The 53,644-nt window shown below is 41.1% G+C and overlaps 2 protein-coding genes and 1 long non-coding RNA gene across 4 annotated transcripts; 1 reads left to right on the forward strand and 2 right to left on the reverse strand.

Moving 5' to 3' along the window:
- Positions 1–296: 296 nt before the first annotated feature.
- On the reverse strand, positions 297–10,973 carry LOC138724220 (uncharacterized). The gene is made up of 4 exons (XR_011337991.1): positions 10,921–10,973; positions 10,684–10,807; positions 787–890; positions 297–487 (listed from the first exon to the last, which is right to left on the reverse strand). It is a non-coding gene; the product is annotated as an uncharacterized lncRNA (long non-coding RNA).
- A 7,317-nt stretch (positions 10,974–18,290) lies between these two features.
- Positions 18,291–26,670, forward strand: ANKRD1 (ankyrin repeat domain 1). Its single transcript, XM_069864334.1, has 9 exons — positions 18,291–18,396; positions 20,003–20,182; positions 21,972–22,106; positions 22,197–22,304; positions 22,958–23,056; positions 24,176–24,274; positions 24,413–24,511; positions 24,674–24,772; positions 25,779–26,670. The coding sequence occupies exons 1-9, from the start codon at positions 18,370–18,372 to the stop codon at positions 25,887–25,889; spliced, it is 957 nt and encodes a 318-aa protein (XP_069720435.1). The 5' UTR covers positions 18,291–18,369; the 3' UTR covers positions 25,890–26,670.
- On the reverse strand, positions 26,415–48,397 carry RPP30 (ribonuclease P/MRP subunit p30). Of its 2 annotated transcripts, XM_069864337.1 has the most exons (11): positions 48,291–48,397; positions 47,468–47,523; positions 47,067–47,123; positions 46,328–46,402; positions 45,718–45,789; positions 40,647–40,736; positions 38,509–38,625; positions 35,255–35,284; positions 33,599–33,636; positions 32,424–32,503; positions 26,415–29,335 (listed from the first exon to the last, which is right to left on the reverse strand). In XM_069864337.1, exons 1-11 carry the CDS (start codon positions 48,370–48,372, stop codon positions 29,226–29,228), a joined length of 807 nt encoding a protein of 268 aa, XP_069720438.1. In that variant the 5' UTR covers positions 48,373–48,397; the 3' UTR covers positions 26,415–29,225. The 2 variants fall into 2 exon arrangements, with proteins under 2 accessions (XP_069720438.1, XP_069720440.1); XM_069864339.1 differs by lacking the exon at positions 45,718–45,789.
- Positions 48,398–53,644: the final 5,247 nt, after the last annotated feature.

Consider the following 53,644-nt stretch of genomic DNA (forward strand, 5'->3'; position numbering starts at 1 on the left):
ACAGATTCACAGAAGTTAGTGAAGTTTTATCTGACTTTTTTTTTTTTTTTTTTGAGTCAGTCACCTCGGGCAAAGGCAACAAGTTGAAGAACAGAATCCAAACACCCAAACAAAATCTGAATACCTACACAACATCTCAGATCACATAAGTAATTATCTCAAAGTACAACTCCTTTGAGACACCATTACATACAACAATTAAACACAACCACAGTAAACAAGATACAGCATACTACTATAAACAAAGCGAGCAGATCTCCCTTAACTATAACCCAAAACAAAGGTAACACTTACTTCAGCCAGAAAGGAGACTGCTATTACGCAAAGCTGCTCTACTTCGCTTTACTCCAGCTTGCTTTCCAACACAGAGGCAGTCTGGTCTCCCCTCTTCTCTTATAAGCTCTCTGCCAGGAGGTCAGTTGGTCAGTGGTCCTTAGTAGAAACACCTGCTAGTGCAGCACATCTTGTTAGCAGTGTGCAGATATGGCTGTGATTTAAAACAAAAGACCACAGTTAATGATTCTTTACAAGGCTTGTTGTATTCTAACTATCTCTGACCTGTAATAGGTATTTCTATGTTATTTTTTCTAGTTAAAAGCAGCTGCATTCAGACTTGACCGATATCATCCTAGTTTTCTAATAAACTGTTACACCATTTCATGAAAATACAATGCTATGCAAATAACAGTGTTTCCATTTGTGTTAAGAAGATACGATATAAATGTGAATAAATTACACTGAATCATGCTGTCATAGAGAAGTATATTGTGTTTTATAAGTACTTACCTTATGTAAATTAATACCAGCCCTGTATTAATGCAGTCCTGTGGATAGATGTCTTTTGTGTCATAAATGATCACATCTACTATTCTTCAAATGCTTCCAAATATCTGAGTGGGAGTTGAAGAATACAAGTGACATAAGAAACTAAAGAGTTTTATTTCAGGAACATGTTAATATGCTAGAATATAGTATCAGGGATTAGAAGTTATGGATTAGATATTCATTTTCACTGACTTGTTAGAAAGGGTATACAGGAAACAGCAAAAGAATAGTAGAGGAATAGCAATGAGCAATGCATATGTTTGCATTCATTATAATTAATGACCATTCTTTTTATTTTTAGTATAATGGCATTCATGATGAATTGTGTTGTGAGTGTAAATTTAAGAAATGTAATTGTGAATGGATTTGGTACGATCTGTTTACGACATTCATATATGCAGACATGATACCATGATCAGAGGTACTGGGAAGGATTCTTCTCATGTACATGAAAGCCAAAACCTGAGATCCTCTGTAAATCTAAACTCTGAGTAAGTTTGTGAATTTGCTAACTCATTAGGGGGATTTCTTCCTTCCCAGATGCATCATTTCAAGTAAATTGCTTGTTTGTTGGCATCCAATTAAGAGGGTCAGCTTGAGCTAAAAGACTCCATAAAAATACTTAGTACTCTCCTGTAAAAGTTGTAAGAGAATTTAGGAATCCTGAACAATTAAGATATGGATTGACTTCAATAGTTTTCTAAGATAGTTCTTCAGCAACAGAAACCCGAATCAAAACCCGAGTCAAACTCAGAGACAAAGTTCTCACACATATAAGAAACCTTAAGCCTTGCAGGAACTGTTTCTTTGTAAAATGAAAGATGAAATTCGTACATGAAAAGAGGATGCACGTCTAAAAAATCATCAGAGAGAGGAGAAGAGGCATTACTGACTCAAGGTTGAGCTAACTTTTAGTTTTCCCTTGGGACAAACACTTTTCCTGCTTTGCACCAGAAGCAGCTCATTCAGCTATGGCAAAATTGTCTGAAAGGAGGTTGTAGAGAGGAGGGTGCTGGCCTCTTCTCCCAAGTGACAGGGGACAGGACAAGAGGGAATGGCCTCAAGCTCCGCCAGGGGAGGTTTAGGCTGGACATTAGGAAAAAATTCTTCACAGAAAGGGTCACTGGGCACTGGCAGAGGCTGCCCAGGGAGGTGGTTGATTCACCTTCCCTGGAGGTGTTTAAGGCATGGGTGGACGAGGTGCTGAGGGGCATGGTTTAGTGTTTGATAGGGAATGGTTGGACTCAATGATCCGGTGGGTCTCTTCCAACCTGGTTATTCTATGATTCTATGATTATCTCTTATCTCTCAATAACAACTGCACTTTAATTTATGTGTGTAATGGCAGGGGGACACAGAATATACTTGTAAGTCCCAAATTCTAGAATTAAACTGCAAGAAAGAAAGGCTTGCCAGTATTTGAGAAGCAGGATCCTGTACATCACTCTGTATGGGGAGCACCCTAATGTACCAAAAGCTTTCAGCTCCAATCACCTCCCACAGGAGCCTAGTGGCTCAGCACTAAGCAAGCAATCTCAGCATGTTTCAGGATGAGGCCATTTCTATGCTTGACAACAAACATTGCTGTGCCTCTTTGCGCTGATTCTATACACATGAATATAATCTAGTAAATCTCATCAGTGACACATCAGGCCAGAAGTGCTGCTCTCTTGGCTGAGCAACATGCAGCTTGGCTTCACAACACCAGCAACACACCCTGAGTTACAGATATAGGAAGGATATTTTCATCTGACTAGACTGTTAATGAAACCAAATGCTATTCTGCTTTCCCCGACACTCCCCTTTGTTGATGGGTTTAAGTTGTGAGAACACTTGTCCTGTAAACAAGAACAAAATCATGTGGTTGTTCTTGTAATTTTAAAAATATCCCAGAAGATTTTAGAGGTTGATAGTGTATAACACAATGTCCTGTCCTTTCACAGGAGCAGAACAGGGTTCTAACATATATTTGTTCAAAGCAGAGAAAACAAATGAATGTTCCCTTCTCTTGTGTATGAGCCTTTGGCCCTGAGTTCAAAACTCAACTGTCAGCTTTAGGTCTAGAGTTGGAGAAAGCCAGACAATCATACACATTTATCAGATGCACCAGTTCTACTGATTTGGGATGGCAATATGCAACCTACCACTTCAAAAGGAAACCTCCCTGTTATTTGGCTGCTGAACATCAGGAAATCCCAGCCAAGTAGTTGCTGTGCATACAACGGAGTTGTTCCAAATACTTTCACTAAGTCCAGAATGTCCAGGATGTGTCTGAACGTGATATATATAGTCAGGTCAACCGTGCCACACACTTGTGTTTGGATTGAAGTGACTTGAAGGCACTGGGGCTCACGTGGCGTAAAAGGACACATTTTCTGGTGCAGTGTTTGTTTGACTTTCTGGTCATCTAGCTCTTTGTGGTATCTCACTGCATCTTAACAAAATTATTTCTAACAAAAATCATATTTTTGTGAGATACTAGAATTCTGGGATTTGGAATATTGGCTGATTCATGCAAATATTTTTCAGAACAGTTCTGCAATGTTAATCAGCAGAAAGCCATATTCTTCCCAAGAGACTGATTCAGGATTACTTGAAGAAAGGCATTTCAGAGCAATCCAGCAGAAACATCACTTTGGTTAGCAGCACCTCATACTCTTCATTCATAAACAGAATAAATTCTCCTTGTGTTTCCTCCAGTTTGTCCCAAGCATAAGTACAAAAAGCTGCCTTAGGAAGCACAGACTTGCAAGCACTCTGGAACAGGACATGCTTGCATTACCTTGTCCTCCTGTAATCTGGAGTCAAACCCGATTTAAATGCAAGTCATGGGCAGGGCTACTACAGTTACACTTCCCCTTTTGCAGTGAGGCACCAGAGGCAGCTACCTGATTTTGGTATATCTATATCGTCAGAAAACAGTAACTTGATACAAAGAAGGCATCAGCAGGGATCAGAACTCAAATGTTCCATAACAGCAGTTCCTGGTCTAGGAGCGTGGCTCCAGATGCTGTTAGGATGACAACTCAGTATCCCAACCTCAGTGGGGAATACACAGTTGTCCCCATGTGACATGAATGATGACACTGTCCACAGCACACAATTTTAGCCACTAGACATTTGTTATGAATACCTAGCAGCTGCAGCTGGGAATAATTTCTAGTGTGAAGGGCTTGCATTCCCTGTATAGCCAGAGTAGAAGGGAGTCAGCAGCTGCTGATGTTATTAGTCCTTAGCCAAAACTTTGCGAGCTTCCAACCCCACATGTTTTCCCTGGACTTAATGGCTCCATCAACATGCAGCTGCAGGGGCTGCATAGGTGGTCTTGCGCTTCCTCTGACAGGGAAATCTGTTTGGAACTCCATTTTCAGCTCCTTAGAGTATCTGAGTTTGTCCACTTCTGACTGGTGCTTCTAACTTGATTCCTCTTCCTCACTTGGGACCTTTATGTCATTTTTTAAAAAAAGGTACTGTTAGCAGCTATTCCTTTTCGCCTCTCAGGCTCAAGTAATCTCAATGAGGTAGAAAGTATGTTAAACTTGAAGAGCTCCCTGCACTAGACCAGCCTATCAATAATCTCACAGATAGCTGTCCTTGCAAACTGGGAAGACACGACTGTGGAAATTCATGCATGCTTAGAACAAGAATCATTTGATGAACTTTTCAGAGTGGCTGTTCCCATTTCTCCCCTGTGAGCAGTACTGGTATTAATAACTTGCTCCTGCCAGCTGGAAATTCTTGTGATTGAGTGTTTGTGTTTACTTGACTTTAGACAAATACTGTCCTGAATGAGAGGTGAAAAGCCTTGACACAAACTGTGCACTTTAACATAGTGATGTTTGTGGTCCTTTCATTGCATCTAGAATGCCTTTCACACAGGTGCTTTGACTCCTGTGACAGTTCTTCACAAGCCACCTCACTGACTAATGGCACACAGCCAGCAGGATATGAGCGAGATAAATTTGCTTTGTGCTGGTCAAAGGGAGAGTGAAATGGTTGTTTGACATCTCAAGTGAACTGGGACAACCAAGGTCAAATGCACTGTAACTATGGCACAACCATATGTAAAGATGTGAAGTTAGCACCTATTTTGTGGTTACTGGGGTTTCAAAAGGCATTGTAGACTAATCTATGATTTTGGGATTTCTGCTTTTAACTGATAGTGCTCTACCTAGCAATGGAATAGCTCTAGGGCTTCTTTCATTAACATCATCTCCATCTTGGACATATTAGCTTCAGCTGGTTTTGGCCAGTTTGAGATAAGAGCTGATTATGGGGGAAGCTTCAGACTCATCTGTGGTATCTCAGGGGACAGTAGCATTTAGGCCATAGCCTTCAACTCATGTAATTTATGAACTGAAAAGCTTATTCCCTGGAAAGAGAAATAGAATACCCTGAAATATAGATAATCTACACGTAAAACTTACCAGTTTATCCAAAAAACTTTGAATTATTTGCTTGAGTGAAATGCTGGAAGTACAACAATTAAAAATGAGTTGAAATGTCCAATCAAGTAAGATATTTCTGACTACCTTGTCAAGTACTGAATTATAGTTCCTTCTAAAAGGTCTAAAGCCATTAGACATTCAGAATCTATGGCATAATATCGCAAGATAAAGCACGGGTTATTCCTGGGATAACACTTCTCTCTGCAGTGAATAGTTTATTAGGTCTTGTTATGTTTCAATAACCTATATCCTATTAATTAACTTACATTTTATGGACTCTATACATAGATTCAATTAATGTAATTTGTACCTGTGGCTATTTCTGACAAGACAAAATAGGCAGATCCTTACACTGTGATTAGCGGTCTATATTCCAAATGTCTGTCACCAGGTGGTCAAACCCATCAGCTCATAAATGAACAAATCTGCCTCTATTACTAGCTCTCACACAAGGACACTAGTTGTGATTTGCAACTCATGATAACCATAGAAACAAATAAATCCCTGTGTGCAGAGTGGGTTTTTCCCTACCTAGTTCTCTCAGCTAGTGGAAAGTGTATATGTTCTATCCTTATATGTTTACAAGGCCTCTGGGTAAAGTTACTCTGCTCATTGGTGCAGCAAAGATGGGGAAGGGCTGGGGTAAAATCTGCTGTAACGTGTTACAGCTCTGAGGCTGTATGACCCCATCATGCCTTCACCAGTAACGAGGCTCCCTGCCTTAAGCTCATAGCATGCACAACTAATGTGACGACTGCTGGAGGACCCTGCATCCACACGGGCAACGAGCCTGTCTCTAGGTCACCCCAGCAAGTGACTTGACTGATCTCCCCTAAAGGAGGGACTGCGGGACTCCAAGTACAGATGCAGGGGAAAATTACCAAAAAGAAACTTCCAGCACAAAAAATAAAAGTTCTGTGTCAAATAATGTTGTGATGACTGAAGTAACTGTCCTAAAGAAAATGCATGCATAAGAGAAAGTACTCATTAAGCTACTCATTATTGTGTTTGGAGTTTTTTTTTAATACAAGATTATTTCTGCTGAGGTTGGATCTTCCATCATTCTATTTCCTCAAGCTCTATTTTCTTGCCAGCCATCTCTCATACTGCCTGCTTTCATATGTTTGGAAAAGATCATGCTCAGTAGCTGGCCTGGTTCTTCCTCAAACAAATGTCTATGTTGAAAGGACAGGATAAGGTTGATAATCCAGAATGTGTGGAGCAGCATTTGGCCTTTAACTCTGAAAAGGCAGTCTCTAACACAAAGCAAATGAGAGGTTAATGTTCTGCAAGACTTGAAGCACACCTCTTCCTCTGTCCCTTGAACTGCCGGTATGATTTGAAGCCACACATAAGTGCCTTCCATGGAAAAGCCACCTGAGTGAGAAGCAGGTGAACAAAGTGAATCACCTGTTGTTACATGTTTCAGCCTTGACCAGGCCTCTAGCACTGATAAGAAACAGGAACAACCGTGTGAGATAAAAGGGCCAAAGATGAAACAGAAGTTCGAATACCATGTTTTTACATTATCTGGGCACCACCACCTATTTTTATGAAGTTTTTATTGATTCACCTGCAATGATGCAATAACAGTTTTAAATAACTTCCTAGGGATAAACACTGACTTGTCACTAGGTTAGTGAGGAGACTTTGTTGTATCTGAAAATCTGCTGTGTATGCTTCGTCACTCATCTGCATGTTATATCTCTGGAAAGAACTTATGTTACCATAGAATGGGAGAAAGAAGAACACTTGCATAGCAGTGCTCTTTAAGCTAAGCCATTGTGCACATCTTTGTATGGTGATTCACTATGGGGACCTGAGGAGCAAGAATCACAGAATCACTAGGTAGAAAAAGACCCACTGGATCATCGAGTCAAATCAAGAAGTCACAGTCCAAAACAACGCATTGGTGTTCCTGACACTGGCGACCCAGGGACAGTGATACCCATCCTGACTAGATTAACATGGTGCAGTGATTTATCTTAGTCATAGAATTGCTTGAATATTCATCTGTTCGGTTATGCATTTACAGGTTTATGCTTTAAAATAAAATCTATATAGCCACATGGACTGTTTCCATCCAACTGTGATTCGGATATGAACATGGAGGCGCACTCAGGCCAAGAACCTGCAAGTTAGAATCATAGAATCATCAGGTTGGAAGAGACCCACCGGATCATCGAGTCCAACCATTCCTATCAAACACTAAACCATTCCCCTCAGCACATCGTTCACCCGTGCCTTAAACACCTCCAGGGAAGGTGACTCAACCACCTCCCTGGGCAGCCTGTTCCAGTGCCCAATGACCCTTTCTGTGAAATTTTTTTTCCTAATGTTTAGCCTAAACCTCCCCTGGTGGAGCTTGAGGCTGTTTCCAAGTCGGCACCTAACTCCCTCATAATTTCTGACAGCTAAGGAATTGCTAAGTTCACTATGCTTGGTTTTTATTTTCAGTAAGAAATGGGTGTGTTAGTCTCTGAAAGTATTAGTCACATTTTTCAGAAGTGTACTTCTCAATGCAGCCAAGTCAATGGCTTTGGGATGGCCCAGCAATGCAAAATGTCATATGTAAGTAAGGAAGATTAATACTTCACTGCAAATACAGAATGACTATTGGATTGCTTTAAAACTGGCAAAGGTTCCACCATTTTCCAGCTTTTAGTCCAAGGTTCAAAACTTTCCCTCTTAATGTTATAAAAATGTCGCACAGGTGTCAATGTAACACTATCACCCTGTGAAAGCTGCTACCACATGTCCCTGCCATTATTCTTAGACAATAACAAGGAAGAAAATGTTTATCTTTTCACCATGTTCTGAAGGCTCCATTTATATAGACAACTGAGATTCTCCTGAGTAGCATATTAATTAATGAACGTGTAAAACAAAATACAAAGAAAACATACACGTCAAGGGACTATTCATATATATGTGAGTGCCTGTAACTCCCACGGAGATAAATGGGAGATGCACATGCAATTAAAGGGGAGAATACCTTCACCATGCTGGATAGAAAAAGGCCTGCCTGGAACAGAGTGGAACGCATGGGGGGATTTAAAGAAGGATTACAGATGCCTGTGGCAAACACTCTCAATAAATTATAGTTAGATCAAAGAAAAATAGAAGCTTTGATAAGAGATTAACAAGTGCAATTCTCAAATGTGCAGCTGAAAAAAAAATAAAATTACATTTTAACCCCTTATTCAAGGTATTATGTTTTTTTCTAGTTTTGTTTATGAATGACTTCTGGCACCCAGAGATAAAGACAGCTTTTTCGAAGACTTCATTCTGTAACAACCAGCCACCAAATAAACATGCAATTATTATTTTCATGCATGCACCAAGAGTTCTGATATTGGACATGTACTTCAAGTGGTGGAGGTGGTGTCAATCTTAGAAAGAGCAGGTGACATGTTACAGCAGAGTAGGAAAGGAATAATCAGACAGCAAGGCTGCTGGTTTCTTTGATTTGCTAGCTAATTATTTACCAACTTGTAATAAAGACAATAAAAGCAAAATTGGATTTGATTTCATCTGTTTTCTAGAACTGTTTCTTGCCCTAGAACATAATAAACACATGTATACTACTGCTTATGCAGCTCCATTAAAAAAAAGTAGTTCTTTGAATGGTCAGCATAAGATGTAACAGTAAAGTCGTAAGTTACTACAAATGTAAATATCCTTCCATCATCTGATATGAAAGGTGAAGGCTGGTTCTTCTTTTGTTAACTTACAGCTAGTGTGGGAAGACGCATTCTGACTTCGCTTTCAGCATCAGAAAAGCAGGCAACCCAACACGTGTTCTTCAGTGGCTCTGGGACCACAGAAGTATTTGCAGGTGCTTGATACTAACTTCAGAGCAGAAAGGGTAGGACTTCTCTGAATCTAAGCACTTTAATGCTGCAGTTGCCTAGAAATTCTTTCTTTGGAAAAAACACATTCACATGACTATTCCTCATTTCTGAAAAAAATTCTTCAGACAGTAAAAGACAGATCTGGCACTACAGCCTGATGATTTCATATCTGGGCACTGCTTCAACTACACATTTTTCATTTGAAGGTAAAATCTACCATTTTCTCCCACTAGTTCCTGATTGTGCAAATCATAAGCAGAAAGTCTGCTGCACTTGCAAAGTGCATTCAGTAGTTGATTTGACTTTCTCAATCAACTAGCACTGATAGTTCTAATATTTCACTTGGAATTAATTCATTTGGTTCAAAAGGCTGGAGGCCTGCTTAATAGTTCTGGGGGTTCCTGTGACTGATACTGTAATGCCTTGTGACCTCATTCAATAAGTATTCATTTCCGACAAGAAGATGCTTTCATGAAGAGCATGCAGTGCTCTTTCTCCCTTAAAAATCCTCTGTGAAAGTAGCATCATTTCTAACCTCATCAGCACTAACCGATTCAATTTTCCATGAAATGTGAGGCATTAAGCTGAGGGAAGCAGGGATGCATGCTCCTGGGATTAATTCTTTAAGTTTTACTAGAGGCAGTAGCCCAAATCCAGTGTTCCAAGTCCCTGTGTTTGTGCTTCTGGGACAGAAGCTGCACATGGCAATAGCCCTCAGAAATTAAATGACCATTGTATAATGCAGCATAAACCAAAAGTGTTCTTGTTGCTGGGTAGATGTTCAAAGCATTTGGCAGTGCTTTATTTGTATCTTTTTGGAATATGTTTTTACTCTTGTTGCTGACTTATTGATTGTCTGACTTTTGATCAAAGCAACAATTCTTATGTATTTCATCTGCGCCGGTCTCTGTCACCTGGTAGGAATTTCTGGTAGGAGATGGCAAACATCATATATCTTTAACGTGAATATTTTTTCCACCTCCGAAGAGAGGGAAAATATTTCTCATGATTTCTGTGCTCAAACACTTAGAGCTGAACTTGTGAGGATAACTACAAATTCATCTGTTCCTGACTACAAACTCAGCAGTTTATCATGTCAAGCAAACATGTGAAAATATAAGAGTAATATAAGTAATATAAGACTATGACCATGAGTTTGACCTTTGACAAACAAGGCTCGAGAGTATTGAAAAGGAGAAAAAATGTTTTCCTACACCTATTTGGGCTGGAAGTCAGTCTGAGATGTCCTGTTCTTCCTCAATTCATGAAAGCTGGGAGCCCAGTGGAATTTAGAGAGACATGTAATGTTTCAGCATTTCTCTTTCACTTTCTGCTAAAGCTAAGAATTGCAGAGAGACTGCATGAAGAAAACAAAATAACTAGCCAAAATAAAATAACAAGCTGCAGTTCCTTGGCAAATATCTGGTGATTTCTTATTTCCAGACCAGTTCTCCCACTCATGCTGCTAGCCGGGAAAGCAGTGCCCCTTCCCCGCCTCCTCATGCAATATGTTACAAACACCTAAGGTTACTCAAGAGAATTGAGTGGCCACTCACTTGAAATAAAGACAACACAGTGGACTGAATCAGAGAGTCAGAGAAGGCAGAGAAGTTCTGCTCAGATGGGAATCTCACTGAATGCATTCACCTCTGCAGTCACCTAGCGAGAACCCTTGGCTGTCTGAAAAGATGGGCATAAGTAAATGAGAGTGCCCTTCAGTGCTCTCAGTATCTTGTTTTTAAATTTTTTTTCTTGTGTGCATCAGAAAAATGAAAGTATGTGTCCATTTTTACCTTTCTTCACCATGAAATTCCCTGTTTCATTTGGATTAATGGTGTCCTGTATCCTTCCCCCACCAATGCCCTGAGGAGAGGAAAAAGAAGGCTCTCTTTGGTGTTTCTGTCATGCTTTAGCGAGAATAGCCTAACCCTACATTGGCTTTGCCACACAGATGGTCTAAAAAAACATTAAAAAATGCAAAGCTCATCATACAAAATTTCCTAAAGGGTATGCAAGTTATTTATGCTTAGTGTAGCCTCAGCAAGAACTAGCTAGTTACAGCCTAGTCAACTTTTAGCTCCTTAATTTGGGTAATAACAGATTTTTTGGGGGAAAAAGGGATGCCCCATGGTCTCCTTATCCAGCTAGCTCTGGTATGAAGATGCCTTTGCTGAAAGAAAACAGCTATGGGGAATTTTTTTTGTATTTTCCCATGTGAAGTAACAACTTACTATAAATAGTGCCTGCAGATGAGTACATGGCAGTTCATAGGCCCAGAGAAATCAATTTAGATCATTCACACCTCTTTCCTCCTTTTTCATCCATTCCCTACATTTTCTCCTGAAGTAAAACAGAATAGAGAAATCCTATGCCAAATTGTCATAAAAGACTCTAGTAAAACTTCTGTGTGTTTCAGAGGAGCAAAAGTTTTTTTCCAACTGCATCATCTGACTCAAATTTGGCTCTGATTATGATATTTTAGAAGAAAGGGTGCGTTCAGGGAGGGTTTTTTTTGGTTGGTTGGTTTTTGATTACTCTCTTCTCTAAAATTAAACTTAAATTGCATTTTTAGTATATGTACTGTACCTATAACAAATTGATGAGAAAGAGAAAATTGTTTTTTCCATCTGTGTTTGCAGTCACAGAAATACTTACCCTCTAGCCCCAAGACGATGGTCAAAATAATGTAATGTAATGTCATCCCAAAGTTGCATCAATGCTTTTCCACCCTCACTGGCATTATGGCAATCAAAGGAGATAATTTTTTTTAAAAATAGCTTGGATACAAATCCAATAGTATCTTACTGCCAATGAAATCTCATCTTATGAAGGGAGGGAAAGCTTTTCAGCAAATTTAATGTGATAAAGATTTATGCATTTACATTTTAATTGCAATATGTTAAAAGAAAAAAAATTAAAGGATTGTTTTTGTCAAGGTAATAGTGATTTTTAAAATCTCCTCAACCTGTTTCTAATATTATAGAGGATGTGGTTTCAATAAATGAGAAATGCTACATCTCCATGCACATATTATGCCAGTGTTGTGACATAAAATTGTTTTGCTAAAAGATTACAAAATCAATGTTCTCTGAAAACATACTCATATTTTAAGAAAAATCCATCTGATTCTTTCTTACCTCAATTCCCTGAGCTCCCTTTTATTCACAAGATACAGGATCATCCCTGATGTAGAGCATTCACTTGGGTTGCATCCAAAGACCCCACAGGCCAGTCTCAGTGCCAGTAAAGGAGAGGAGCCCCTTTCTGTTTTATCTTAGCTCCCAGGATATTTCAACTGGCTGAAAATGATGAAAAAGAACTAAAGGCAGGCTGACCTGACACAATTCTGGGAAAACAAGGGGAAAGGTTAACCAAAGCTTTAACAAGAAAGAATCAAACATATTGCATGGAACTAGCCATGTGGCTGGATGCAAAGCAAATCTTTTTAAACAAGACTTTCCACAGTGTGAAAGATCTGGTTGAGAGAAGCAATCACGTTAATGCAGTTAACTTGAGTCTCACCAAAGCATTTCAGTTCATGACATGTGTTGGTATGATTTAAAAAAACACGCTTTGAAAGAAGTAAAAGCTGGCTCACTGACAGATTACAAAGTGGTGAGAGTAACGAGTGGAACTGTTTCCAGCAGATTCCCACAAGGATCAGTTCCTGGTACAACATCGCTCAGTATTTTCATCACATGTCCAAACATTGATGTAGAATCAGTGCCAAGATGGTCAGGGGCTGGAGCACTTACCAAGTAAAAAGCAGCTGGGTGAACCAGACTTCCTCAGCCTGGAGAAGACCATGTTTCAGGGGAACTAAAAGCAGCCTACGAGAAGGTGACCAAGACAGCAAGCCAGGCTCTTTACAGAAGTTTATTGGAAGAGAGACTATGATCATAAATTGAAACAGGAAACGCTTCAACTCTATATAAGGAAAAAAAAATCACTACGCGGATACTCAGGCATTGGATCAGGATGGCCAGGAAGGTTATGAAACCCCTGTCCCTAGAGGCTTTCAAGGTCTGACTGGACGAAGCCCTGAGCAACCTTACCTGAATTCCATTTTGATCTTGTTTTGAGCAGAAACTTGGAATAGATGGCTTCTCAAGGTGCTTCCTGTTACTGCAGCTTATGACGGTAATTTAGTCAATCCCACCTGGAGAGAGAGATTTTGGGAGCCCATTAGACAACTGCTTCAACACGTGCTGTAATGTAACACTGCAGGGAAAAGCAAAGGATGGATATCATTTGGCCACTGCTGGTAAGCAGCCCTGAACAAAACTTGCCACCTTCGCAGAGTGGCATTCCCAAAATTGAAGCAGCCAGTTTGCAGCAACCAACACTCCCTTACGTACAGTCCATGAAGTTTGGCACTGCTGCCTGATGGAACCCTCCTGTGTATCCTCAGCTGCTACTTTTGCTGTGTAAGTCGAGCAAGGAACAGCCAGGACCCAGATTTTTTCTGCATAAATAAAGAACGGTCCTGCACATTGTAAACAACATTTCATAGGGATGTTTGTGTCACCCAAAACTATAGCATCCCCTTACATTTACAGAGCAAAATGGCATTGTGCTGCTGGGGTGAAAGGGGACGCTTAGGAACAATCAAAGCTATAACAATGTGAACTGTGAAATAAAAACACAGTTAAAAATTGTCACAGCTCTCTGGAGTGAAGCTGAATTCTCCCTTGCTGCCAGTCAAAACAATTGGCTTTGCTTTACTGCAGAGCAGTCGGCCAGCATAGATGCATGCTAGATCATGACTCAAGTGACCAGGCATGCTCTCCCTGTAAGGATAATAACTTCTACTGCAGTTCCCTACTTTAAGAATTTTTCCTTTCCTGAGTGACTTGGAGGTGTTCTGGAGTATTTATGAATGGCAGAAACCTATTAGACAACTCCAGATTTTCACAGGAAAGCCCTTTTGCAGCAGCCGAGGGAACACTGTATTTCCTTGACCACACAAAAGTGTAGTCAGAGGATACCCAGAGCACAGGCAAAGGTGTGCTGGAGGACCAAGACCTTGACCTGTATTACTGATCAGGAAGGCCAAGTTGCTAGTACATAAAATCATTTGACCACAGATAACAACCCTTTCTGCTGCTGTGCTTGCTTAACTGAGATCCATTAAGGTGAATTAGCCAGCTACATGTGACGTACAAATGTCATCATGATAAATCTCAAAGACTCAGTTAAATTGAAATCCCTTGATTTTAAATAGAAATTACAGTATTTATTTTTCTATTATGTGAAATCCCCAACCCTAACGTCATTTGAGGAGAGTAGTTTTAAAGCCCTACAGTAAGTGATGCAACTATTGACTCATTGCTGACTTGGATTTTGACACCAAAGCACTGTGCTGATCAGACCAGCAACTGCTATGACATCTGCTAAGACTATGACTTCTTTGTTTCTTTGATAACAGCTGACCTGAAGAAAGGCATGGTTTAGTGTTTGATAGGAATGTTTGGACTCGATAATCCAGTGGGTCTCTTCCAACCTGGTGATTCTATGATTCTATGAAATGGAGTTATAGCCTCATCTTTAATTTAATAATTTCTTGTATTCTATTTTTGTACTTAAAACTAACTTTACTTTCCTAGGTGAAATAGATTTGGCGTTTTTTCCCCTAAGGACACAATGTGTTTCTCTTTAGCAGCTTTGTACACAAAAATATGCATTGATAAGAAGTCTCCAGGTGATGCTGCAATTCTGTGATCACTTCAGAAAAAGCAGAAAGACGTCTATCTAGATCTAGATCTATCACATCTATATCATCTACATCTATATGATTTATCTCACTATGTTCAGAAAGTTTGAGCATGAGTGGTATAATTTGCGTATTACAGTTAACTCATATCCAAACTGCTTTTTGACAAGAAATATAAAAAATTGTGTATTAGACAAACAAAAGCGTTTCTTGCCTTTTATGGAAAAAAAAACAGCTGAAAAAGAGGAAGAAAGACAGTTCTTGCAATGTCCTATTATTTACTGCTCTGTTGCGTGTGGATAGATGTAAGGCATGCTGGATGGTAACACATACTGAGAAATAAACAAGCCATTACATACCAACAGATCACTCATCCGGGAGGAGTAAGGTATGGGTTGCATGTACCTTGGGTATGAATGTATCCTTGACTGCACACAAAGAACGTAGTTTCCTGGATTAATACCCTCTTAGGTGTGTAACCTCTCCTCAGCAACCGATTTTTTCACACCTTTACTTATTTAGAAGCAGGAGATGGACAGAGACAGCCAAGCACAATGGCATTCCAAAGGAAAACATCTTGAGATGCAAGGACAGAGCCAAGGGCAGAGTGCTGGAAAATGTAAGATAAGTGGGTACAGCAGTGACGGCATTGAAAACGTTATGGTAATAACCCTTGACAGGAGGTGGCAAATATCATCTGTATCACACATAATGCTCTCACTCTACTACTAAACTCTTTAAAACATTAATTACAAAAATACTTCATATTATTCAGACAACTTCTCTTTCAACAGCAGGGAACACAGTGTGCCATAAAGGTTTCTCTCTGTCATGCTGAGCCTACTGCCTTTTGTGTTTTTCTCAGTGAAGATTTTTAGGACAGTATCGGACTGCTTTACATCTTGCAGATCATTGCTCTGGCCTTACACTTTAGCAGAGTGGCAAGAGTTTTTCAGATTCCCATTACACATCTCCCACCGACCATTTGCTATAACCACTTTTACAAGAAATCACTTGTTGAAAGGTTATTAAGTGTTTACAGTCTAACACAAGGTTGCAAACTCATTATACAGCTTTCCCCTTCCAATATCAAGCAATAGAGACAAGCATGAGGGCTGAGAGTCTTAGCTGATATGAATCAGTGCATTTCTACTATTTGAGTAGCGTTGCTTTGATTTAAGTGACATATTACTTAAAAGCATTTACCATTAGGTTAATTCAGATTCCAGTCTTTGGTTAAAGTGGGTTTCTGTGTGCCACCTTTTCACACACAAACTCAGGATATCCCAAGACGACAATTTTCTGTTCTTTATCACTCTTCTAGTCATTAAGGACAGAATGTTTTAAAGATAATTACTGAATTATCTCTAAGTAAACTGAGAGGGGGTGGGCAGCACTCATGATGTGAGAAGCAGGTTTGTGTTTCCCCCCACAGCACTGAGATTTACTGTAAAGCCGCTCTGGTTGTGGATTTATGTAGCATCAGCAGAAGATCTACTTAAACCTTCCAGCTTAGGTTTTGCTGAGTCAGTTTTATATATTAGGCTGTTTAAAAACAAAAAAAAAAAGGAAAAAAACCCAAAAAGTAAGCTTCAAATACAGTGGGGCCAGAGGTAGTCCACAGTTTCTGAAACAATTTTTCTTCTTAAAGCATTCCCCTACATTTCTCTTCAGGTCTCCACTGTGGTCTGCTTCCACTAAACCAAAAGCAGTCTTTGCAGCCACCTTGTTAGGGCTGTAGATTTCAAGAAAATCTCCTAAATAAGCATCACAGAACAAATCAGATTGAGATAAGCTGTTGCTGCACATTTGTAAACAAGAAAAAGCCAAACTGAGCTTCCTCATATCATAGAGACATATAGCAGGAGTACAAAACTGCTGTGAATAAAAGCCCAGCAGCATGATTCAGGACATACCACTGTCGGGGCATGATATCCTGGCTGTACTTAGGTTTGGAAAAAAATGTTCTGAAAGGTTCTCTTGCTGCCACATACTCTATTTTAGTTCCGGGGCTCATCCTCTAATGTCATATATATTCTGAGGAGTAAAGGAACCACCTGATGTCCAGCTTCATTTCACGGAAAGGGAGGGCATAGGTATGATGGGCACCAGAAGACAAGTTTGGGTGTACTCAGATTACTGTGGGATAGTTTAGAGGAGAGACACCTTGAAAGGTCAGTGTCAGGAACACAGCATACTAATGATGCTAATGATATAAACAACATCAAAGATACTTAGAACTTGATTTGGTGAAGCACTTATGTACACGTTGTGCTTGAGGCACCTGAGCTGCTGTATGTACATGTCGTACTTGAAGCACCTGAGCCGCTGTATTCATTTCAGCCAGGTGACCTGGACGCCTACAACCAGGCTTATACCTCACCAGAGAGAAGTTCCAAGTATTGTAGCATGTTAGAACTGATTTTTCTTGGCAATTCTCCACATTATTTAAATGCAAATATTAGTGCATCTTCCTTTTATAAAATTGCCTTCTGTTAGCATTCATTCTTCTGCTTCCAGGCCATTCTGATCCATGCACAAGAACAGATTTTCCAAAGGACCCAATAACTCCTTTTCCCCAAAACACACACGTCATCTGTACATATTTGTCTGTATCTCATCTTACCTCTAAAATGAACAAATCACTTCTGTGCTCCTATTCTCTTATATCCAAAAGGAAAATATCGCCTGAGAAAATAGTGTTAGTTTTAGGGGTTTTCTGGCATAATAGGACAGTTTACTTTCTGCTTATGATCACTGAAAAAGTCTGAGAAAAATGCAAAGCTTGCTGTTTTGAGATCTTACACGGATTGTAACTTATCATGTCATAGGCCCTTTTAGCACTAGAGACATCATTCTGGCTTAGTAATCTCTTCAGAGAATTCCTTCCAACAAATATAGAAGACTGCCATCATGATGAGAAAAATCCTTTCCCCTAAAATTGTTTATCATTCAACAGTAAATAGCAGTGAGAAGAATGGCTTTCTGAGACTCAAGGGGTCATAATCTGTTTATCAGGAAGATATTACTTCAAGTATTGTACATAAGCCACTTACCATTCCCTGTGTCTTACAGTCATCTGAATGTCAGGTTTTTTTTTAAAAAAAGAGAGGATAAAGTTATAATGCTACATCAACAGACAGCTGTCCTAGTGGGCACTGGGAACACAGAATGACTTGCATTGCTGAGCCGTACAGTCATTGCCAAAGGAATGATGAGCTCACATTTCATTCCGATTCACATACTCTGTGTGGTTAGACTGCGAGGCTCAGCCTTCCTCGCCCGACTGACGCCCCCCCTCCCTGCCTGGACACCAGATCCGGCTCGTTAACATGTCTGGAATGAGCCTACCTCTCAGCTGGCAAGCCCAAGGGGCGTACTTGGATTCCCAGGTTGGAAGATTATCTCATTCAGGCACGGTTCTCCCAAAGATATATAAGCAAAGGTGGCGTGGTGGTCCCTGCAGAGCTGGCTTGAGCACTTCAGAGTTTCAGCCATACAGAAGAAGAACCTTCAAACTCTGGCAAAAATGATGATGATGTCAGTCGAAGAGCTGGTATGTACAACCTTCTTTCATTTACTCATAATTACTTTTCTTTCAAGACTGTCATTACACCAGGTAGAGACAGATAACTTTTGTGGATCATTAAGGTGATCTGGCAGGTACCAGCACTGCTGTGCTCCAGCTGCAAAACCCGCACATACTATAGGTTATCCTACCGTATTCTCATGATAGCTTTTCCTTGGGAAGAGGGATCACCAATGATAGAACTACACAGCTGTTTGGATTTTGCATCAGAACATAGCTCACTAGGAAGAAGAGACTGACCAAAATCTAGTTATGAATTTTTCCTTTGACCTTGATTTTCATGTTTATTTTTTTAGAAGCTATTAAATTTATGATCACACTGAGTAACTCCTATCCAATAAGAGAATGGAAGGAGGTATCAATACAGAAAAAATGAAGTGTTTTCTAATGCTAAACTAACAGTTTAGTAATAGTATTATTTTCTAATAATAAACTGTTAGTTCCTACACCCACTGCTCTTCATGGTATAACAAGCCTTTGAAAAATAATATCTAAACCAGACCACAAGTAACGGGACCTTCCACTTCAGGGGTCAGACTAAGAATGCTTGATCTGATGAATAAACTGAGAAAATAGGAATGAGCTAGTAAAACACTGGCATGTTATCCAGAATCTGCTTTTTTCCCCAGTTGGCTATGTTAAGATGCAACTGTCATACATCCTAACTAGTTAATGCTGTCTTAAATTACCTGGCAAGTTCCTGACAGTCCATCTATTGTTAAATCCTACAACAAACAATTTTACAAGGTGATTGAAATGGAAGCCCAGTCCAGAAAACATTAATTTACTGAACCACTCTCAGAACACACAACAGCCTCTATTAAGTTTGATAAGTTACCTCTTTCCACATACTTAATTGAGCATCAGAAATATCTCCAAAAGCTATTGGAAGCTGTGCTGCTGCACAGCATCACATCTTCTGCACAGGAACTACCTCACATAGTTTAGCTGAGTGCTGCAAGTGGGGACTTTGGTACTGACAGCTGTGGATAAAACCAGCCTTGAAATTACTCAGCAACCTGATTTAACCGCATTGGATGTGTTTCAATAGAACTGTAAGGTCCCAAGGCCACTCCTTCCACTCTACTTGCTTAATTCCCTTGCTCAACTATTGCAGAGTGCTGGTGGCTAGTCAGGGTGGCTCTTTCCACCTCAGCCTTTTGCAGCCTCCTGAAGACTGACAGATGCTGGCAAGCAAACAAAAAAACCCTAAACAAGAAAAAGGTATTCTTCCCAAGTCACCGACTTTTGTCAGTACAACAGCACTGTGGCCCCTGTCAAGCAGGGAGTTAGACTGTGAGGTGGCCACATGGGTCTCGACCCAAGCCCTGAAGATGACAAGGGGTTGCTCTGTGGATGCAGGAGATCTGCCTGCAAGGGAGACCACGCTAGCCACTTGCACACACAGTTAATTCAGGCACAGGCTGAATGAGGTCTGCACTCTGTCTGTCACACACTACTGGAGCAGGACAGGAATGGCATGTAATTAGCCTTTAGGTAATCAATGTTCCCGGGGGGTGGCTACTGCAGTCATCAAACAGCTGCTGATATTATACCATGTTTGCTTTAACAGGTGACTGGGAAGAAAGTTGATGATAAAGAGACTGGCAGCTTCCTCCCTGAGGACTTCAAAAATGGAGAATATGAAGCTGCTGTAAGATTAGAGAAGCAGGAGGACCTAAAGACAGTTCCTGCACACTCACTGACCCAAGATAATCTGGCTTATGAGAAGGAGAAAAAAACAAAAGCAGAGGTAGGCTCTTGGGTTTTGTGCTTGGCTTTTTATCATTCTATGTGCACTTTCTGCTGCAGCCCTTGAAGTTTCCAAGTTGCTTCTTTCTAAGTGAGAAATACATGCATTGTGAGCTAGATAAGTCCTTAGGAGATCACTACCAAAGAAAGTTGGTCTGAAGTCCACTGAAGGCCGTGGAGATCTGCTGACTCCTGTAGCCTATGGATGCAGACAGTGATGCTGTGAAGTCCAAACCAAAACTATTTTGTCTGACTGAAACCCTGATCGCGCCCTCCTGCCCAGGGTCACTTGCTGTTAGCTGTCAGTAAGGAGGAACAAACATAGCTAGTAAGACACCTTCAGCTTCCGCGCCTGACAACTACCACCATGAATAACTAACCCAGGAAAGGTGTAAGAGTGCATTTCTAAAGCCAGAAGCTTTATCTACCTTGAAAATATCCCTTTATATAAACATTGCATTATGCTTACTATCACATTTGGGAAAAACAACTAAAAATGAAAGTGATACTGATCTACAGAAAAGTACCATTTGGTATTCCTGGCATGTGAAAGTCTCTGAGAATTGATGCTTTTCTCTCCTAAAAACACAGTACCTGTAACATATTAAATTCTTCAGTGAACAAACAACCAACTGACCTAAAAACTTAAAGCAATTTGGGAATGAAAACATTTAACTAGCAGGAGGCACGAGACTTTGTTATGAAAATAGAAAGGTAGGAAAGTGAGCCACAGAAATATTTACTATTTACCTTCAGTGTCAACAGGAGATCATTACTTCCTACAGAAGCTCTTGACATCCTCTATGAAAAAAACAACCATAGGGTCTTAAGAACATTTTGAATTTTTAGTTGATTTTCAGCCCACTCAGCCAACATGATTATTTTCCATTAAGTTGTTGATCTACAGATCAATCCCTAAATGTAGAGAACTTTAAAAATAAGAGGTAGAAATAACTTGAATACTAACTCAGCTGAAAAAAAAATGTATACCATAAGACATGGTCTCACTGATGTATTTACACTTAATGACACCATGGGACAGAATCTGTCATCTGTATTTACCCTGAGTTACCCCTTGTTTGTCAATACGCCTTCTGAAGTCAAGGACATATCACGGTACCTGAGATCTCGGCCCTCAGTTCAGGCAACACATTTGCCCTTGATGTTATCAATGCCCCATACTGAATTCATATAGGCATGATTTTCACAGGCAGGTAAGAAGAAGCCTTTGACATTTATTGAACTGCAGCTCCAAGGTTGCCAGGGACAATCTTTCTATTTTACCAAAATGTAACTCTTACTGATTAAAATGCTTATATCAGTATAAAGCTAATTAAATTACAATAATTAAATTACAATAAATCAGGGACTGCATCATAAAAGTGGTTGAAGGCAAAACTCTTGGTGGAAGTCCATTAAAATTGTAGGGACTTCCCAGTCCTCATAAGCTGCACATGAGGGTTTTTAAGTCAAGGAAATATAGTGCTGTATTTCCCAGCCTAAAACAGGCGAAAATTTTTTGCTATCTATCCCACAACATATGGCTAAAGCAGCATTGAGGACAAGGCCCAATGACACATGAAAAATTACAGATGACAGAATTTCACACACACTTAGTAACTTATTCTAATTATCAATTAGCCCTAGCTGTAAAAAAAAGACAACTTATTTCAAAAGTCATCCAGTCTTAATGGAATTCAGCTGAATAGCAGCACACACTGTCCTGCCACGCTGAAAAGGGGCAGTGGTCACGCTCAGCTCAGCTTGTGGGCTTCTCTGATTTGTTTCAGCTGAAGAAGAAGTTAGAGGAGAGGACAAAACTTGAAAACTTGGAGGATCTTGAAAAAATTATTCAGCTGAAGAAAAGGAAAAGATGCAAGAAAGTGAAAACTCCTGTTTTGAAGGAACCCGAACCAGAAGTTATTGTAAGTTATCCCAAAGTACCTTCTTCTGGGAAAGCACTGATAGTGTTTTGCGCCTCATGCATTTATGCCCCACATATTTCTTTTCATCAGACAGGACCAGTGGAAATACCCACCTTCTTCAGAGCTGCACTGGAGAATAAGTTGCCAGTCATTGAAAAATACCTGTCAGACAAAGGGGATCCAAATGTCTGTGATGAGGTACAATATTCTTACTGCAAAGCCTATTACAGGAGAGAGGTTATTACAGTACAAAAGTAACTTTTAGTACTAGGTTTTATAGCTTTCATACTTTTGAGGAGAAAAAGGGAGTGAGTAGAGCAAGTAAGTAAATGCTGGAAGTTTGGTATATGGAGTTTTCTAATGATAAAGGGGCCATCGGGACTCTTTAAAGTAACATTATCTCAAAAGAATCTTCATATTTAGAAGATATTGGTGCCCAGGAAACTGATTTTCTGTAGCAGGTGGTCTTCCGACACTACAGATGAACACACAAAAAAATTGTCTGCACAACAACAAAGGAAATGATGCTGCCTGCTGTCCTACTCCAAGGTGCATAAGTTCCATTTGCAAAATGCAATGTAGCATAGGGGGAACTCAACAGGCATAATTCTAAATTTGAATGCCATACTGCAGATATTTCTCAAACCCTTTAAAATACTGTGTAGACAGCTCTCAGTTATCAGGATGCCATTAAAATTTAGCAGATTTCAGGTCTCAAAAATATTAGCTCTTGAAAACGAATCAGCATGAAGTATGCATTTACCTTTTTCCTAGGGAGGTAGAGAAAAAGATTGAAAGATATCTCTTTGTGTCATATTTAACATTTGACTTTGCACTGTTTTAATTGCCAGTACAAACGCACTGCACTGCACAGGGCATGCTCTGAAGGACATCTAGAGGTGGTGAAAAAATTGGTGGAAGCTGGAGCCTGGCTTGAACAGAAAGACATGGTAGGAACATCAACTTACTTGCAGTTTCCTTGCAAAACTTTTAGCTGTTTTGTAAGTGCCAAAAGAAGCACTTACAGAGTGCTTCCCATAGAAGTGGGGCATTAAAAGGCCTTATAGCACCTTGTAAGTTTATCCTTAAAATAATGTTGTTGAGAAGAAGTTACAGAAGAGGGTGTATGCCTCCCTTGGCCAAAGTGGTTGCTGGAAAACACAGAAGCAGAGGAACACCCAGTCAGTAGACTGCCACAAACAACAAAGCTTAACACAGGGAAAGAGAGCTGAGGTCAGGCCACCTCTTCAGTCTGCAAATAGGTGGTGCAGATACCACTGTCCCACACGTGTATCTAAGGATCAGCGCAACATGTACATTCTCCACAAAGATTTCAAGGCTGTGCTCAGGAGAGACCCCTGCTCCTCTGGCACACCAGCCACAACAGTGGCTGAGTATCAACAACTTCTGCAGATGTTTTTTTCACTTCTCTACTCCCAGATCTTTGTCCCTTTGCTAAACAGCTGGAACCTGCCAGTCTTGCTCCCTCTCGCTTAACCCAGCAGTGCTCATGGAAAGTGTAAACAACAGGAGGAATGACAGGCAGAGCAAGACCTTGAAGGGACATTTCACCCCTCCTGGCAGAGCTGAGGACAGAGAAACTGAATCTTGCAGGGGAGAAGGTTTCTGTTTCACCGTGTGGCTCTATTAAGTTTGAGGTTTTTTTTTTTTAAGAGAACTATTCTTTCCCTTGAACTTCATTTCCTATGCATTTTAGAATTCCAAAGGCATCAAATATTAATTAGCACATACCAGACAGAAAAAACACACCTGGCTAAAGACAACTTTTAAGTTCACAGAACAGACAAAACGCATCCTCTCACAGCAGCGTTGCCAAGCTCTGTCTTTAAGAGCAATATGCAGCAAGTGTGAGGAGTGAGAAATACAGTACTAAAGAAATGAGGGCAAAATAAGAAAAGCTGTTCCCAGAAACAACAGTTATCACACTGAAGTGCTTTATGTTAAATTGCATGAAAAGTAGTTTGGATTAATTTAGAAATTTGATCAAAAGATATTTTTTTAAAATACAATGAAGAATTAAATTACTTTCCTTTTTTTTCCCATTGCAGCTTCAATCTACAGCCCTGCACTGGGCATGCAGGGGGGGAAACCTGGATGTTCTTAAATTCTTACTGGACAAAGGGATAAACAGAAATGTAAGAGATAAGGTATGTGCTTTTGCAGCTCTGCAGCTTTTTAAATTGGGAGATGAAAAACTGACCCTTCCACCAAGTAAATAATTTTTGATGGCTGTTCTTGAAGCAGCCTTTTCCTGTTCTATGCCACTGACTGCTTTCTCCTCTCAGCTGCTCAGCACCCCTTTGCACGTGGCTGTGAGGACGGGTCAGTACGACTGTGCAGAGCACCTCATCGCCTGTGAAGCAGATCTCAATGCCAGAGACAGAGTAAGTACCAACAACTTCTTACCTGTCAGCCACCAGGGAACATCAAGCCACTGTCTGTCTCGATAGTTTCACTGGTCTATAAAACTCCCTGGCTACACACTCCCTGGACTACAGCACCGGACCAGCAGGACTGACTCTGTGGTCTGCGTCTCCTCCTTCTAGGAAGGAGACACCCCAATGCACGATGCTGTGAGGCTGAACCGCTACAAAATTATCAGGCTTCTGATTCTGCATGGAGCAGATCTAACCATAAAGAACTGCGTAAGTAATAGCAAGAAAAAACCAAACAAACAAACCCAAAAAACCCACCTGTAATTCAAACCACTTTAGAATAAGTTATCCTTCAGAGCAGTTTCATAGCTTTCGAGCTGCAGGAAGATTATTGTGAACAGAATTAATTAGATCATTTCAGAGTTAATTAAAGCAGAGCTGACACAGGCAAAGTATAACTTGGGGGAGGCCAGGGAGAAGAGGAAAAACAAGTTAACTCTTCTAAAACCAGAACGGCTCAGCAGCGACTTAAGACTTAAAACATCATATCTTTCTGTGATACTTTTAATTACACATATGTTAAAAAGATGCAAGGTACAGACAACTGCTCTCTGCAGAACTCCGGGGCTTCAGCCACCACTGAGTTCTACTGATGCCAGTCAATGTTTTGATCAGCAATCAATCAAAACTTAAGGGGGCAAGGAAGAAACCAGACACTGCAGCACTTTGCACTCCTATCTCTCTGCCCACATTCTCTGAAGCATAGCCACTCCCAGCATTATCCCTCATCAGGGCATGAAAACTGTGAAAGGTACAACCCCAAAGGCCAAAGACTTGCTCTCTCAGGCTTGGTCTGCACACAAAACTTGCTTCTGTTTAATTTAGTCATGGCTCATAACCTAATTAAACCAGTACAAACTCTTATCTGAATTCTCCATTAAATACAAGAGTGGCTTATTGAAGTTTCGCCTATATGTATTTCTAATCAGTTTAAACTAGTTCAAAAGAAACACCTGCATGCTCTGCTAGTCATGGTATTTGCTAATATGGCTTAGACCCACTCAAACACAGGGAGATCTCATCATGAGTCTGAACAGGGCTGGGACTAGATTTCTGGAACAAAAGGACTCAGATATCAGGGAGACAAGTTAGTCTGACCTTGTGTGTGCGGAAGCGTCTCACATCAAGCAGATGCACTCTACAAATATTTACAGAAGAACAAAGGACTCTGTAATCACTGGCTGAAACTAAATCTTCCTCTGCTTTTTTTAACCAGCAAGGGAAAACCCCTATAGATCTTGTTCTTCAGTGGCAGAACGGCACCAAAGAGATATTCAACAGCCTGAAAGACAATTCCTATAAGAGTGTCCAACTAGCCAGGTTCTGAAGAGAAACCAGACCACTCTGTTTTGTCGCTTTTACATGCTTCAAATGAAACTGGGGAAAAATAGCCCTTTATTGAAAATATTTATAGTACTGGATTATTTGTGATACTTTCATGGAAAACTGCAAACCAAACATGCAAAGAAATTATTTTAAAAGGCAGGTTGAGTGTTAAGATTCCACTGGTTCTAAAAAAGGCTTTATTTATTACTATTTATTATTTATTTATTTTAAAAGTAATTTTTAATGATTCTCGGTATTAGTGTAGGTTTTTTATAGAGCTTTACATTCTAATGCAGTCTTTGCCAGCAACACAAATCTTTCTGTCTTAGATGGCAGTATTTCCAACTACTTTAGCAACTTCAAGCCTTCCAATAGTTCTACATAGTGGATTCTTGCAGCTGTTGCAAATTAAAATAATAAGTCAAATGAGCAGTGATATGTGGAAAAGCAATGGAAGAAGGCATATGGAGGAGCTGAGTTGATTTCAAGAAGGAGTTGAGAAATGGGGTTTACATAGGGTTTGGCAACTGTGGTTGATAAAGAAGAGCGCAAGGACAGAGCTCCAACCATGATGTAACAGTTTGGACTGCAGGATTCAGATGCTATGTTATGAAGGTGAGAGGAGAGTATCAGGAATGTGAATTTTTTTTAAGCTGGACTACTATGACGTCTGATGATTGAAGAATGCAAAAAGAGATCATGTAAATTTGTAAATTTGTACTGCTTTTTCTGTACATTTTGTACTAATCTATTTCAGATTAAATAAAAAGTGGTACTTTTTATTTTCTGGAGTGGAGTAGCATCTCATGAACACGCACAGGGTCATTCCACCTCTCTTTAAAGGAAGTTCACATCTTGGCCACCATAAAAAGCTCAATAAAAGGTCTCAGCTGCCTACAGCAGCCAGCCCTTGAGCTATGTTCCTGCCACTGTTAGAGAAATGCCGTCTCTTACCTACTGTGTTAAATGGAAACACATATACAAAAAGCAGAAAGGCACTACTTTGGGCAGCTGGTAAAACAAAGTTACAGTTTTATTACTGATTTTGATTTAAAAGCTCAGTTTCTCAGCAAGTCAGTGCTTACTATGTGGAGCACGTAAGACATCGTCAGCTTTCCAGGCCAAGCAAGATGCCAAGTCCTGCTAGGAAAGGCAGACACCTCTCCCTTTGCTTTACTGAAAGCAGAACCATCTCAACAGTGCCTCTAGCAGGGGTATCAATATTCAGTTTCACTGAGACGTTGCAACCTGCACGCAGTTAAAACCCTGATGCTCCACAGTGTGACCTCCCGGCAAAACATGCCAGAGGCTCTCACACACCTTCAACAACCTGTGTCAGCTGCCTTCAGGCCATCAGGCTTTACAGTCTGGCCAAAACAATGTCCTGGGCAATGAGGTAGGGTCAGGAGCGGGCAGCAATTAATAGTTCTTACTGGAGTGCCAAGAAGAGCAAGGAGAAGAAAGGCCCATTCTCTCTGCAGCCAGCTACCCTAGACGGAGGCCAACAGCTTTAGACAGATGAGACTTTTCTCATGCAAGCACCCTAACTCACTAGTTGTCATCTTGTCAGCTGTAGGCTTTATTGGTGAACACACTCTTCACCATGAGAAATTATGGCATACTTCCGCTCACTGCACTTCTCTGCAAGCCACTACTTCACTCCTTATTTCTGCACAATTACCCGGACACTGGGAGCATGCCTTGCAGGAAATAGAAATGACATCAGTGCTGGTGAACTCAGTCTGTTTATCATCCTAACCAAGAAGCAATTCAATTGTTCAGGCACCAAAGCGGCCAGAACAATGCACTTCAGGAAACTGGGGGAGAAGAAACTTTTCAATTGGTTCTTGAAGCACTGTATCGACTTAAAGGGCAAAGATGCAGACTGCAAATTTTTAAATCAAGTCAAACAAGTTGCAAGGAGGACCTCTAGCATTCAAAAGCCTATTTCATATGCTAGTAACCAAACAACTTCTCTCATGCTCAAGGTAGGTTATTCTCTGGCCAATACAAGATAATGTGTCATTCACAAAATTGCACCAAACACATTTCTGCATCTTCTCTGGCTAAAGCATCATTGTGGAGGTACGCCCATGAATTATAAACTAATCTCTGTGTGTGTATATAAACACATACATATAACATCCCAATACCTTAACTAAAAGAGATTGAAATATTGAAATCACAAAGTCAACAAGAAAAATAACAACCTAAAGGAAAAAATATTTCATTATTTGTTGAGTAAAGCAAAAGCTGTTGTGACTTGCATTAGCATTATGCAGAATTGTTAAATCTACTGAGAACTTCATCCATTTGGCTCAGCCTGATTGCTAAGAGCTCAGAGACGACCCACTGCAAGACTTCTGCAATATTTTACATGCTATAAATTTTACTTCTCAACTTGTTGCCTGATGCAAGTAGAGAACTTGAATACTCACAGAAAAGCTGGTTTAAGAATATCTTAAGTACAGTAATTTACATAATTTTAAAACTGGTTTAATTGAAAGAAAAACTTCAGTCAACATTTGGAAGAGCTGTGAAAATGCTCTGCTGATTATCAATCTTTTACGACTGTTTTTTTGGCAGCTGGATTAGGCTTATTGAGGCATTAACAGGAAGAAAAATGGAAAGGCAGGGGGCAGCAAAACAAACAATCTCATAGGCAACACTGCCAGACCAGGACATAAATAAGGAAAAGATGCAGTAAAAATCATGTGACATTTGCGATGTGTCTAACAGGTCAGGTCAGGTCAGTCAGTCCTACTGTAACACAAACCCAAGTATCTCCTAGCAGGTAACGGACACCTGGATCTTCTTTATAGCCATTGATCACAAAACAGAACGGGATGCAGATTTATTTTCTTTACTGCACTACTATTCTTCACAGGTCATTGAAGGTAAACTTCACCTACCGGCTTGTGGTTGCAAGGTTTAGAATAGAGATGTGTTTAAAACATGAGATACCATAAAAGCTAGACTGTGAAGGCATGCATTCTTAGAAATATTTTTAATAAAAGAGGAATGCACTTGTACAACAGAATTTCCATATGTTAGAAAGATTGTGTTGAGTTTGCACTAACACCAGAAGACCTAAGACAGGGTGGAGACGGTATTTCCTGATCTTGGCCAGAAGCCCAGCAGCAGACATTTCAGATAAGGTAAAACACCATTCAGCAGTCTCATTCCCACAGCTTTCCTCACTTGAATGCCAGAAGAATAATTCTTCTCCATGCTAAATAAAGTATTAAGAGATGAACTGGGGTGGCTGGAGCATGGTGGAAGACTCAACACTGGGTAAAGATGGTATGCAGGCTCTTGTTGACAATTGGTGCAGTCCTCAAACTTGAGTCTTAGCTTTTTTACAAGCTGGTACTGTTGTTTCTTCCTCCTCAGCCTTGCGAGGCTTCTTCACTGTGTACACTACACCACAGGCGCTTTTCCGAGTTTCTAGAATGTACAATCAGAAGCTGTAGTACCTCAAACAAAATGATACTAATGCATTTAATGCATACTTATTTCAGGTGTCTATGCCCCAAAGCACAATTCAACATGTTTAACAGCCAGCCAAGTAAGCACAGACAGCAGGTAAGCAACCTGCATTGGCAGGTGCTGAGGATACTCTCCTTTATGAAGTCAGGAGCCTGAAGGGGGAAATCTGATAGTGGGTGTAGAATTACAACAAACACAAGGGAAAACTGAGTATTTAGACACCCAAAACCACAGGAAACCAGGTTTAAGCAGTTTAACAGTCAAAGGACACATTCTTGAAGCACTGTCAAAAAGCATTTCTACATTTCTGAGCAAAACATTCTGTTCTTAAAAAAATAAATAACATACATTCATATACCCCAGGATTCCTAAAAAGACTATGCTGGCACAGACATATGCGCAGTGGCTCCCCTATACATACCAAGTAAGTGGCTTTATGATATTCAGTAACATTTTATTTACAGAACCCTCGTTATTATCATAAAATACTACTGTGTGATGTTATCAAACTCCTCATATATTTTCCAAACAACCTAGTGAGTGCAGTCAGATTTCAGAACTACTGATGGGAGGCTTCACTGCAAAATTTGAGAAAGAGTTTCCCTACAAATACTCTGTTACCAAAGAGGCTCTGCAAGAACCTGGCTAAAATAGATTGACTTATCCTAGGCTAGTATTCTTTGAGGGACAGGATAATGACACCTGCTATTTAACTTCACAGGTCAGATAGATGATAGTCTTGAGAAATTCCACATAAACTTGGCATAAGCTCTTCCAACACACTGGCTCTATATAGATAGGTAGCAAGCTACAGGAGGACCCCGTTCACAGAAACGCCCTCTCCAAGCGATCAAAGCTGCCCACTGTGAACTACAGTGGATTCAAGCCCCACCCCTAACGAAACAAGAGATGCAAACTAAATCCTGCCATGCACTTGAAACTTAAAGCAATTCAAGTTGTTGGGAAGGTGACTAGTAATCATACCTACCCAACAAACTTTGGCAGAGGCAGAAATTAAAGTGCTGGATTCAACTACTTAGTCAAAGTAGTTAACAAAGCTGAACTACTATCAGAATAAACAAAAAAAAATCAAGAAAAACTAAAAACCAATAAACAAGCATGTGAAAAGGAGCGGAGAGATGCAGAAATCAGTGCTGCAGTAGAAAGCAAGGCTCTAAAATGATTGATGCAACACAAGCTGTAGCATCTTTCCGCTGCACTGACATCAGGGCACAACATATGATTGGACACCTTTTGACTTCCAGTGCAGTGGGCCACAAGTTAATTTCCACTTTTTTAATATTAAAAATGGACAAGTAGAAAAGAAAAGAGCTACTGTAAGCTTCCTCTGCTGAGAGCATAAGGAAGCAAGTTTTGTTTCACTAAAACACTTCAAGCCATCATGAAGAATCTCTAAGTTGTAAAAGACTTTTGAAGTCGTCAAGTCCAACTGTACCTGTCTGCTACTAAATCGTATCCCTAAGCACTTCACCTACTCATCTTTAAATACCTCCTTCTCACTTGGGAGAAGAGACCAACACCGACCCCTCCACAACCTCCTTTCAGGTAGTCATTGACAGTGACAAGTTCTCCCCTCACTCTCCTTTTCTCTAGGCTAAACAACCCCAGTTCCCTCTGCTACTCCACATAAGACTTGTTCTCCAGCCCCTTCACCAGCTTCGTTGCCCTTCTCTGGACAAGCTCCAGGACCTCAATGTCTTTCATACAGTGAGGGGCCCAAAACTGAATAGAATATTTGAGGAACAGTCTCACCAGTGCCGAGTACAGAGGGAGAATAACCTCCCTGGACCTGCTGGTCATGCTGTTTCTGATACAAGCCAAGATGCTATTTGCCTTCTTGGCCACCTGAGCACACTGCTGGCTCATGTTCAGGTGGCTGTCAACCAACACCCCCAAGTCCTTCTCCTCCAGGCAGCTTTCTACATTCAATCCCTTCACCCGGGTCATTGATAAAGATATTGAACAGAACTGGACCAAGCACTAAGCCCTGGGGAACACCATTTGTGACCAGTGTCCAAAAGTATTTAGCTCCATTTACAACTCTTTGGGCTCGGCCACCCAGCCAGTTTTTCACACAACAGAGGGTGCACCTGTCCAGGCCAGTGGAAGCCAGTTTCTCAAGTAGAATGCTGTGAAAAATGGTAACAAAGGCTTTTGTGTCAATGACATGGTTTCTGCTGATGTTACTGAGATCAGCATTCATCCATTTCTGAAATGAGGGATAGTTTCAGAAGTTTGTGACCAGCAGGTTGAGGGAGGTGATTCTCCCCCTCTACTCCACTCTCATGAGACCCCACCTGAAGTACTGTATCCAGTTGTGGAATTCCCAACATAAGAAGGACTGGAACTGTTGGAACGGGTCCAGAGGAGGGCCACAAAGATGATCAGGGGGCTGGAGCACCTCCCCTATGAGGACAGGCTGAGAGAGCCGGGGTTGTTCAGCCTGGAGAAGAGAAGGTTCCAGGGAGACTGTATAGCAGCCTCCCAGTACCTGAAGGAGGCCTACAAGAAAGCTGGGGAGGGACTTTTTACAAGGGTATGCAGCGATAGGATAAGGGGGAATGGCTTTAAATTGGAAGAGGGAAGATTTATATTAGACATAAGGAAGAAATTCTTCACCATGAGGTTGGTGGGACACTGGCACAGGTTGCCCAAGGAAGTTGTGGATGTCCCCTCCCTGGAGGTGTTCAAGGCCAGGCTGGATGGGGCTCTGAGCAGCCTGGTCTGGTGGGAGGTGCTCCTGTCCTTGGCAGGGGGGTGGAAGTGGATGATCTCTAAGGTCCCTTCCAACCCAAAACCATTCTATGATTCACAAGAGGCAGATCTGTGTTTTGGTTAAACAGCTTATGACTCTAATGTGGGCAAGTACCCCAGTACAGGTAGCACCATCAGATCAGCCACTGATTTGTAAACACGACAACTGGAAAAAAAATAAAACACCCTTGCTGGAAATATAGAGTATCACAAACTTAGTTTGACAAATTCAACTGTTACTTAGATGAACTTGAATGTGCTTTTCACTTACCTCCATGGAGCACAGTGGCTCTGCAGTTGGTAGACACAGCTGCCTTGGCTTCACCTTCTGACAGGCCAAACAGCAAACCTCTGTCATCTTTGCTCAGGATGGAAATGCACAAAAAGGACCAAAGGAAATAGGAAAGTCTGCCTGCATGACAGGGTTGCTTATCTGGGAATTAACAGAGCTGTAACTCAAAGTGACATTTTGTATAAGGTTACCCAGAGGCAGTTAACTGTAGCACCCAATTCTCCTGTCTGCTGTTCCCTCGCAGCCCTCCTGGAAAGCTCCTGGCAACATTACTTTTTTTCTATACAAGAAGATGTATTTTTGAAAATAAACGTCTGTCAACCCAGGAACATTTTTACATACATAATCGAGTAAAAAAAGACCCCATTAAAAATTTCAGGTTGGGGGAAAGCGCAGGGTCTGATGAAAAAGCATTATGCTGAAAAATTCCCTGCCAGCTTGAGCAGGGATGACATCAGATTAGGTATGTTAATTTGGGTTCAGACCAACTGCTTTTTCTTTTAAGGAAGGAAGGAAATGTTGCACATAAAATCCTTCCAGGCCACACACCCTCCCACACAGTTCTCATGACTCAGAGCACACTCCTCCCTTCAAGGGACAGTCCAGAAACGCAGTTGGAGGTGTTGGTGAGAGTAGTAAAAATGCGTCCAAATTACTAAAAGAATGGGAGAAAAGACACTCTCCTTGGTTTCTAGAACACCACCACTTACTTAATAACACATATGTAACTAAGGACTAGAAAACTCAGAACAGAAGTAACCAGCACTCAGATAGGAATCCCTTCTTTCTTAATATACATATGATTTTATAGCTTCTTCAAAAAAAGATGTGGCAACTTGGAGATGATAGCTAATAATTTCTGGTTTGGTTCATAGTGTCTATAGCTTTTTATGGAGTATATTCATTTTTCCACTTACACCCACACAATATCAATGCATATCACAACTAAACACACCTGAGGCTGAACACAGACATTACTATTTACAGTGATTACTTGTCCTTCCACACCTACTCAGAGCCCTGGCTCACTGAACTGGTCACCGACAAGCATTGCTGTGTCAAGTTCAAGGAATGTAAAGGGCAGTAGTATTTCAAAACCACTCGGAACATTCAAGTTAATGTCAACTGCGGTCTTTGAGGTAGAAAAAGGATACAAATTAGCCACATCGTAAGGACCTCGTAGCTCAAGAGGCTAAAACAAAACAAAGAAGGCTGGTCACATGCACGCACTCTCTCACAGGCTGACAGAGTGCGAGCAGGCAGGACAAGGCCGTCAGAAAGCAAGATTAAATGCTACATAACAGCAAGCTGCTGAAGATGCACTAGGAAATCAAGTAAATACTATTATTTCAGAAAACAGAGTCCCCATCTAAGAGAAAACTGTCATGGAAAACACCTCAGCAGCAAAAAAAAAACCCCAAGCAAGCAATGCAGTTCTTCAGTAAAATAGATTGATTAACAAAACCCCACAAGATGGCAATGATATGCAAAAGTTAGCATTTGAATCATAGAATCATAGAATGACCAGGTTGGAAGAGACCCACCGGATCATCGAGTCCAACCATTCCTATCAATCACTAAACCATGCCCCTCAGCACCTCCTCCACCTGTGCCTTAAACACCTCCAGGGAAGGTGAATCAACCACCTCCCTGGGCAGCCTGTTCCAGTGCCCAATGACCCTTTCTGTGAAATATTTTTTCCTAAGATCCAGCCTAAACCTCCCCTGGTGGAGCTTGAGGCCATTCCCTCTTGTCCTGTCCCCTGTCACTTGGAAGAAGAGGCCAGCACCCTCCTCTCTACAATCTCCTTTCAGGTAGTTGTAGAGAGCAATGAGGTCTCCCCTCAGCCTCCTCTTCTCCAGGCTAAACAACCCCAGCTCTCTCAGCTGTTCCTCATAAGGCCTGCTCTCTAGCCCCCTCACCAGCTTTGTTGCTCTTCTCTGGACTTGCTCCAGACCATCAACATCCTTCTTGTGGTGAGGGGCCCAGAACTGAACACAGGATTCGAGGAGCGGTCTCACCAGTGCTGAGTACAGAGGGAGAATAACCTCCCTGGACCTGCTGGTCACACCGTTTCTGATACAAGCCAAGATGCCATTGGCCTTCTTGGCCACCTGGGCACACTGCTGGCTCATCTTCAGTCGGCTGTCAATCAACACCCCCAGGCAGTCCCTCTCCTCCAGGCAGCTTTCTAGACAGACTTCTCCTAGTCTGCAGCACTGCATAGGGTTGTTGTGCCCCAAGTGCAGGACCTGGCATTTGGCCTTGTTAAACCTCATGCCAGTGGACTCAGCCCAGCGGTCCAGCCTGTTCAGATCCCTTTGCAGAGCCTCCCGACCCTCCAGCAGATCAACACTTCCACCCAGCTTAGTGTCATCCACAAACTTGCTAAGGGTGCACTCGGTGCCTTCATCCAGGTTATTGATAAAGACATTGAACAGGGCTGGACCCGGCACTGAGCCCTGGGGAACCCCACTTGTCACTGGCCTCCAGCTGGATTTCACACCATTTACCACCACTCTCTGGGCCCAGCCATCCAACCAGTTTTCCACCCAGGAGAGTGTGCGCCTGTCCAGGCCAGAGGCTGACAGTTTCCGAAGCAGAATGCTGTGAGAAACTGTGTCAAAGGCTTTACTGAAGTCCAGGAAGACCACATCCACAGCCTTTCCCTCATCCAGCAGCCGAGCCACTTTGTCATAGAAGGCGATCAGGTTAGTATTTGTATACACTTAATATACAATTAAAGCTGTATCTTCAGCTACAGATGAATCCACAAATTGTTCTGACTTCAACAAAAATCTGGGACTTACCCTTGCAGCTGCACTAGATATAACAATGTTCTGGAAAACAAAAGAGAACAAACACTCATATGTCAGACAGCACCATGGAATGAAAAAAAAGGGCAAGCAGCAAAGACTTTATGAGATCAGCTAAGTTCAGGCTCAGAGTCCAATTAACTACCAGAGTATTTGATGTCCTCAGATGAACTGAACTCTAGCAGGGTGTGGATCCTAATTTGGGGGCACGAATAAACCCAGATGATCTCCCTGTCCCCTACAGAGAGAGGGGCACAGGGACAAGCCCTCCCTTGCAGCTACAAAGCTCTCACAGAGAGAAGCAAGTTGAATAAGCACTGCACCTTTTAGAGGGATAGGCTAAGCACTATAAATGTCAGAGGGATGGCATTAAGCAACTTTAAAGGGACCTTACGGGTAAATAAGAAACAGAGTGTTGCACACACTGCATTAAGAACTGCCCCCTTTATGTACAGTAAAGAGCCCAACACAAATGACAACTTGGCCTGAATGGTAACAGAAATGGACTTAGAAGAAGGGTCCAGGATCCCCCAGAAGCAGCAGAGTGTCTTTAGACAGTTCAGTGCTCTCTAATTTTCAATCTGTTCTCAGTGTTACAGTACAATTCAATCCTAGACTCAATATTGATTCTGGCCTTAATCAAACTCTCAATGGTTGATGAAACCTGTCTGCAGGTACGCAGTGGCTGCCAATTCATGCCATAACACTCACCTTCTTCAACACTGACACCATCATAAAAACAACAAGCGGAGAGACAAGCTTTTCCTTTCTTCCCCAAAGGCTTTCTACAGAACAGGTAAATGACTGCTCAGGGGCTGGCAGGTTGCACAGCTCAGCTGCCAGTGCTCTCCTGATGTTGAACCTCCAAGGATGCTCACCCAGGGGAAGATTATTTTGCACAGGTGGAAACTGCAGCAGCAGCAAAACATTCCTTGCACCTTTTATTACAGTGAATAAAAGGCTTTGGAAATTCCTGCTTGAGTGGGTGGGAATGAGAACTGTACTGAGGCAGCAAAAGACTTTCCCTCTCTGACGTCAGCATCACCAACACATCACACCACCTCCAGTTACAAGATGCAGCTTTTGATCTCTTCCCCACACTGCTTTGTTTGTCCTGACACCTCCTCAGCACAACCAGCAGGGCAGACACTGCAAGCAAATCCTCTGTGCACAGCTAGATCTCAACCTATAAAGAACTATTTGCATGGAAATGACTGCATGTTCACACTGTGCCCAAGGTTTCCTCATGTGCTGGGGAGGAAAGAATGAGACAGACAAGTCTGCCTTAGTATAAGGAAAGCCAGAAGCAGAAGCAATACATACACCAAATTAACTTATCAGCACACATTGTGATGGAGCCTAGGACATTTCTTTCTATGTAGTTCACCTTTAAAATGAATGCACTACGGATCCCAAAGATGCTTTTGAGTTTCAGCGGTGCTGACTGCAAGAGTTCGCTGGGAAAATTCAAGTCTCCTGCTACGGAGCTGTAGCAACCAACATCTGTCTCCTAGGCTCAGAGAAGCTCCCTAAGCAGCTGTGCGAGCCATCTTGAAACAGTGAGGGATTGTGGTTCACTGCTGTGCTGCACCTGCTTCAAAGGTAACTGACTTCCAGTCAGGGGATGGGTAAGATGGGAGAGGGAGACAAGAGCAGACACAAAAAACACTGCTAGTGAGTGAAGGAGAGGCAGGCAAAGGCAATCCAACAGAAAGGCTAAAGGGAAAAACTCAAAGACAGAACATTATCTCCCCAGCTAAAGCAGACAGCAGCTGTTTGGTACACTGCTCCAGGCACAGCACCCACACTTGGTTATCAAAACACGGGAAGTGTGAAGGACTGCAGCTATGCACACCTTCTGTCTGACAAGGCAGGCAAGTCCCTCCCTCATTTCCTGCACATTTTAACATGTTTTAAGAATTTGCTCAATGCCAGCTCTGAGGATATGAGTAAATTTCCAGAAGTTTGTCTGTCCTACCACAACAGAAGAGGAACAAAAGGATCCAAAATCTGCTACAAGCTCAGCCACTGTAAGTTCCAGAAGGGAAGAGCCGCATGTCAGGTGCCAAGACAAACAGCCTGTGCACCAGCCATTCCAAATCTTCTTTAAAAAAGGCCTTTACATAACTGATGGAGACAAACTGCCAAGTAAGGGCTAATAGCCATCTCTGCTGGCCCACCAGGTAAGGAGCCTGGAGGCAGAAAACCAAAGACAATCTAGCAGTCCTCTCCCAGCTCTCCCAGGTCCTAACAACATTTTGTCATGCCCAGCTCCCAGTGAGTTACCTTCCATGCACAGATGATGCACTAGATTGACAGATGCAGAAAGGGCACTGTGCACAAACCCAGCGCCTTGAACATTCCACTTGCTCTGTCTGTGACATCAGCTCAACTGGTGCTCTCCAAATCAAAAACTGCATGAGAAGCACATCTTTAACTGCACAGAGGAAAGAACAGCACTGGCAAAAAGGAATCCCAAAGGAAAGGGATTCTGTGTCTATGTACCTCATCTGCAAGTCAGTATTTTGTGCAATTAACTTCCAGCCAATTTTGGCTTCTCTGGACTAGCTAAGTGTGGCAAAGGCCATTTCCAATAAACGTGGTGGGAGCTACAATCTCTTTTAACTTGAATATGCATTACGATACGCTTCCCAGTTAAAAAAAAACATGGCCTGAGAGGACCCAGCATGACAAGCAGCTTAGCCTGGTAGGCTGAGAGGAGGTAAGGTATGAAAGCAATGGATTACAGACATATCAGCTGCAACCGCTACTTCTTCCTTGGGTTTCAGTAGCAGGAAAGAATGCAGTTGATCTGACTAACCATTTAACAAACCAAGATCTCTGCTTCTTTCTTATTTTCTACCCTCCATATTCAAGGTATACTTTAAAAAAAAAAAAAGCTTTTGGTCAATCAGAAATATGAAATGGGGGATTTTAAAGTGATACATAGATTTCGGTTCTAGTGCAAACTTGTTTTTGTCTTTTTCTTTTGGGTATTGCATAAAATAATAACATACATTGTTCTGAAAAAAGAATCTAACAGTTTGACAGCTTAAGAAGGCGGCATGCAGTGGTGCATGGCTGTAAGTATCTAGAGCTAGAAAAATTGTGTCCTTGTATTAGCATGCAAAGATTCAGTCAAAGCTTCAGAAATCCCAGCATCAAACTCATTTAAAATGGCTCAGTCTGTACAACTCCAGGAGAATTTGAACTGAATTAATTAGCTTGCTTTCACTTTGAGAGCTTACCTTTCCTTTGCAGATCTGCATCAGGCTGATTGCATTTGAAATTGTGTATCTTCTCATTGTGGAGTCTTTGATGGCAGGTGTGTAAAGAAGTTCAAAGTAAATGCCTCGATCTATTGCCTTCACATGAAAAAGAGTTATCAAAAATCAAAAGGAGAGAAGCGTAACCATCTACCAACTGTTGTCTATTATTGACGCAGCTTATTCTCAGTTTAACTGTGTTATATATGAAAAAATTAAGACAGAATTGTTCCAGCAAGAGCACAGCATAACATGGGCATGCGGGTGAGGTGGACATATTTCACTGAACACCAGACATGTGTACTTGAATCTTAGGATGACTGATAAATGAACTTTAACATAACAGACAAAGAAATAGCAGCCACTTATTAGTTGTAATTGGCTTCCCTCTATCACAGAGTTGAAGAGACAGGTCACGTCTACTGGTCATAAACAAGTCTTGAAATTTTGAGGACTCTCCTACTGTAGCCCCACAACCTGCTGTAAGGACGCCTCCCACAGTACCCACATCTTGCAGATGGAGAATTTGCATAATAGCAGCAATGAGGTCCTTTCTCTCCTGTCTCACAGCATACTCTGATATTTGTGACAATGATAAATAACAGCAAGTCACAGGAGAAATCTATACTCGATATATTTTCAGCGGCTTTGAAGTCCTGTGCTATCTCTTATAGCACTTCACCAAAAGCCTAATATTCTTTTTTTTCCAAATACATAAAGTTAAGCAACTTTCTACAAACACAGTGAGCTAGTGATAAAGACACAATTCAAACCTAAGCGTTCCTAGTTCCCTGGCCTATATTACATTTGCCCAAAATACTATTCTATGCTTTATGCTCAGATTATTAAAAAAATGCTGTAATGTTAATACAGTAAGACGGTTCAGTAACTGAATACAGATGGAATTCATCCAGCTCCCACCCAGGCATGACCTCTGAATGTGAGCACAACAGAAGCTATGCACACATCAAATGTTTTACACAGAGCTGGGCCAACATCTGCAAACAAGGAGAGAAGCCTGAATTTATCAAAACCAAAACAGGTAATGGCAATACAGCAACTTCCAGACAAGCAGATTTTTAACCTCATCCCCGCTACTTCATCTGCCTGCCAATCTGTCTGACTGGCATCACAACAACCAAAACTGACTGGCCGAGGATGTACAAAACCAGTCTGATAGACAGACTGCCTTGAAGATGGGAGTGTGGAATCTGAGGAGTAGCTTGGAAGGAAAATGCCAACAAACACAGGGCTCCAAGAGCCACCCAGCTCCTTGCCTGGGTCAGCTGCTGGAATTTTAGGCAGCTACAGTAATTTCAAACAATTTTCCATTGGGAATAACAATTTCGTATGAAATGTTGAAAATTCCAGTGTTTAGTAAATTTTAATGTCTTACTTTCGTTCTATTTCAGGATTAATTCTAGTTAATTTTTAATTTTCATTCTAGGTCAAACTTTCTGTAGAAGATGAAGTAGGAGAAAAACTAGTTCACCTAAAAGCATGTTCAGATTAAGCTTTCTAACAAACAACCAAGAGCAGGCAGAATTGTATTAACAAAATACTTTATCCATGTTGATAGCCATCTCGTGTACCACAGCAGATATCTAACAATTCCACACTTGGTTCCTTTGCCATGACATTCCTTTGTCTAAGTATGGATTCAAAACAGTTGTCCACCAAATAACTGGCACAACATGCTTCTCCCCAGTTAACACCATCGTTTACATTCTCCTGTCTTTTAAACCACAGGGCTGTTTATTTATTTAACACAGCTGTATCACCTCTGGTTTGGGAGGCAGCTTAGTTAGCAATCACATCACATTTCACTACTTTGCACAGCAGTGGCCTTAAGGCTCCGTTTCTATTCCTTGTGAACACCACTTGTGCCTTCTGAAGTGGGGGACACAGAGGAGAAAGAAAGAACATACAACATTGTGTATTAAATGTCGCAGTGGAGGCCTTGAAGTGAAGGACATCTGAAACAACACTATACATTATGCAAGAAAAAAAAAAAGAGTCACTTGGATGAAGATGGTGGGAGGGAAATGGTAGGGAATACAACTCAGACTGACATTGAATACAGAATTTAACAGCAAGAAAACAATTTAGACGTAATTTACCATATTCACAGGAGGTCTTCGGAAGTAGAATGGTAGCTTTTCTGTTACATTTATGCATACCAGGTCCACATCTAGAGTTGTGCAAGCAATCTATGGCAAAAAAATAAAAAGAGATTATTAGATAAACCAAAAAACATATAACCAACTTTAGGTGAACTGATATTTTCCTTCATTTCTTAAAGCAAGAAATGTATCTCTGGGGTGAATTCCGTTTTAAAATGAAGAGGTAATATGCCTTGCAGGTACGCCAATAAAGCAGCAGGTGGCAGGTGCACAGCTTGAGCATTTTGGGCTAAAATCCAAGTCGTCCCTCACCTACGAACTACTTTTCTGATACAATAACGACCAACTCAAAGCCAAGATTTACTGATTTGTTCTTCTCCAACAAAGGACATGCAGAAGCAATGCTGGCTTTTGGCAAAAAAACTCAGAGGTAATTAAAGACAACTCCTGTTTATGAAGGGAACAGCCCAGAAAGTGCCCTTTCCCTATCACTTTCTAATTCCAGTGTAGCGACTGTTTGGTTTACAGATTAAGTATTTTTACAAGAAGTAACAAAAAGACTGAAACAGAAGCAGAATGCTAGACAGTGACTGGTGGCGCCCCACGTCTAGTACTTTCCTGACTGGGTGGGGAACATGCTCCCCTTCCTGAAAGCCAGATCTCTGGGAAAGTGTCAAGATGGCACTAGAGGTCACAGTTCAAAAGCTTTGCTTTGAGCTCACACCACAATGTACAGCCTGTATTAAAAGAGGTAAGGAATGAACAAAGGGTTGACAATCTCCACGCTGACGTACAGAGAAAATTAAGTGTATGTAAGAGGGAGCCCGTGATTTACATATAATCTCACACACATAAAACATGCAGGAATTATCTATGCCTAACCCATAACGATGATTACACAGGACCAGATTAATGTCTGTAAGTAGCATTGTAACAAAGGTGATAAAGTGGACTGAAGATGCTGAAAAGGAACTTTGTGTGTTGGGGAACTCGGCTTTCAGAAATCTGCCTGAAACTGCTCCAAATACACCTGGGAAAGGCACAAACCATTCATCCCCCTCACACCAGCACAAAACCGATCAGGGTTTCAGGGAGTCTCAGGACCTGGCTGTGGGGTTGCTGCACTCTGCTCTAATGCAGGGCAGGCTATTGCTTTGCAAACTACTCTTCTATCAGTTTGTTCACACAAAATTTGGATGGAGATGAGAGCAGAGGACCAGCTTTAAGAATGTTTCTTAGCTGTTGATAGCACCCCCTCCTAGACAAGAGAGCCACAGTACATATGCAGGAAATTCAAAGATCCAGCAAACCACAAGGTTTTGAAACATCTCTACCAAGCCATCCAGACCAAACTTTATCTTCATGCCCTACTTGTATCAACTCTATTAGGCAGGACACCTTTGGAATTCACTGCATCAAACTAGACTTGAATAAGTCTAATTTAGTCCTACTGAAGCCAGTTTTAAGCCTTTTCTTACATAGAATACAAACTATCATCTAGACAGAGGTGATTTATAGGAATATGCATGGAGCAAATAGCTATGAATCATTTTGTAGAAAGACATCAGTTAGACCAGAGGAAATTCAAGAAGAAAGCTGAAAATTAAGGAAAGCAAGAATACACAACAGACACACACAGGTACATCTACATGATGAGAAAATAAGCCTTCCTAACCAGTTCCAGAAACACTGGAAAACTCTTCTCCATTTTGCAAATTAAGCCAGTGAGAAAAAGAGTGACTCAAATACAAGGATTTCAATAACAAGAACATTTCAGAAAACACCAACAAGGAAAACCAAATTAAGAGTCACACTTCCCCATAATTAGGAATTCCTACAGTGCACAGAAGTTGGAAAGGAGATTTCACTAAATGCTCCAGTGTTCAGCCTAGCTTTGGCTCCTCAACAAGTCACATGCACAGACAAGTTAAGATTACCCTGTCTGCTGAAAAGACCTGAAGTGCAAGAACTTCACACAGAAAATGATATGCAGCAGCTGCAGAGCCGGGTGCTCACCTGGCCACACCACAGGCAAGAGCTCCATCTGCTGGGAAACTCCAGACAACAATAAATAAATTCACCATTGCTTCTATAACCTTTAGCAAACGTTTTAGGAATAAACATTGAAATTTGGCTTTGCACTACATCCTCAGACTTACATAAACAAATTTTTTTTTTTTTTTAGATATTGGTGATCTACTAATTGCTTACAAACAGTAGGCAGAACTAACTGGTATGATTGAAACAGTCACAGTTCCTAAAAAGCAAAATTTTTGAAAAGCAACAGGCACAGGCCTTATTACTGGCATGGAGCGGGCATTCCTGTTGCAGCTCAAAACAATCCCCCTGGGAGACTTAAAGAAGGAGCATGTTCTACAGTTATCTTGGCAAACACAGCTTCCTCATACCCCTGAGGACATTAATTACTCAGAGAATTTGAGCATATCTTTCAATACATATTACTGCCACACTCGGTCACAGAAAACCTTCCCTGGCTTGCAACAACAGGTTTTGAGCCATGCTAAAATTAGAGCACATCTCTGCCTGCAAAATAACTTGGCAAAAAACTCTGGTAACTTTGCAGCCAAAAGCATCTTCTGCAAACCAAACTGCCACACAGCTATGCAAGCAGCTACACCAGCAGACCAGAGAAGGACCTGCAAAAGGGAGTGACTGTTTATGCCAGTTTAAACACTCCTGCAGTGGGACATCCAGACACATCAGAACTCAAAATATGACTGAAAATAAAGAATACTTACACTTAAATGAGAGCACATGCCCCTTCCCCACAAAACAAGACAGCATGCCCCTGTCGATTACTTCGCTTCAGGTGCTTGTTTAAATACACAATAAACTGATTGAGCTCATGAAAAGTGAGATTTTTATAACACCACCAGAGACCAAAAGAGAGAGGTGGAGAGTGGCCCTCAGAAGTATTTTACAACTATTTGTGCCTCTCACATCACTCAAGACTCCTAAAATCTTGCAAGGGAAATAAAAGCTGTCAGAAATAAGTATCATTATGCTGCAACTGTTATAATTTATGCTTGAAGTTTTCTGCTGAAAGATTCTTTAAAGTTCACCATCTTCTACAGCTTCTTGCTTTGTACTTTACTTGGACAAGTTTTCAAAAAGGAGGGCAAGTAATTTAGAAAAACAAAACAGAAAAACATCACTTTAATGTGTCAAAACAGGTCAGGAGTACTAGAGAACAGTTTCAGCTTTAAAAAAAACAAACCCCAAACAGACTCAGTTTTACACTGGCAAGCTCTCTTTGAAATTAACTTCTAGCACTGCTCCAAAGAGATTCATGTTTGCTTTTGGTGCCCCTGTACCTTCTTCACACTGCTTTAAACTACATGCCTGCTTGCTGCCTGCCAACGCTAACAAGAGATGGGACACTTCCACTTACTCTTCCAGTTCAGAGTTAACATTATTTATGACCTTGCAACAGATCAGACATCACAATTTTGGGGTTTGTACAAAAAGTATTCTGACAAGAAGATGACTTGTTTCCAAATGCTTCACTTAATCAGACCACTCACATCAGCTGTTACCAAGTATTCAAGAACAACTTAATTAAATATATGAAAGACACAGAGATAACAAACACCTGTGATCCAACAAGCCAAGCTGAGATCATTCTGCCTTGGACAGTGCTTTAAAACTAGAAATTTTTGTGGTAGGAAGGGTCTATTCAAAATATAGCTGGAAGACAATATGACTGTTGGTGCTGTTAGTAACAGCTGAAGAATCAGTTTACATGTCTGCTTTTAGGTATCACCTCTAAATAGAAATGTTTCAGTCAAACACCAGAAATGGACTGAGACAGTTCATGGTCAAACACGCTTCCAATACTTTGTTCTTCTAAAATCACAGACGTAACAAAGTATTGAGGGTTTGTTTAAAATAATTGCATTTCTGTTAATATAAACCAATGTGAGAAACAACAGCGTTGGTCACAAATTAGTCCTAACTAAGGCTTTGAAAATGATTCACACCTACTGTTTTCTCTCACTAGCACATCTGGAACTACACTACTAGCACTACTGCTACAAAACCCAGCTTCTATTCTGTAACACCGATACAGTAACACCTTCAAAGACTCATAAATTTTCTGGAGGCAGTTATCAGTTGCAAGTTTGCTCTGAACAGCCAGGATAAAAATCTGAGTGAGAAAAGGACTGTCTGCCCTTCAAGTATTTCCCCATGTACTTTTTTTACAGTCTCAATGATCTTCTTGGCAGACAAAGTAACAAACATCATGAAGTCACAGAAGCAAAGCTTCCCTCGCTCAACTAGAGCATCCACAAAAATCAAACCCAGAAATCTCAGTCTGGCAAGGGAGTGAGTGCTGTTATGTTTAATCAGGCATGTTTACTTCTGGAAATTTTATTTTATCTGTTCATAAGATGCTATGACAATCAGAACTAGCTCTGTCTCATAAGCTCTTGCTCCTCTTTTGATTTAAGATAAAGAAATAAAGGGAAAAAATACAGAAAAAAAGAACAGCTATTGATTTGGACAAACTTCCAAGAGAAGATCTAAGACTGAAAGGAAGAAGGTGTAACTCTCAGAACCACATTAGTTCTACTCTAAAATCCTCCCACTTCCCCTGGCATTTCAGTGACCAGGAAAAATTAGTGCTAACAGAAGATAACAAATGTGTTTCAGGGAAGCTGTTAGTTTGAGAAGTCAATGTGCAAAACAGAAGTTTTCTACATACTGATAGTGTGTGTATATATGTGTGTGTGTATACATATATATATATATATCAGAAAATAAGGGATACTTTCTCTCCTGACCAGAGAGGAGTACTCATTAGAGTAGAAAACACGCAAAGGGAACTACAGTGCAGGGGCATACAGGTCCTTTCATCAGATAGATGTTTCAGGCTTCACCTTAAGGCCTTGCAGCCTCCTGCAATTCCTTGCAGCCTTCTCAGGCAGCCTATGTTGCTTAAGCGCCTCATCACATGCAGGCTTGTACATAAGAGGAAACGAAATCAAAACAAAGCATGTACTCAAACTAGCAAAGGCACCAGAAGTTACTGGATCATTGTACTTACATGGAACAGTTTCTCAGTCTTTGGAAATACTGCTATGATGTCATATAACCTTATATTTGCAGATGTGGATCTCTAGAAAGGGAGGACACAATTACTACTTTGAATTCTGGCAGATGCCAAAGCTATGCACAATGACTACCAACAAAATAATGAGGGTTTTTTTCTCTCCACTTTCAAGTACTCTAAAACAAAGCTAATAATCACCCAATTACATAGTAGGTCTCTGCTGTGAGCCATACTGTGAAGTTTTGAATCTTGCCCCATCCCCCTAGTAAGACACTTTATATCTTTTGCTTTGATCACATAGCACTAAAACATAAACAGAGGGCTTGCCTGTGGTCTTCTGGTTTAAATACGGAGGTCCAGAAATCAAAGAAAAGAATCAAGGAACAGAACTGTTGCCCCATATGGACACATAATGAACAGAAGCCATATTCAGTCTTATAAGTCTGCATCTTTTCATGACCCTATTTGCTAAAGATGTAATCCCAGAAATCACTTCCAAACATCCTATAAAATCCATTCTCTCTCCATGCAATTTCCAAAGTCTCATTCATTCATTGAGAAAAGGAAATAAAAATTGGAAAATCAATATTCTGAATATACTTACCAAGAGATTACAGTGGGAAGGATCAGAAACAACAAGCGTTAGCCGGCTTAAGACTTTAATCCTTTTAGAGGTCCCCTACAAAAAACAAATAACACAAAAGACTTAATAGGTTCCAAAGCAAAAATTTGTCATGACTTTCATCCTCTCCGCTACATAAAGAAAGAGATGGCTTGCTCATATACTTGCCTACATTAATTTTCTAAAATCTGTTGTTACACTTCCCTGTTTTATATTGATATGCTTGATATTATATCTTCCCTTTACAAAGAACAATTTATTGTGTTTCTCTGAGGAAGGGACAATAGAAAGAAGAGAGAAATAATGGGGGGGAAAAAGTTCCTGAATTAACATATGTCAGTAATTTAAAAAAAACAGATTTGGTTCATTATATCCAAATATTGATCCATCAAAACCAGAAATTAATTTCCAAAACACAAATTTCAAGAATGATTCTATAATTATTCAACTACAAAAAGATCGGAAAAAAAAATCCACAAGAAACAATTTCTTTAATAATTTCTAAAGTAGCCATTAGATAATAAATTATAGATAATTAATAAATTTTAATTATTAGTTAATATTGTATTGCTCTTCCAATGCTGGGAATTTTAACAATCAAGCAATGAACAAGTTTATCTTTTTTTGATCAACATGTAATACACAATCAGATATACAAACATACCAAGGTAAGAATATAACTAAGAATAATAATACATAGATGGAATGTAATTAGACATACTTGTACAATAGGCAAAGACAGAAACAACTCTGAAGGAGGTACTGGTTTGACAATTTCCTTAAAAGAGAACAAAACAAAGTTAATTAGTTAAGTTTACAATGTAAACAAAAGCTGTGTTCCAATCCTAAAAAGAAATTCACCATGCTAACCAAACCATTTCTCGGGGACAAGGCATGGACCATATCATTCTATGAGTCTAGTAAAAGCTAACTCCAGGGCAATTATTCTCTCCAGGGCAATTATTCCGAATTATAAAATGGGGGGTTCTGTCACAAACATGGACATTTCTACTTGCATCCAGTTTTGCATTCTGCAGATACAGCTGTCTGAGAACGTGTAATAAGATGTGTAGTTTTAAGAGATAAAACAGAGTAAGCACAAATAACCCCAACAGAAATTACCTGTTTCTTTTCTTTAAAATCGATGACATGATTAAGAGCAACTGCAGAATATCCCACTGGAAAAAAAAAAGTAAATACATAGTAAGAATATTTCATCCAGTAAAGTAACAGGAACAAATCCAAACAGCAACCTGTTAAACGCTCATCACTTAAATGTCTCAAAATTAATAATCACATGCATATTTACGTTTCACATTATTTTTTTCTGATGGTTAATTCACCCAAAAAGCTCCTTAAAACAAAACAATTCTGTTTGCCTTTGAACACACCCCAGTCCTGACAATAGCGGCTCGATGGCAGAACTTCGTGAACATGAATGCTTGGAATTGGGGCCCCCAAAGATTTTGCCTTAGTTTGGTCCTGTTGATGAATTTCTTTAGGGAACGTGGTTAGGGACAGTCTGGAGAGTTGTTGAAACTGCAGACCACACGGGGAAGGGAGAGATACGGCTACAGGAGAAGGGAAGGTGAGCATCTGAAATGATGCTGACAGAGTTGAGAGGGCATAGCTTTACAGGAACCAGAGGAAGGAATCGCCCCCAAACGCTGGTCAGGAAAAAGACGTAAGGCATAAGAAACTTCGGGGGGGTGGAAGGGGGAAGGAGGGAGAAAGGGTGTGGAAGCATGTCCACGTTGGAAAAAGCCAGCTGTTAGGGGTGAAACAGACAGAGCCGGGGCCTGCGAGGCACAGCGCGGCTCTCCGAGCTCCTCGGCCCAGGAAGCCCTCGGCCCAGCCGCTCGCTCGCATGGAGCCGCGAGCTGAAGGGAGAGGAGCGCGGGGAGGCGCCTCCCGCCCGGCCCCGCCGCCGCCGCCCCTGACTCACGGTGCGCCGCGGCCTCCAGCAGGCTCTGCAGGGACTTCTTGTCCGGGCCGTGCGGCACGTTCAGGTCGGCGAAGCCGGCCATGCTGCGGGGCGGGGCGCGGGGCGCCGCACCCCCTGCCGGTGGGAGCGGGCACCGCGCCGCGGCGCCGCCAGGCGGAGGGAGCGCCGCCCCGCGGGCCGGGCTGCCCTGAGAGCCACGGCAGCACGGGGAGGGCTCGGCCGGACGGGACCGTAAAGGTCATCCCGTTCCAACCCCCCGGCCATGGGCAGGGACATCCCACCAGACCAGGCTGCCCCATCCAACCCGGCCTCGAACACCTCCAGGGATGGGGCAGCTACAGCTTCCCTGGGCAACCTGTGCCAGTGCCTCACCGCTCTCATGGTGAAGAAATTCCTCCTTATGTCTAGTTTAAATCTGCCCCTCCCCAATGTAAAGCCGTTCCCCCTCGTCCTATCACCACATGCCTTTATAAAAAGTCCCTCCCCAGCTTTCCTGTAGCCTCTTCAGGTACTGGAAGGTATCTATAAGGTCTCGTCGGAGCCTTCTCTTCTCCAGGCTGAACAACCTCAACTCCCTCAGCCTGTCCTCCTTTGGGAGGTGCTCCAACCCATGCGATGGCTTTGAGCAACCTGATCAAGTGGGAGGTGTCCCTGCCCATGGCAGGGGGGGTCGGAACTGGATGATCTTTAAGGCCCGTTCAAACCCAAACCATTCTGTGATTCTCTAATTCCATGATTCTGTGATTCTCTGATCCAATAGTCAGGGTGGCCCCAGGGCAGAGGGGAGGTGACGCAGGCATTGGATGTTCTTCTTTCCTTTGTTAGCTGGAAAAAAAGTGTGAATAAAGCCCCAGGCTGCCATGTCACTAGAGATCCCCTAACACTCCAAAGGACTGAGGAGCTGCAAAAGACCAGCAACCAAGTGCACGTTCACTGCATGCACCATTACTGAATGGACAATTATTGCTCTGCTGCTGATAAACAGCACAGGATATGTAAAACACAGGTGAAAATCACCACTAGGTTTTTTTGACTCAGAGCAACTGCTGAAGACAGCAGGTCTACAACGCCCATTCAGCTTCAGGTGGCACTCCTGGGCCTCAGCTGGGCTGGGAGCCTTCATTTTCTCCTTCTTCAAATGGGCTAAATGTTCACAAAGGGAAGTCGGTGGAATATCTGGAGCTCTGAATTCCTACGAGTCAAAAATGTTTCTAACCAAGGCATCAGCACTGCCAGCTCCTGGTACACCCCTGCTTAGTAGGTCTGTCCTTGGTGCAGCTTGTGCCGGCTGCACCTGCAGACTCGTGTCTCCTTTCTACTGAAGAATAACACAGTATATTAGATGATTAAAACCCAATAGTGCCTGTTTGGCATGTTTCTGGCCTTGGTGTCCAATGAGTCACAAAGGTCTGGGATGGTGGTAGCATAGAAGCTGCTTGGGGGCTGCAAAGACCAGACCAGGAGCTCGGGGCAGCTTTGGGCGTCGGTAGATAACAGGCTGTCACATCTCTGTGACAGGGGAGAAAACCTAACTGGTAAACTGTCTTTGTTCTTCCCATATATATGGCAGTGTTTTGTTCTTGACAGTACTAGGTCAAGAAATTTCAGTGAAGGAGTTCTGGTTTGGCCTATATTCATCCATAAGATATTTGCCTGTTAGATCAGCCAGTCCTGCTTTTCTGCCAAGTTGTTTGAACAAACAGCAGAGCCTGAGTGGTGTTCTCAAGCCTTTTTTTCTATGTGTGTGAAAATGGAGAAGCTCGAGGTATTATTTCAGGTTTTCTTTTACTGAGTGTATGATGGAACTTGATTTAATTTGTCCCAATGAAAGTAAGAAGGAATTCATAAACATGTATCAGTTATTTTTGAATAGTCCTACGGCAGCATTATTCAGAGACATCAAACAGGATTAAGCAGCTTTTGTGTCTAGCAATATACAAGCGAAACAAACCTCACCTCGAGGCATTTACAATGGAGAACATTTAAAGAGGTCTTTGTACTGAAGATCTGCTGAACCCTGTTTGCTGTAGCGGTGAAAGACTGACTATGAAGCACTTTCAGCAACGGGTATCATGAATCACATACTCAGACCACTGTACAACCTTATTTTCTACATTAATTACTCAGATCTTACTAGTTTAGTTTAGGCTAGACCCAGTGATCTACTTCAAATATCTTTGTGGTCCTCACTGCTAAGCCATGAGCTTGTAATGTGTTTTGTTTCATCCGTGTCCTGAAGTCCTCCTAGTGGAGCCAGATCTCCTTGCTCCAGGTGTTTTCTTTCTCAATATGCTTAGATCTCAGGGCAGTTCTTTTAGTAAATGTTATGCAGAAACCCTAACAAATCTTCTAATGTTTCCAATGGGCAGTCTGTGGTAGCAATTGTTAGATTTTCTTTTGCTTTAATTCAGCATTTAGCACTTTTAAGGAGCTAAGATATTATTTGGCACTACCTCAACAACTCAGTAACATGAATATCATAGTGATTTTTATCATAACCTCAGTAACTTCCTTTGTAAAGATATAGACTGAATTTTCAGGGATGGGAGGTCTGTGTTTCTGAAGGCTATAGAATTATTCGCATAGATTTCGCTTTGTTTGTTTTCTTTTCAGGTGACAGCTTGCTGTTGCTAGTATTTGCTATTTCCAGAAAGGGAAAACTTCATTTCACATTTAAGTTGCATAAATGTGAGTATTTATTTTGACAATGATAAAAAATGCCAAGGATGAGAATTGTTACTGCTCTGGTTTACTGCCACAGAGTGGTGATGATGATTTATTTTCACAAAGACAAGAAAAGACAGAAAAGAAAACTGCAGCTGCAACATCTTTGCTATAAGTTGGACAATAATGTTATTTGCTAAACATTACATGCCGGGAATAAAAATCAAGCTTTCAGTAATATTTGTCCATGGAATTCCAACCAATCTCTGATAAAATACTCTAAATATTTTGACGACGTTTTTCCCCAAGGCAGCAGAAGCATATACCTATACTTCATTTATTATTCCCAATAGCAGGGCCTCATCAGACTTATATCGGTTTCCAAGAAGAAGATGAAAACAAAAGGAAAGAAAAAAATTACAAAAGACAAATGAAAACAACAGTTTATGAAGATAGGCTGGCTCAGGCACAGAAGGACAAATAAGTGGACAATAAGAAAGGAAAAAGAGAAAGAAAAAATTCTTCTCTGTTTATTCATTACATTGCATACTCATGTTGTGTTATCTTCTGCCATGCATTCAAAACTGAATTGTTTAAGAAAGGGAATTGTCCCGCCCCGGACCCACAAGCCACACACTCACGTCCAGGCCTGACTGGGGGCGGTGTGTGTGTGTGTGTGTGTGTGTGTGTGTGTGTGTGTCATTTATCCATGCAGCAATCTGGAGGCCGACAAGGTCACTCTCAGGGTGAAAATCAAAAGCAATATTTATTCTGACTCTGGCAAACATAAACAGATCAAAATACTCGGGTGCACAGCCAAGATATGGGGGTGCAACTTCCCAAAGTTACAGGAACAAATCCCAACCTGTTCAGATCATACTCTGATCCCTGAACGCAACCCAGGACACTCAGATCTGATCTTATATGCACACCGTAAGTTAATGGGAGGGAGACAGAGAGAAAGAGAGAGAATGGAAAAGGAAAGAAATCACTACATTTATGGGCAGCAGCAGTTCCAACTCTTTCTGAAGGAGGGGAAAAAATCAAAGGAAGAATTTAATTATTTTTGAGACTGAAAAAAAAAGCAATCAAAGAAAAATGTTCTCTTGCCTTTTTTTTAATATCTGGAACATTTCTATGTAACAAAAATGAAATATCAAAGATGAGATTTGCAAATGAAGTACATTATCAGGTGTGAACAAAATAATTTAACTCCAATAAGTGTATGACGAATGAGGGATGACGGCCTTAGCACATAGTCAGAGGCATACTGAAATGTGAAGAGGCACTTATACATAGAGAGCCTAAACTAGTCAAAGGACAGAAAACTATTTAATCATATTTATTGAAGCCTAATGGCAGGTGAAAAAGTAATATATTGGGGGTCAGGGAGAAGAACAAATGTCAACTTGTTATTCCTGACACTCAATCAACCATTTGTTTTATTTCTGTACACTGTCTGGAACAGCATGTTAGAATTTGTAAATAGGGTCACTGAAGACAAAAGCAGATGTACACTTGGAAGGATTAACTCCTACCTTCATGTATCATTATTTTAAACACACAGAATAGACTTAGTCCCATGGAATGATGGATACTTTCTGCTTTCACAGACACTGGGGATGTGAAAGCCTCTAAAACTCTCAAGGACAACACCTCACCAGATTCATCCCAGCCACAGAAAAATAGAATGTTATTCTAGGTGTGTTTCAGTGAAAAGCTTTCAAGGAAAGGATATTTAGAGAGGTATCAGCTGCTTCATCTTGACAAGGTTTCATGTTTTCTCTGCAATAGTACGTAAAGCCCTTTTTATAATGGTATGTGACTTAAATTGGTTCGTCTCTTCAAAGATAAGATTATGAGACTATATACAAAGAGTAGTAATGTATGACCTTTGAGAAGGAAAGAACTAGGTGATTAACTTCTAATGAACTATATGGGAATTTAAGGAGCAGAAGAAAAGGCTAAAATCTTTCTTTCAGGTTTGAATGGGTAAGAGGAACACGCAAATAAATGATCCTGCGTAATCCACTGAGTACACTTAAAGAGTCATGTTCCAAAAATGTATTGGAAGGCTGTCAAGAAGAATGACTGATTTAATGAACTGTGTCAACACATTTGCAGGAACCACCAGATTATAATTTGCTCTGCCCTAGTGACATTTTAAGCAACTGAAAAATTGCTTTTACAGTGAGTATTAAACTATACAATATTATCACCTTTTATGATATGAATCTATTTTGAATAAAGTTTACCCAGTTCCTATCTGCGTAGCTATATTTCAAACACAATTTTAAAAAAATGCATTCTTGCAGCGAAGAAATATTCTCCTCTCTCTGTTTTTCCTTAATGCTTTAACTTATTTTGATATACCCTGGCCATTTCTAAAGATCTTTTTCAGCCTAGCATTTGCTTATCTGGGGAGAAGAGACAAAAGACTTGCATTATCACCTTGAAGGGGTAAGTCACCTCAGGCTCAAGGCTCATGAACACATTCTGGGTCATTAAATAAGAAAAGCTTTTACTGTGAGTGGACACGGTAAAGCAACTAACAAGGGTAGGAAAATAGGTAAATGAATAGGATAACACTTTTCAGTTTGAGAACAGTCAAAAAGCTGCCCAACTATATCTCATCCTCACCATGTGGAAGTTGCTTGTTTATTATCTTAGTCAAATCAAGATATGAGGGT

The sequence above is a fragment of the Phaenicophaeus curvirostris genome, chromosome 9 (genome assembly GCF_032191515.1).
Source record: "Phaenicophaeus curvirostris isolate KB17595 chromosome 9, BPBGC_Pcur_1.0, whole genome shotgun sequence".
In the NCBI taxonomy this organism is placed as follows: Eukaryota; Metazoa; Chordata; class Aves; order Cuculiformes; family Cuculidae; genus Phaenicophaeus; species Phaenicophaeus curvirostris.

Bases quoted from the DNA above. Each gene is read 5' to 3' on its own strand.
- ANKRD1 (XM_069864334.1), top strand. From the start codon at position 18,370: ATGATGATGATGTCAGTCGAAGAGCTG. The intron at 18,397-20,002 runs GTATGTACAACC...TTGCTTTAACAG, and splicing joins TGATGTCAGTCGAAGAGCTG to GTGACTGGGAAGAAAGTTGA. The intron at 22,305-22,957 runs GTACAATATTCT...TTTAATTGCCAG, and splicing joins ATCCAAATGTCTGTGATGAG to TACAAACGCACTGCACTGCA.
- RPP30 (XM_069864337.1), bottom strand. From the start codon at position 48,372: ATGGCCGGCTTCGCCGACCTGAACGTGCCGCACGGCCCGGACAAGAAG. The intron at 35,285-38,508 runs GTAAGCTCTCAA...TTTGTTTTCCAG, and splicing joins TGCAGATCTGCAAAGGAAAG to AACATTGTTATATCTAGTGC. The intron at 29,336-32,423 runs GTAAGTGAAAAG...TGTACATTCTAG, and splicing joins AGCCACTGTGCTCCATGGAG to AAACTCGGAAAAGCGCCTGT.